Here is a 70,609-nt window from a genome sequence, read left to right as displayed (position 1 = left end):
ATTTTTTGAGGAGGGATTTGGGGAGTAGACATATTCAAAGAATTATTCAGTTTCTTAAAAAAACAAAGATATTTCATAGAATCTGAGTAGAATAAGATGGTTGTGAATGTGCAAAGAATAATGAAGAGAGATATTCAAGTTATATAAAAGTAAAGTTATATTAGTAGGTGTGTGTGAGAGTCAGAAATATTATAGGGATTAGTTATGAAGTATATAGATCATCACGAGCCACACTCCATACCAGTAAGTGGCGGTAATGCTACTGAAAGTTTGTTGCCAACCGCCAATAAAAACCAAGAAGAAGAAGGTGTGTGTGTGTGTGTGTGTGTGTGTGTGTGTATGTGTGTGTGTGTGTGTCTTTGTTTCTCCCACTGTTGCTACATGTCGGCTTGTGTGTTTGATCGACTCGTCTGAGATCGTAAGTGGCAGTTTTTGCTATCCGTGGCTGAGATCCTGGTTGGTTTCTGGGTGTTGCGCCTGTCGTGCGTCTTCTTGCCGCTCCGCTCCGCCCACGCGGCAAAATACGCGCGTGCTCGTGCTGAGCACTGAGAAAACACGCGCGTAGGGAACTACGGACACCGTGAAAGCTCAAACATGTTTCTGCAAAGTTGGCACTTTCTTCACGTTTTAGCGGGAAACTAATAATAACAACAACAACAATAATAATAAATAATAGTGATGATAAATACATATATGTCACATATATTATAATTATTATAAATGTATATATGTTTAAATATATATATAAGGGGAACAGTATCTGATGGGTAATATCAAGCATTAAAATACATTGCCCTGTTTTTATTTCATATGTATATATAACTAAACATATATATACTGTACATTTATAATAATTATAATATATATGTGACATATATTTATTTATCATCACTATTATTTATTATTATTGTTGTTATTATTAGTGAGAATGTGTAATATTTCAGATGGTGATATAAATAAAAAGTAACTTTGTAAAGGAGAGGACAAGCCGTTTTTATTTGTTGCCAAGTGTGCAATAAACTGCTGCTCTTTACGGTGAATAAATTGGGATGGGTTCAGGATCAGTGGCTTATAGTGAGGTGATACCATCAGTGGTGCAAATTTGAGGCTGGTTTATTTGACCAGAGCTGACCAGGTCTGCATTATTGAAGAATCCTCTGGGTGGAAATTGCAGTCGGCTAAATGGATTTTTCCTGGCACTGCTGTGCCTCACAGCCTCCGTGCTCGTCTGTGTGCGTCTCTCTTGCATCGCTGTCCGGCCTTATTAACCTGTTACTAGGCTATGTAACAGTAATGAGTGTTAATCTGTCTGCAGAACCCTGTGATTGTTCTAGGAACATGTGGACATTTTGATAATTAACATCAAAGCATGTTTGTGCTTTGTTACCTTGAACATCTGCTTCTCCTGCTTTATCCTCACTGTGTAACTTTGTCAGGATATCAACAATGTATTCATTAAAAACAGACTTGAAAATTACAATACAAAAAACTAATTTCATTTGTTACAGCATCATATTGAAAACATATTGCAAGTTAACAGTGTGGTATGATATGTAAAGTTGTCATGTTTTAATTTCAATGTACTTTATTCTAGATTTCAGACAATGCTCTAAGTGATGTGAGGGTGGAAAACTAACTTTAAATCTCAATTAAATCTATTTATTTATTAATTTACTTTACAAAAAAGTTATTTTATTTCAATCATACATCCATTCCAATTAATTCTAGTTATCTACCAGTGCATTGAGTTCAGCTCCTTATTTAAATTATTTTTAAAGTTTCCAGTCTAAGGACCGATTGCATGGAGTCAAACACATCACCATGTAGCTTCTAAAAAGATTTCACTGATACAAATTAGGAAAACTGTTTTACACACATCCTTCATAGGGATTCCGTAGCTGCTGTAATTTAGAAACATAAAATGATAATTTTATGTTTGAATTTACAATGAAAGTCCCAAGATTCCATTTCTGTCTGAAACTAGAAATAATAATTTTGACTCCCTCTCTTAGCCTTGATAATTGTAAAAATGTACATTTTACAGGGACATAGAAGACAATTTAAATACATTTTAATCTTTAGAGCAGTGGTCCCAAAACTACGGCCCGCGGGCCGGATCCGGCCCGCCTCCACATTTGGTCTTTTTGGTTTTGTAAATAATACTGGGATCATTATGAGAATCTGAGGTATAGATATTAGGATCCAATAGATGGCAGTAGTGCAACAATAATGGATGCAAGCTGCTGTTGAAATCTAAAGAAGAAGAAGAAGAAGGCGCCCATTTTCATTTAGCACATGCTAGTAGCAACACGAAGGATCAGCACTTTTACTGTTACCGTTCAGAAACTACCGTAATCAGTTCAGTTAAATCTAAACTTGGCAACTTTTTCTTTTTCAACGTAATAAATGTGATATTCAATTGACCTGTTATGACTCAGATTTTGGGTGTCCGCCCCTCTGCTGCTGCTGCATCGCTGTGGAAAACCTGGAGCGGAAGAGATATCTGAGGCTTATATATGTATGTTTACTGTTTTTTTGTTTCTTTTAAACTTTGGGGGTGGTTGCGGCTTTTAGTGTGGAAAATATGGTATTTATTTCATAAATAGTATTATTATTTATTTCCTGGATTTTTTCTGTGAAGAACCCAGAGAGGGTTATGTGATTGTGCTTTCTGGAAAACAATTTTTTTACATTTAGGCTCTCCTGCAATCGTCTCACTTTTTCTGTTCCAAACTGACTCCGGCCCCCAGCAGAGAAGGGAAAGGTCATGTGGTTTTCCACAGAAAAAAGTTTGGGGACCCCTGCTGCAGAGCAAAGTAAAATAAACAGTTGAATTTCATGTCTGAAAATAAAATGCAACAGGAAAAGTGTACATCTTATTCTGCTTAATCGTCAAAACTGAATTATGTGTAGCCAGTTTTTCAACTGCAGATAAAGACAAAAAAGTTTCAAACATCTCAGTTTAAGGTGAGGTTCTCATCAATGTGTTTTTATTATTAAAGTTTTTTTCATAATTTGAAATAATCATGTTTTTGTCTGTCTCTTATATGCAGAAAACATCTTATGGAAGCTTCCTCTTCATTATTCATCCTTGCCAATAGATGTTCATAAGATGGAACTTCTCCCAGAATATCGATGTCTTTTAGACAATGGGTTGCCCCAAACTTCAGTTTTTCCTGTTAAAACTGGAGGCAAACATGACATGGTGAAGGGGAGCAATTTACAAACTACTGGTTCATTTTTAATGGTATTATACACCTGAAAGAGTAAAGCATAAGTTAAAGAAGAGGAACTCTAACTGGATGAATTTAAGTGCCAGTGGCCAACCATCTAAAGCTGTGGTGTCAAACTCCAGTCCTCCAGGGCCACCGTCCTGCATTTCTTAGATGTGGCGCTGGTCCAACACACCGGAATCAGACACGTTCTCCAGAGTCCTGCTAATGACCTGATTATTTGATTCAGGTGCGTTGCAGCAGAGGCACATCTAAACGTTGGTGGGGCCTGGAGTTCGACAGCTGTGATCTAAAGCAACAAGCAGTGCAGACAACAGGTGAAGATGAAACGTACGGATCGGGTGGTAATTGGGATTTGTGACAAAAGCACGGCTGTGGAAAAGAAACATTTAGATGACGGCAGTCAGACCTGCTGGGATGTTTGGGAAGTCACACAGAACAGGTATGGATAAACTACAAGGCTGGATGTTGGATAAATGTTATATTATCTTTTTCTACTTATTAGTTTTCATTCTAAATAATGTAGTTATCTATAAAAGTATCTCTTCTGTTTATGAATAGTGTGTGGATTTAGTAGAAACTTGTGTCACATATTTGTTTCATGTGGTTGTAAAACCACCCCCGCTCCAGGACGCCAGCAGACAGAGTAGCTGGTGTCAACAATGCATGCTGACCATTACCTTATAAGGAGAAGAAGGCCAGTTGGGGGCATCTGGAGAAAGAAGAGGAATGCATACTGTAAACCAGTTTCAGCCTGTTTGCTCCCCCACCTTTAGAAATCATCTGTAACCAGGGCTTTCCCTAAATAAAAGCGGGGAGAGCGGAATGCAAGCCAGAGTTTGTTTGGGGCATGTGACTGGTTGCATCTCCGAACACCTCTCCTCGCAGCGAGTTGAATTCTAATCTCTGTCTCCGTGTTTCTTTTGCAGAGTTATATACTTATGTCAGGGGTTAAACCTGACACTGGAAAAAATAAGAACCAAGATATTTGGCCATAACTCAGAGTAAATAATAATAATATCACAGTTATGAATGTCTATAAATGCCAAGGATTATACATTTTGTCTTTGAGGATAATTAGCTATAAATGAATTTAAGAATTAATTAAATTAATTGACCAACTTCATGTGTTCCACACATCATTTCACAGAGCAAAGACAAAACTTTCTTTTCAGAAAACAATGCATTATTCATATTGAATGAAATGACTGTAGTCATCAGAAATCAACAACCTTTTTGGATAGTTGATTTATCATCTATATGCAATGATCAAGAATTTAATCACTGGAATACCAGGAAGAGTTTCCTAAATGGACCCAAAGAATCTAACATTTGCTGTTTAATTGATCTGATTTCAATGCAGAACACCATAAATAAATAACCATATTAATTTGAGTCAGTGATTCACTGCAGCTCAGTGTAGATGCATGGCAGCTGTGTGCTCATTTAGCTTGGCTGCCTCTAGCTTTAAGACATTTGAAGACATTTTGGAATTACTTTTAGGGCTATTTTATGTTACTTACTAGCTAGCATGAAAGGAAATAAAAAATACTCAAAGAATTTAGGTAAAATTTACCAATGTCATAATCCTTAGTTTGTGTCTACATATTGTGGTTAATTTAGTTGTTCCCTGGTTTTTTTTCTCGTGTGTATTTCAGTTCACCTGCATCTTCTGTTGGATCCTGTGTCTGTAATCAGTTCTAGTGTGTTGTAAACTGTTGGGTTCTGTGAGTACGCTGCTGAGCTGCTGAGCTGCTGAGCTGCTGGTGGCTTTGACCATTAGAACTCAACAGGTCCTTCTGACCCACTGCCGTCTGCCAGATCTCCTTGGAGACTGATGCCAGTTTGGTGGGTCCCCAGACCCACACTGTTCCCCACACTGACCACATGGTGGCCCACCAGCTTGATTTTCTTTTCTTATCTCTTGGACTTAATTTTTCTACTCACCTGGACGTCCACCATTATTTTTCTCACCTCCCAATCACACAACTTGACAGCATAACATATTAAGTTATTTTATATAATTTACTGACATACAAGGAAGTGAAAACACCCATTAAAAAGATTAGTTTAACCGTACCTAATTATTGGTCAATTAAACATTCGCTCGAAGTTGAAGGTTCAGGGGACTGAATGCAATTTGTTCTTCATTAACTTTCTAAACAACCTGCTCATCATTCCTGTGCTACTGCCTGAGATTCCAGTCATCAGTTAAAAAACCAGCTTTGTTTTTATTCCATTTAATTCGTCATGCAACACATGAAGGGAGGGCTGGAAAAGAGACTTTCAAAAGGGCAAAAGTTCCTCTTGTTAAAAAACACGTTTGCTCTCTGAAATCTATTTACAAAGCCTGTCGCAATCTCGCCTGTGAGCTTCGAAGCGTGCATTCTAATGGACGGTCATAAATGGAAAAATTAATAATTGACATCCTGTGTGAAGAAGCTTTAATGAATGTTGGTCTGAGCCAGTAGCCCGTAGGGGAGAGTAAACAATGTATTTATTAAACAAATTGGAACATGATGAGGAATGTTATGCTCCATCAGATTCCTTTTTAGTCTCCCTTTTAATTGTCAAACCAGATCATGCATGGTGTAACACCTGGAGGAAGATGTATGGGAGCTATCTGCATGTGTAATTAAAATCTGTTACATAGATGAATGCATCTGCCCTTTCATCAATCAAGAAAAATAAGCTGGAGGTAAGAAATGTATCTACAGCATTTAAACTACAAATAGATTGATGTCCCAGTGAAGATGAAGAAAAAGTCTAAAAATAAATTCATCTTTTACATCAGCAAACTAAAAACTTTGAAACAGCAAATGACCCAATTTCATATCCCACATAAATCAGTTCAATTCAAAAATACTTTATTGATCCTGAAGGTAAAGAAGAGACAGTATTATGTGCCTCCAAGCACATAGTGTGATATTCTAGTACAATCCAGTAACTGTTACCTTCAAATGCTCTATATGTCAAAAAACGCTATGGATCTCTGTCTCTTTCTGAAACTCCGCCTTCAGGAAGTATTAATTAGTTTGATTTAGTAACCAGGTTGCTGCGTGTTGCAGACTTTCTGCCCAGGTCCCTCTTGAAAATGAGATCTGGATCTCAACAGGGTTCACCTGGTTAAATAAAGGAAGTTACTACATCGCTCCTTTATTAACTCATTATCAACATTTTCACCAATGTTTCACTGAGAAGTAGCTCGTACAACGAGCTCATTTCTGTGTAATATTTCAGGTTGTTGTCTTCCTGGAAAACAAATCTTTTCCAAAGATTTAGTTTTCTTACACATGGAAACCAATTGTCCTCCATTAATAAGCCCGACGGACCCAACGGCGGGTCCAGCTGTCATGTGACCTCGACTCGCTCTGTAAACAAAGACTCCACGTGCCTTTAAAAAAAATTTTTTTTATTATTCGCTAAAAAAAGCTTTAATCTTTCAAAAACTATTCTGCATAAAGGTTTTGCCCAAAATGTTAAGATTTTAGAGCTATTTAAAAACAGCTGATGAGATTTAAAGGTCCTCGGGCGATGACGCAACTGCCCGGAAAACCCCCGATCAGCTGATCATCACGGCCATTTTATGGCTTCACGAGATAGTGGAAAGACTCTCAGAGTATGGCACAAGATGTCGGCTACGCAAAATCATGACGTATTTTCCGGAACCCGATCTAAATGTATGCGTAATTTATGCGCTCTCCGTGCGCTCTCCGTGCGTTAGCAGGCGTGGTACACGGGAGTCTGAGCACGTGGAGTTATCTCGGTTCCGTGAGTTCAGTTTTGATTTATTTATGATAAATCGATCATAGCAGCAGAAACTGGACGATTTAGAGGCTTTTGAAGGCTTTTGAACAACAACGGTTTTTCGATTTGCTACGAGTGGAGCTAGCTCTTCTGATAGCTGGTGGGATTCGGACGAGGAGGAAGAGGAAGAGCCGGACACAGCTGACAGACTTGATCTCGGTGATGTGTAAGTTTCCCCCGCAATTTCACACAAAATATTTGATGTTTTGGTTCTATTTATTTATTAATTTCAGTGATTATATGCTTGTAATAACGGCAGGAACTTTTGGCGAGGTTAAAAAAATGCAAAATATTTTGTATTTTGTCCCTAATATTTCAGGCAGGGTCAAAGCTACAATGGTGCTGACACCAGAAAACCATTCTATGACATCTTACCTTTACAGAGGTACCAAAAGTTTCTTATTAAATCTAATAGCTGTGAGGCTATAAGTGATTTACTTTTGTGTGTTTTTGTCAGGCGGAAATTTATTTATACCCCTTAGGGTGTAAGAGGTTAAGACATGGGACATATTCCTCCATTTCTTGATGACAGATTGAACTGAACTCTATGTTCAGTGCTTTAGAGAGTTTTTGTGTCTGTCCCCTGACTTAAACTTTTCAATAAGATCTTCTCAGATTTTCTTGGAGATTTGTTCATCATGGTTCATTTCTGAGAGCAATAAAACAGGTAAAACCTCTGGTTGTTGAGTGCTTTTTATAGAGCTGCATCTTATTCTTTATTCCATGCTCACTTTAAACACGCTGAATGACTAAGAATGCTTAAAATTGTTGTTGACACCTGTAACGTTCAGTCTCCATTGGGTGCTTTTCAGCATGCAAACCCCTGCTCCCCAGCCCGTCTCATGACCCAGAAATTGCTCCCCAGCCGCCAACATCGAGGGTCTTCCAATTCCAGGAAGCAGGGTGGAGGGTGGGGGGGACACAAGGCTTCTGTGCCTGGTGGAATCACTCCTGCATGGTTCCGGTGGGCGAAGTGCTCACCAGCAACACAAGTTTGCTTTGCCCTCCATATGGCTTCTTTCTACACCAGAAACTATTAGGAACTGAAGCATATTGGCCCCATGTGGCCTTTTGTGTTTCACCGTCTAATCCACATGCAGTGTTGGGTGAAACAGCAGATTTCTTTTCTAGATAATTATGTCGCTATTCGCCCACACATCCAGAACTCCTGCAATTAAATTCTGTCTCACTCTGTTTTTATGTTTTTGTCAAAGTTGATCTTCAGCATCATAAGCTCAGTGTTTTTAATCAGCATCATCCGTTATGCCAGCTTTCTGTGTGGTTGATAGCATCTGCTCTCTTCACTTGAAACGTAATTGTCCAATGCAACAACTTGGTATCATCAAAGTTCAAAATGTGACTCATAAAAGACTCAAGTAATTTCAAGAGTAATAGAATTAAAAATATTGTTTACCTCCCAGACATGAATCTTGGTATTGGATGCACTTTGCTGCTATCTACTGGTCCAAATTATACCTAATTCAACTAATTTGTATAAGAAATGCCTAAATGCTACATTCATATTAAAAGGACAGTATTGTGTTTTCTAGGTACACAGTGCCATTTTATAGCACAATCAAGTTACAATGTTAATTTCAGAAGTTAAAGCAATTCTATATATCAATGCTACAGTACATATGAATTATGACTTAATAGGAATTTGACTTTGTTATTTAGTGCTGTGAAATTGACCCTGTGTCACTTTTGAAGCTCCGCCTTCAGGAAGTCATCACAAAATTGTTCCTTTATAAAGCCTTTAATGTTTTCACCAGTGCTGCACTGAGAAGCAGCTTCTATAATGAGCTAAGGACTAGACAGACTGCTGCTGGCTAGTCTGAAGGAGCTGAATGGAGGAGGGCAGGTCTATGAGGTGGAAGCTTGAAAAAGGCAGCTGTGAGGAGAATCTTTGCCCTTGCTGGTGGTGCCGGGTCCACCCAGGTGCTGCTGATCCCGCCCAACCAGAGGGATTGTTGGTTGTTGCCATGGGAGATTAAAGGATTTTTCGAACATGCATGAAAGAATCAAAGCAACACTCCTGGTATTTTTTGATGAGGGAATAACATTGTAATATGATGTAATGCTCAAAGAGTTGATATTACATAACACTGCCCCTTTAACAAGCTCTGCTTGACAGCAGTTTTCACAACCTGGGACAAGTCCTTTCTGTCCTTCACTATGTAGATGCTGTAGCACACAGTCATACTAAAGCAGAGGATGCTCTCAGTCACGGCTCTATAGAACTTCCTGAGCAACTGAGCAGGGAGTTCAGCCCTATTTAGTTTTTTGAGGAAGAAGAGTCTTTGTCAGGCCTTCCTCATCAGAAAAGAGGTGGTCAGCGACCCGGTCAGGACCGAGGTGATGCGGATGCCCAGGATTTTGATGCTGTCCACACACTCCACCACTTACACCAACAGTTTTCATCAGTGGTCTCTTCAGATTCTGACTTTTACTGATACAAGCTACTTGAACATTTATTTTCCCTTAATAAAGTATTTTTGAATTGAGTTGAATGTACAGTCAATGCATTTGTAAAAGTTAACTGATTAAAGTTACCTTCATTTACTGTAAACTACAGTTAAGGTTGTATGCTTTTATTTTGGTAACTTTGAAAACGTAATGGTAACAGTTCTACATGAAAAGCAGCAAAACATAAATATAGAACTATATATACAGTAGTTATATATCATGTGAATAAACATGATATTTAACAAAACATTGATAAAAGTACTTAAGTGATTTGTCATTAACCATTGAGGCTACATTAAAATTATTGCACACCATCTTGTCCCAAAATGTTACAGCTTAAGAAAATTTAATGTTATTTTTCTTTTCACTGCTGATTGCATTCATACACACATATATACAAACATACATGCAAAACTGATGCATTTGATGCAATTGTGACATCTCTAGTAATAAATCTTACCTGCTTCTTTCTTTAGCTACATCTGGAGGACTGGCTGTAGGTCCTGGATGCAGCTGGAAAACATTTTTGTGCATTTTCAATACATAGCATAATTACATTATATACATAAATAATGTTGAAGCATAAAATATCATCAACATTCTAAAATAGTAGATACTCACACACAGTTGCATCTCTGTCCTCATCATGGACATCAGAACGTTCCTGAAGAGTCTGATGGACACAAATGTGACTCTCATTCTGTGGAGTCTGTGGAAATAAATGTAAAATTAAAAAAATATCGTAGCAGATATATCGCTTTCTCAAAAATACGTAAGTAAATAAGTTAAAATTATTCTCAACCAACCATTCTACAGTCGGGAATCAACGCAGTGATTATACATACCGGCTTCATGACTTCCTCCTCCGTCCGCCATTTTGTAGATCTTTACTGCTTTCCACACTCTGCCTTGCTGTACTGAGTTACAACAAAATAAATAAAATAACGGGAAGATCAGTTTTCCTTACAAATATGTGAGTGTTCACTATTCACTAAATGTGAAATCACAACTTACTGAATCTCTCTTGGTCCTGGTGGACTCAGAGCTCCTCGGCACCGTGGTCTGAGGTCTGGCTGGTTCTGCTTGGCCATTTTTCAGGTCTGAAAAAATTCAAAGAAGATGCGAGTATTTTTAAGAGTTCAGAACATCACATGTAATAGAGATTACAATACAAAATCTTGTGATGGGGAATGACCACTACCACTCCTATATAGCATGACTCTGGGTCTTTAAAGCAATCAGTGAATATTAACTTTAGTTTGAATATTATTCACAAAAATACTTTATGTACAATGAACTACTCTGGAACATGGTTTTTATTTTTATTTTTGATTAAGTTGTGCAATTCCTCCCATCACAAGATAAATCTTCAGATAGGAGGAATGTCAAAGTAAGATCACGTTTCACAAAAGTCTATTGTATGTAATCATGCATATTCTTCTTTTATATCATCAATTCAACCAAAACTAAGTTTTTCAGTGCTCCTAACACACATGTAATATATATTTTAATGGATAAGAGATTGTTTTAATATTCTTTCTCCAAACATACTTCTTTATGGTGAACAGAAGGTAAAAAGGGTTAGCTACAAAATGAATAAGAGTCAAAAGGCGGTGCTCAACAGTTGATTTGCATTTGCATGGCACTCAGCAACTTCATTTAAATACGAAAACCTCTGCTAGGCACAAGGGGAGGGGGGTGATAGGGGAACACGGACACACAGCGTTTTTGACCATTTTTGGCAGTGTTCGACTGATTAAAACCTCTTGCCGAAAGCCCTCAATCTCCATGCACACGGCAGAACAAGGAGTCAATAGCTGACAAAAATTCCATTTTTCGTCCTGTGAATGCTCACAGCATTCCAGGAAACAGGCAGCATGGCAGACAGACAAGCGCACAGCTTATGACTGACAACTGGAGCTGACGCCGTCACAGGACTAAACCAGTACAACTGGGACGACGGACAGACACAGACAGCAGTGAACAACAGACAAGGATCAGACAAAGAACACTGACAACAGGTGAGGCTAAATACACATGGGGTAACCAAGGGAACGAGACACATCTGGGAGACAATCAAGGGGAAGACTCAGAGACAGGATCACACAGAAAACTCAAAAACAAACAGAAACTCGGATCACGACATAAATAAAAGAATCAATATAAAAATAAATGTAGAAATATAGAAATAAAAGAATAAATATATATCCTTATATCCTACATAATAATAAATAAAACAATAAATATATAAATAAAAGAATAAATATATATTTTGATAAGAAATAAAAGCATGAATATAAACTTTGATTTTTTTTGCTTCTCCCTTTTCCATTTGCTGTATTTATTTCTGTATTTATTTCTGTATTATTTGCTCGCTGTATTTCTGCTGCATCGTTATGTTAATGAGGTGGGCTGGCTTCTACGTCAAGCTCTTCTACTATTGGTCAATAAACAGGAAGGCGAACGATCCGTGTGCAGGTCGATTGTGAATGGCTGCGCTGTGGTCCTGTTCGGAGCCTTATAGAGCCTTTTCACAAGACGTCAAACAACATCTGTTTAACATCCCAACATCCACTATCTATACATCATCTAAACTGGACAAATTCCTCGCTGATTGACACCAGTTTGACTACGAAGATACGTGTTTTGGTTTTTTCTAGCTGTTAGTTGATATGCTAGGATAGCAATATTAATTTGTTTCACTGCAGACTGGCACCAGTTCACTGCAGACTGGCACCAGTTCACTGCAGACTGGCACCAGTTCACTGCAGACTGGCACCAGTTCACTGCAGACTGGCACCAGTTCACTGCAGACTGGCACCAGTTCACTGCAGACTGGCACCAGTTCACTGCAGACTGGCACCAGTTCACTGCAGACTGGCCCCCGCCAAGGACCCAACATGGTCGTCTTCTTAAGTTGTAAACCCCGAGTACATGTTGAAATAAAATTGATATGTCTTTTGTAAATACATTTTCTCTATCAATGACTTAAATTGTTAACTGTGGTAATTATGTTTGTGTAATGTAGTAACCATGTACAGTGTTTAATATAATTATTAAATAGATGTTTTAAAGAAACAGCCACAAACCTTATGTCTTTGGTCCACAATGACAGCTTTAATTTTAGCATTTCCTCTCCTCCACATACTTTGTTGCCAGATGTGTAAAATTTACAAAAAGAAGCAATTTAAATGTAAAAGTTGCACATATGTAGATTACTCAAGAGAAGTCATTAACAATAGTTTTTTTTACAGAACTCTACACATTAATTCATTTATTAATAGATACATATAGATATTAATTACAGAATAGATACACAAAGATTTCATTTCTAACAGCTGCTAGCAGTAGTGAGTGTTCATCCAAGAAGTGTGACTTGCAGGAGCAGAGAGGCTCTGTACTGGTTTGTCCTTTTAAATCAAGAGGCCCATGATACTTTGACTAGGCAGCAGATGTCACACAGCTGATTGACTGAACCTGCCATGGACAGAGGAACAAGACCATCCCAGATATGGTGGGTTGTTAGGTCGGCTACTGTTGAGAAAGATGGACAACAAAACAAAAGGAGAAATTATGAATCACATCAGAATATGGAAATTATTTGGCAGATATGCAGAGTGAGAGAATGGTGAATTGACAATGAGTAATAACAGGTATCTAACACTTAAATGCTGTTATTAACCTTACCTTTTATTGTATCTTTAAGATGATGAGAATTTGTGAATTTTTCAGTCAGGTTTCCGGAGGACTGTTGAACTGAGGCCGAAAGCGCCAAGTAGGTAGCCGTTCACAATCGATCTGCACACGGATCGTTCTCTTTCCTGTTTATTGACCAATAGAGAGCTGGACGTAGGAGGCAGCCCACCTCATTAACATAACGATGCAGCAGAAATACAGCGAGCAAATAATACAGAAATAAATACAGCAAATGGAAAAACAGCGAGCAGAAAAGGGAGAAGCAAAAAAATCTAAGCAAAGTATATATTTATGCTTTTATTTCTTATCAAAATATATATTTATTCTTTTATTTATATATTGTTTTATTTATTATTATGTTGGATATGTATTTATTATTTTATTGATATATTTATTCTTTTATTCATTATTATGTCAGTTTTGGTCCTCCATACTAACAGACCTGCGTAGCTCCGCCCAGCAGCAGCAGGTCTCCTTCACTGGTGGAAACCCAGCGCGAGCGTCGTAGCGCTCATGTTGCGTTTAAAGGCGGCTCGGAAAAACAGATTACCACATGTTAACAACGGATTAAACAGTTTTAACTGCTGATAAAAGTGACAGAGGAGACAGATATGGGAAGTGCGGAAGCCTCTACTGTATCAAATTGACAGGAATAACAGAGAGTTGGCCATTCTAAGGTAAAAACCCAGCACATACAGCGTTCATGTTTTGTTTTTCTTTTTCCATTTAGACAGAAAGAGTGATAACCTTGTTATCACTCTTTCCTCCTGTTTCTTCTTCCATCCCTTCTTTCTCCTACAATCTTCTGAATTTTATAAAACCATCTTCCTGTTTTATCTTCATCCCACCTTTTTTGCCAAACTTTCATCAGTTTCTCTTTAACAATACTCTTTCCTTCAGATTTACTTATTTTAACTGTAACTAATAGGATTTTTAATGGCCCTGTTTGCCATTTATCTGCCCTCTCGTTTCTGGAACCCACACAAATATAACTATCAAACCATGTTTTGTATTCTGAATAGTGTATGACATATTTCTAATAAAATGTCCATCCTACTATCTGTTTGATTATATTTTAAACTTAATAATGCAGAGCTTGAATCTGAACATATTATCGTTTTTAATGGTTTCATGTCTTCTACACATTGTAAAGCTAATAATAATATTGCCAACATTTCTCCTTCGTTTTCCTATTTTTATATCGAATTCTGGTTCTACAAACGCTATTCCTATTTTCTCAGTTATTTTTGATACATCAGTATAAATTTGACCATATTGATAATAATTATTTAAATATAATTGCACTGAATCTACAATGTATGATTTATCTTGTTTCTTTTCCATTATTGACATATCTACTGTTGCTTCTGGTAGAATCCATGGAGGTATAATTGATATTGGTGTTTGACTAATTTCTAAACTATTCATTTAAATGTTTTTATTTTATTATTTTATTTTCAAATTTCCATCCAAATCTCCTAATTTCTTTTACTTTCCCCCAACATGGATTTAAAATTTCCGGAGTCGGATGATCACCGTTATTTCCTTGCAAATTTAACCAATAATTCATTTCTAATTTTGTTCTTCTTAAATCTAACGGCATTTCTCCCATTTCTATTTCTAAAGCTGCTGTTGGTTTGTTTTAAATGCTCCAGTTCATAATCTTAGTGCCTGATGATGGATGATGTCTAATTTAGCCAGATGTGTTTTAGCTGCTGAACCGTAAACTAAACAACCAAAGTCTATGTTGGATCTTATCATGTGTAAATCTGTTTTAATGATTGTCCATCTGCCAGCCAAACATCTCAAAATATTCAACATTTTCTTACATTTATCAACAATGTTTTGAATATGTATTTGCCATTTAAATTTTTCATCAAACCATAATCCTACAAATATTATACACTTTACTTGCTCTAACTCTTGATTATATAATTTCAATTTTATTTCCTTGTTTATTTTTTCTGAGTAAATATCATTACTTTCGTTTTATCAACGGAGAACTTAAATCCCCTCTGCAACGCCCATTTCTATATTTCAATAATAACCTCTTGTAATTTTTTAACAATAAAATCAACCTTTTTCCCTTTTTTCCAAACAGCTCCATCATCTGCAAAAAGTGAACAACCCATGTCTTTTCCAATATCTTTAAATACGTCATTTATCATCATTGAAAACAGTAATGGACTTATAACACTCCCTCCCATTTTCTACTATATTTTCCTGAGATAACTTCTCCTATTCTAACTTGTATTTTTCTATTTGTTAAAATGTCTTTAATCCATTTAAATATTCTCCCTTTAATACCCAACTTGTATAATTTAATTAATAATCCCTCATCATGTCATACAACAGAGGAAAGCCGTTGTGGTGGATGTAGCAACACCAAGTGATACAACATCAGGAAAAAGGAGAAACTGGAGAAATACCAGGGCCTCAGAGAGGAACTGGAAAAGACCTGGAAGGTGAAGACCACAGTGGTGCCTGTGGTCATCGGGGCCCTCGGGGCAGTCACCCCCAAACTGGAGCAGTGGCTACAACAGATCCCAGGAACAACATCAGACATCTCAGTCCAGAAATGTGCAGTTCTAGGAACAGCCAAGATACTGGAGGAGAACCTCAAACTTCCAGGACTCTGACAGTGAGTGAGTGAGTGAGTGAGTGAGTGAGTGAGTGAGTGAACTTTTAGAACTTATATTTAGTCGTGTTTAGTTATTTGTAAGTCACTCAAGCTCATTTAAAACCATAACTGACTTATTGCATCAGTGAAAATGTGACACACAGTCACTTTCCTAAGATGTACTCAGTGTTGAGTTTGTGTTTAAATCTATTTCTGTTGCTTATTCACCCGTTTCTGGAATAAATCAACTGCTGATGTCTTTTGAAGGTTTTCTCTCAAGATTCAAAAATTCCAAAGCAAAAGGAAAGAAACATTTTGTTTTGTCTTTATTCTGCTGTCCTGCCCATTTCTAGATGAAGTTTTAAAGTTTCTGTTTCTCCATTTAATCTGTATTATTGTTGTCATGGAAATAGTTTTGTCTAATGCAAAAATTTCACAAGACATCAGAAATATTCAGATGTTGTTGTGGAAACATACTCATCTGAAAATGTTTGCTGTTCTCAAGAGTCCAAGACAAATCATGAAGAGCCAAAGTATTTATTGTAGGAGGTCTAATGGTTTAGATATCAACCAGTTTTCAGATGTTATGTTGCACATGGGGGAACTAGTTAATGAAAAACATTAAATCAAGACAGGGATGAAAGGATAATTAGGGCATTGCAGAAGTTTGGTTCTGTAGTACAATTCCCATGATACTCTAATTCTAAGCAATATACAACTCGAATCACCAGTTCGTTACAACATATGGTCATTACCACCACATTCAAAACAGAACATATCTGTCCCATCAATAGAGGCTGCCTGAGAACCATCCTCCAAGATTATTATTTGATTTTCAGCTGCAATCAGGGAGTGTTAAAAATCAATGAAAGACACCAGTGTTTGGGATATTGCATCAAATCTTTTCTGAGTTGTCTTTGCTGCAAATATTGAAGTTATTTAATATTTTGATTAAATGTAAAGCCAAAGAAGCCTTTGCACAGTTAGCAGCTAGCAGTTCGATAAGAAATCATTTGTCTTGTTTGACACCCAAACTCAGTTTTGACACTATAAAAGCTGATGCTTCAAAACAAAAGAAACCTTTTGGATAAGAGGTTTCAGAGGTCCACTTGTTTTCATTTGAGCTTATCTGTGATATAACTTATGATCTGAAACCAATAAGATATAAAGTTTAACTTAGTGATTGAAAGTTGAGTATTGAAATTGAAATGTTTTTCTTTAAAAATCTGATTGCCTACAAATTGTAATTTCAACAATGTTGCTGCAAAGTGAAATATTACAAGCGTAATGAATATATGAACAAAAGCTGCATTTCCTCTGACCTTAAAACTGTGCAAAGTGAAATTCTGAAAATAAAATTCCTTAAAGGAAACATGACCATTTGGGGAAAAATAAATATTTTTGTTAAAAAGTTATTGCCCTGTAATGAGATGGTTTTAATACCAAGTGATAACAACATCAGGAAAAAGGAGAAACTGGAGAAATACCAGGGCCTCAGAGAGGAACTGGAAAAGACCTGGAAGGTGAAGACCACAGTGGTGCCTGTGGTCATCGGGGCCCTCGGGGCAGTCACCCCCAAACTGGAGCAGTGGCTAAAACAGGAACAACATCAGACATCTCAGTCCAGAAATGTGCAGTTCTAGGAACAGCCAAGATACTGGAGGAGAACCTCAAACTCCCAGGCCTCTGGTAGAGAGAGAGAGAGAGAGAGAGAGAGAGAGAGAGAGAGAGAGAGAGAGAGAGAGAGAGAGAGAGAGAGAGAGATAGAGAGAGAGAGAGATAGATAGATAGATAGATAGATAGATAGATAGATAGATAGATAGATAGATAGATAGATAGATAGATAGATAGATAGATAGATAGATAGATAGATAGATAGATAGATAGATAGATAGATAGATTGGGCATCACAACAGATGATGAGTAATATTCATCCCTAGCAGAGATGAAAGGCAGTAGAGTTTTCTTTGGTTACAAAGCCTCACTCTGACTTATCCAAACTCATCATGTCATTGTGACTAAACAACTTCTGGAGAAAAACATTTACATCAACTTGGAAGTCAGATTTTGCTTTAAACCAGTCACTGCTTTACCGGTCAGCAAAGAAACGCTGGTTTCCAGTTCCGGTCCATGGTGATGTGGTCGTCGTCACTATTGGTTACTTCATTAGAGACAGTGATGTTGGGATTCTAGCTTCCAGTTCATGGCAGGCTTAGGTCTTGCTGGTTCTACGGTTGTTTCCATATTATCCCATTTTTTTTATTGATTTTTTTTTATTTTAGGAAGTTGGTTTGGCTCTTGAGTTTACTAATGTGGTTCAACCAACTTTTTAGAACTTATATTTAGTCGTGTTTAGTTATTTGTAAGTCACTCAAGCTAATTTAAAACCATAACTGACTTATTGCATCAGTGAAAATGTGACACACAGTCACTTTCCTAAGATGTACTCAGTGTTGAGTTTGTGTTTAAATCTATTTCTGTTGCTTATTCACCCGTTTCTGGAATAACTCAACTGCTGTCGGCTGATGTCTTTTGAAGGTTTTCTGTCAAGATTCAAAAATTCCAAAGCAAAAGGAAAGAATTAAAATGGTTTTTCACTGGTATCAGAATTTGTGTATTTTGTACACAAAATATCAATGGAAACCATTTTTTGCATCACATGAATAACAATTGGATGTTACTACTGGCGAAAACGACGAACAAGACAACAGGAAGTTTGAAGAGAATTATGTTTCTTAACGACATTATCGCACGAACAAACTTATTCCCATGTGATGTTAATTGTCTTTCTGGAAACTCCACAGTTGCAAAATTGTGTTTTTTCAACATTAGTGAAGTATCGACAAAGCTTAGCGCATTTTTGCAATGAAAACACGGCTACAATGAAGAGTTTCTTGGACATTTATTTGTCTCTTTCCTTCCAGCTGTTTTGCTATGATGTTGCACAAAATGTTTGCTGCTCTACAGTTTTTCTGCTGCTGCCTCGTTTCCCCTCTTTCACAGATTTCGGAGCTCGTTTCTCAGTGGCTCGGTTTAATAATCTTGCTGTGCGACGACTGTGATTTCCCCCAACGTTTTCTCTGTTTCTCTGCGCTTCACTTTGTGACAACGTTGCGCCGTGACAGTTCCTTCTTGTTCTGATGTCTGTTTCCGCTCTCAGCTTTCACTCTCGACTTGTAACAGCTTAACCAGTGGCTCCCTGTGAGCCAGAGTGTAATTACAACAGCATTGCCTCAGCTTTGTCTGACAACAAAACTGCTTTGCAAACAAAGACACACTTGTTATGTTCAATTGAGGTTTGCGCCTCGCCTCTCTGTGCTCATGTAGTCAGTGTCGGGTTTTGTACAGGCATGTTTGAGAGATTTCTCTATCGTGGCTCTGTTGTCTGTCTGTGTTAAGTATATCAGACTGACATAACACATATTTTAGTCTTTACAGACAAAGAACAAAACATTTCCCACTATTCTGAAAACGTAGGACCTAAATTCTTCAAAGGGACGTGATACCCCAACATCTTTGTTTGTAGAGGTAAAACCAAAGTGAGCAAAGCAGCCAGAAGGGTTTCAAAGTATGTTGTAACATTTAAAGTATTTTTCCAAATCTTCTTTAAAAAGTCTGTCTTCCTAAAGCCATCTAAATTATCCACTGAATAGACAAATACAGGAATTGTTGGATGCACCAAACCACTTTTTGTTACTTTTGATACCGATATCAGTGTCTGTGGATACCAATCCGATACATGCCTGACTCCTGGCACATTGTTTGAAAATCTCCCCATAGTTTTCCCCAATATTATAGTATAATATCTAGCTGTGAAATGTTTGATTTGCTCAGGAATAAATTAAATACGTTAATAAACCAGTTTGACTGATTAAACTTAAGCCTTCAAATATAACAGTTTTATTTAACTGTAATGTCTTATCTGAGATCTGGAGACTGTTATATTTGAAAATGAATAATTTGCTTGTATTCATTTCTCAAAGAATCGTGCTATGCATGGTTGTACATTTTAGAATCATCTAATAGATTACATTTTTTTTACTATGGAACACGTTTGACTACAAACAGTGAAGAATAATACAGAAATCAGGAGTGATTTATGGCTAAAAAACAAACTTCTGCTCTTTATTTCCTTTGGAGGATGCAGACCCTGAATTCAGATACAGCTGAGCTATGGAACCTTGTAGAATTGCTATAAATAAATGTTCCGTTTGTTTAAACCAACTTTTCCTCTAGTCGTGTAATTTAAGCAGAATTGAACTGAGTAGAAAATTTCTGAATTGAAAATCGTGTCAGAATCGAATCATGACCCATAAAAATTGGAACTGGATCTACAGTAAAGTGAAGGTTCAGCTTTATCATAAATCCATCCACCTTTAAACAAATGTTTCAAGTGCTGCTGCACTTGAAATTGTACAAAAGCTATTTCAAATTGCACAATTTCTTGTGCTTTTCTGTTTTTTAAATTTGTACATTACAACTTTAATCATTTTCATATGACTAAACCAAGTTAGTTATGAATACAGAGTAAAAACAAAGTACAGAACAATCATTGAGAACCACAATAATAGGAAGCTGAAGAAAACAATGGACATTTTGATGAGTCTGGATGACAAAGTTGAAAAGACATGAACTGTACAAACAGACGTAACTACTTTATCTACAGAGAAGGCGCTCCAAGGAAGAAGGATTCATTAGATATTGATCAAAGTGCACTGAAGCAGGTATGATAAAATACTCCACAGAAGACTGCATTAGTTTGTAATCCAGATATTTTGGGCACTGTGCTGCCAGGCGCGAGTATAGAGTTTGATTGTACCTTTCAAGACTGAAGACAAATTATATTTCAAACAGAGCATAAACACTCCTCCTAAAGGAGGTGTGTGATCAAAGCATCACTGCAAAACTTCTAAGCATCTGGTTGGAATGTGAAATAGAAAAACGAAAAGTCTTCACATCATCGCCGTTTTAGCCACAAGACCTAAAGAAAGATTTATCATGTGCCACCAGAGCAGATTGCAGATTAATCATGATCTGAGCTTTATAAAAAGGTACATTTATCAACTATCGAAGGATAATTCTTTCTCTAGAAGTATTTTACTGTAGTCCCGAGCAACTGGACACTGGTAGAACGCCTAGAAACGTAACCGTAGCTTACAGAAAAGTTTTGAGAGACTTTACCAACAATACAAATACATGCTTAAGTTTGAAGATTCTCTCACATCTTTTGTTTTCTTGCCGCATCATGTGACGTAAAATATATTTTACGTGGCTTTAGATGTGACAAAACATATATTTCATGTCGTATATGATGCACCCATTTAATACTAAATGAGTCTTCTATAGTTAATCTTACTTATGTACATTTCATAGCAGTGGCAAATCTATGCAACATTGTATCTTGGATAAATTATGAAATTTTTACAAGATGCGTTTATGCATTTTTGAAAGGCGGAAATTTGTATAGCAAGTTGTCTTAGGGGGCGATATCGTATTTGCAACAATATCAGACTTAAAAAATCTGTTCTGGACGTTTGTATATCAAGCAGCTTATCTTTGCCTTTTGAAATTGAAGACAGTTAGGCATTATTTGTTAGTGTGTTGCAAGGTTTGGGGATTTGTTGCTGACCCAGAAATGAATAAAATAGCTCTCAAATTTGTTAGGTGGTTTTGTTACTTTATTAGACACAATTGAAAAAGTAAAATAATAAAATTAAAGACCAAATATTGCTGGCCAAAAATAAAGATGCATAAAATGTATTTTCACTGATTAATGAAGATAAATGTCTGTTCAGCTGTATTTAAGATGAATGGTTTATCAGACCTCCAACCTGTTGACCATATAACCATTAATGAGATGTTCACAAATGATCCGTTTCTTTCAAACAGTTCTTTATCCAGAACAAAATGACTCGAGTCTCAGTTAGTGAAAGTTAGTTTTTTTTTTTTAATAACTTTTCTTGCTGACAGTGCTCTGCAGTAGCTCTTATTATTCCATATATTTTAAAAATATAGATTTTAGTGGCTCGATCGGCTACCGATCACGATCGGCCAATTTCTGTGAAAAAGTGCATGATCGAAGATCACGGGTAATCTTTGCCGAAAGATTACCTTCGTGTCATAGAATTGGGGAGTAATACTTCACAGACGTTGCGCCGTTCGACCTCCACCTGACAGAGTTCTCTCATATACCTAAAGAGAAAAATTAACAACCAATCCATGTGATCGGTATTAGTGATTGGCACCAATGGACCTTACCAAGCTCCGCCCAGAAACGGCCCTAGAAAGTCTCACGTGACTGCATGTCTCACAAACATAGCCTCGTGGTGCTTAGTTTTAATGTGTAATTTCATTTCGACTGACTCTCTGCAGAGTATTTCTGAGTCGATTAGTTTAGCATTTCTGCCGGATTTTCACAAAATATCAGACACGACAAAGGAACCAACGAGTTCATGTCATCTTTTTTGGACGACATCAAGATGTTTTAGCCACGCGATGCCTCCAACATTGTGCGAGATGCAGCTAAATGCTACCAGTCGATGAGGAAAACAGCAGATCCTCAGACCCTCAGCATAAATATAGCTGTGGACAAGATCACTGATGCCTATTGTTCTTGCAAGGATGGGTAAGTCGGGCATTCATGGTTTTGGGGGTGATTTCTGTTGGCAAATATAACACAATTAGCATGGCTAACACAATTACAGTGTAGTAAAAGCTAGCGTGGCTAACACGATTACAGTTTAGTAAAAGCTAGCGTGGCTAACACGATTACAGTTTAGTAAAAGCTAGCGTGGCTAACACGATTACAGTTTAGTAAAAAGCCTTTTCAGGTAAAATAAAATCTTTAATGTATGTCAGATACGGTACACATTGCATATTGATCTGTTCAGCTAACGTAAGGCTGTAACTGACAGGCTTCAGGATGTAGAAGTTGTATCGGTACTGCCGTTATGCTGTACTTGGCTAAAAGGTTTTCATAATGGATGTGTTTATTATTGACTTTATTTTTTTCATCCACTAAACACAAAGAAAGCAAAGCAATAATACTTACGCCAGCAGACACTTTGTTCTTATTGATCCTACGACGGTTGAGCTGCAAATGCGGTCGTGCACAAGCTTTGATCCAAGCAAGGCTTTACGTTTCAGATTTTGGAAATCTGTGAATTTTAGTTCCACAAACATGATCAGGATACCTGACATCACCTGTACAGATACCCCACTGACGGAAAACCATTTTTTTTAGAGTCCTGACGCAAAAACTTTGTCGGTCTGGTGGTCCACAATGTACATTAGCATGAGTTTGTGAGCCGGTAACCCACGTGGTAGCTGCGCTGTGACGTAAAATGGGCAGTAGCCAATGAAAGGCGGACCCTGTGGTAAGGTCCATAGATGATCCGTATCGAAATAGGCAGAGAAAAGCCTGGTTGGAGCATACCTAGTAGATTTAATAAACAAAGTAGCAGAAAGGGCTGAACAAGTTTGTTTTTGTCATGGCGCTGTGCTACCTGGCTGCTACTCTGCCACAGAGAGGATGAGGACGGTACGGTGCGCTCCGTCTTTCTTGTTGTTAGTGAACATCATTCAGTGTTCATAGTTGGGTGATGTTTAATGTTAATACTTTGTCTTTATTGTTGTATTTAATTGTGCAGAAGGAGAATTTTTTCTGCCAACGCCACTCAAATCTACCTTTTCCCTCCACTGTTTACTACATTTCCTTTTTATTTTCTACATAATAGCACTACATTTTTAATACACATAACATTTGTACAAAAAATCTACATGGGTATTTGACATGTATATTTTTAAATTTTATATTTTATGAAAATTAATACATAATTTTCCTCTGTACAAACACACTGCATTTTTTTCACCTTATACAGATAATTAAACTTTTTTGTTAACTTCATCCTCAAAAACTATTGATATAAAGCTATGTTTGGGATAAAATCTTGTTCTGGAAAAAATATACTATGTACAAAATAGATAATTTGAATGTCTCTTTGAAGTGAATGGACTCATTTCTAACCCTTGAACAAAATTAGACAGAAAGAAAAACAAAAAGGTGGGATGACTTATCAACAGTTTTTTTCCTCCTAAAACTTTACCTACTTTACTGTTTGAACAAACAGGCAAAAATCATCTTACAGGCCTGAAATGTCTGTGTTGAAGAACAAGTTAACAATAATTACTGTAGAGCAAAAGAAAATATGCATAGTGACAAAGATATTAAAGGACAAAAGCAGATTCGTGACATGAACTTACGTCTCAGAGTCAACACGAACAAGTACAAGCATAACAGTTAGTTTTTTAAACTAAATCTTTCAAGACTGAGTGAAAAAGGTTTCATTTTGAAATGCCTTTTAATTTTAATGCCAAACAGAAAACTGAACTTGTGTAATAAAAGCAGGGAGTTGTCAGGAGTCCCGGTGTGACGAGAACAACATGGTAATGAACTGTCAATTAGCCCGACTGACGGGATGAGACGCAGAGCGGCTGTCTGGATGTCAGGAGTTCTGTACGTTTGATTTTTTATTTTGATGTTTTAATGCCTGTACCTGTGAATTTTTAAAAGTGTCATGTTTTAGGTAGGTGGGCATGCATATGTCAAGTTCGAACTGTGTACAGAGACAAAGGAAATGTCAGACTTTATTTAGGATGCAACGTGCAAATTAGTGCTTGCTCTACTCGCGGTAAATCTGACCAACTCAAGCCAATGCGTGCATTTGGATGGACAGCAGTTACAAACATTTCATAAGATGCTAATGAGTGAAATTAATATCAGGACTGAATATTTTCAATATTGACTGTCCTTCAAGGCTTCTCAAGAACAATCTGATATGCTGGATATTGTTGGCAATATTCTGACTCCCTGGTGGCCCAGTTGCATTTTTATTACAAATGTGTGTACATCTTTGTCTGTATTCTGTTATTGTCAAAAAAATTCATTTCACAATCACGTTGTTTCCATTAATTAAGAAATTAAATTAAAATCGCACATGAATAAGATTGTTCACCCAGTAAGTTATTAAAAACCATGGCAGCGACGGATGTAAAAACTTACATAAAGTATATTCATAATTCAGCCTTGCTGCTAGAACTCAACAGTCAGAGGAAACGTTGGGGTCTTATTCAGGCGTTGGAGCAACAAGCCTCTTGTTCTTGGGAGCGTCTACATGTGTGGAGATTTAAGGAGATTGTAGACGTCGATTTTACAGACGAACTTTGGATTCAACACATTTGAATGACACATAAGTTTTTATGAAGCTCTGGTGGAGCCAGCTGCACATTGTCATTAAAAAGCATAAACAAGCCATCATCCTCCTGCTACTTCCTGCTGTCTTGTTCTTCATTAGTAACATGTGGTTGTTGATCACTCGACTCCTGTGATTCAAAAACATTGTATTTATTGCAGTTTTGCAAAATAAATACATTTCAATACGGCTGATGAACTTCTTCAGACTAGTGCCAAATGTTTATTAAAAAATGTGGGTTTTTTTCAGCGTTTGTTAAGCAAATTTACTTTTGTAACTTAAATTTGCGTAATTTTATGGTCAATGGAAATGCAGCTAATGTTATATTATTAAGTTGATCAAAGAATCCTCTTTGACCTTGTGCTTCATCGTGCTCATTACTCACAGGGCTCTTGGAAGAGATCGCTGCTGATGAATATTGTGAACTTTGTCCTCTTCTTTACACTGATATGTAAAATAAATCAAAATAATCATAAGCAGCCCTTTTTGTCATCAACCTGCTCTTTTGAATTTCTTCACTGGTGGTACAGATGCTCACACTCTACTGTCATGTTTGTCTTTGCTCTGTGTTTGTGGTGTTGAGGTAGAAAATGTATCTTTCAGATGCATATAGGATGATTTAAATACTTTCCTAAGTGCCAGTCTAAGAGAATCAGCTGTGAATCAGTGGTTTAGATAAACACGACCAGCTGGGTCAGACTTATCTGCCTGTCCAGCCCCCCCACACACACACACACACACACACACACACACACACACAGCAACAGGCAAAGAGAGATGATGATTCTCCAGCTGCATATTGTTAGAACAACCCTGACAACGTATGATGATCATGAACTGTGTAAGTGGAGTATCTTTGTCATACCATAGATTATTTTATCTGTCAGTGATGCATCTACTTATTGCAGGAAATAACTGGAACTAACGTGGTGTTTAATCTTGTTTTAATCTTTCTAAAGGTACATAACTAAGATCCATCCATCCATCTTCTTTACACCCTTGTCCCTCAGTGGGGTCAGGAGGTGCTGGTGCCTCTCCAGCTAGCGTTCCAGGCGAGAGGCGGGGTCACCCTGGACAGGTCACCAGTCTGTCGCAGACATAACTAAGATATGAATGTTAAATCATTACCTTTTCCAGCCTGGAACTGGTGTTTTCTTGACCTTTACTGCCTGCCATGATGTTCCTAATATGCATTAAAGAGCATATGAAGGTTTTATAACAGTAGCTGCATTTCCACTAATCTTTGAATTGCTCAAATTGAAAACATGAAGATACATTTGCTCAATTAAAACACACACATTTTGAAAAATCACGGTTTTTGCGTGAGGTGGTTTTTCAGCCATATTGAGATAAATTTGTTTCTCAGAACTACAATGGAAACTTTTTTTTCTCACCACAAGTCAATGAAAACACTGTTTGAATACCAAACAGCTGCAATTGTAAAATTTATGTTTGTTTTTTTTTTACATTAGCAGGATATAGACAAAGTACAAGACAATTTTAGACCTTGTCGGACAATCTTGAAAGCTTTAAGGTCTAATGGGGTTAAATAAAGACAAGAACGCTAGCTGGATCAGCTGTGGATAATAACCAGACTAAGCTAATAACAGGCATTCTTTTTCTGTTTTTGGAGATGTTTTGCCTCTTTTCCAAAACACTTATTTGGTCTCGACAAGAGCTGCATGCTGTCACACAATAGCAGAATATTCCGATGAGGATATCTATTATAATTAACCCATATTTTCAAATCTTTTTTATTTCAAGTCATGTAATCCAAAAGCAGGAAGTGGGTGAGCTATTAATTTACTACAAGGCAATAATTTACAACTAATGTTTTGTCGAGATCTGGACATTGTAACCAACGTTGTTATGAAGACAAGACCAGGTAGGTCTGTAGATATTTTAAGCAAAATTACAGTTAGCTAAAATGCTATATTTAGGCTAACATTTCCAGTCTCATCATGGCTTATAAAATAGCCGACCATCATGACCTTATCAGTGTTTAACAGTAAGTTAACTCCAAGTTACAAAATATGATAATTGATCTAAAAATTGAGAATGAGTGACTGGTGCATAGCATAGAAATAAATCCAACTGGTTTTGGTGTTTTGCAAGTTGGATGACAAAAACTAAGTGTTATGGTTATAATGCAGACCATTGAAAGTTAAAACAAGCAAGATGACCAGAGAAACTACTCATGGAGGAGGTCGAGTTAAAGGCAATGATAGAAATATCATCTAAAGAGTACCAGTTTACAAATCTGTTTATGGCATCCATGAACAGAGTAGAGCCGTCACACAGAGCCACTTAACATAAAAATATGCAACTTTTCTCACAACGAAGAACAAGACACCATTCTTTGTACTCTTGTCAGATGCAATCTCCAAGCAGTACTGGAGTTTACTGCACTATTAGGTGTGAAAATAATTCACTTATTTTCCCTCCAGGTCAAACAAAGCTGCTTCAGAAGAAACAATGTAAACATTGAGGACGAATAAAATGTAGAACTGATCTAATAACCATCAACAATGTAATCTCTGCAGAGCTTTCGCAGGCGAACATCCATTTGTCACGCTGCTGTTGGGCTGTTTTCCATTTTGCCATGTATGCTGGGGTGTTGAAATGTTTTATGTTATTAGGATCAAGTCTTGAGGTATAAATTCCTTCAGATCTGCTTCTATTCTGAAGTTACTTTTTCTGTTTCATTTTCATTCATTGTGAAGGAAATATCATTTCAATGAGTCTCCCAACATGGTCCGATAATTATTTACTAAATGAACCTGAAAGCAGGCAGCGACATGAACGTCACTATTGGTGAGCATCCAGTTTTACAAACATTTCAAAATTTTACATGGTGTTAAGTAACATTATTGGGTTTTTGTTGTAAATATTTAGGCAGTTGTGTAGACTTTGTACATAGGGATTGGCTGTATAAAACTTTATCACAATATTTTGTGATAACAATAAGTGATTAAAACAATTTACTACTTCTTTTTTTGGTAATTGTAAAGCTGTGACCATGTGTCACAGCGATCATCCACCCAAAACCAAATAATGCTCTTTGGAGAAAAAACAAAACATTCCTATCTGTCACAAAAAGAAGTGTGATTTCTATGAACTGCACACACTAATCACATTTAATTAGTTTTTAAATATAGTGATATTTAGCTACTTAAGGGACATAGTTGCATATTTTTGATTGTCAGAAAGCCATAAAGAAGCACTCATTAGTTACATTCAAATCAGCCTTGACATCCTTGGAAAGTTATAGAGCCCATAACCCTAATAACCCTAAGTGAGGTCAGGGTGCAGGACACGAGTCTTAATGAGCGTCACGTTGCTGATGACTGGCTGGAGGTTCAGCTTCTTGCACCTCGAACAGGTCAGATGAAAATGACAGTTTTTTTTGGATTAGTTATCTGAGAACAAAGGAAAAAAAGTCCTCTTGCTGTTTGCATGAGCTCCTATTATAATCATAATGTCATAATGCTGACACATTTACAAAAGGAACTGATTTTATATGTAGTTTCCGTGTAGCATTATTAATTATTATTATTACTACCTTTTTTAAGCTTAAGTCATTTGTTTTTGGGTAAGATTCAATAATTGTAGCTTACATTCTTTGAAAATAACATTTAAGCTTAGAATATTTCTGTTATGGTAAGTCTTTTGTAGATTGAACCCAAAAGCAGAGAAGCTGAGGTGGCAAATGGATTTTGAAGATTTAATGACAAAATAAGAACAAACAAATTACAAAAACCTACAGCAGCACAGCTAGCCAGAACAAAATCCATCCACAGGGAAAAGCCAGGAAGAATACAGTGTTTACACCATTACCAGGAACCAGTGAGGAGGGACTGAGAATGAGGTGCTGAACAAAAGACCTGGGCTTTTTACAGGTGTGGAGAGAGAGCAGAAAGCAGACTGAGAAACAGGAAGTAACACCCCGGTGGAGGAGGGAGGGTACAGTGGGAACTGGGAAATGAATCTAATCAAACACCTAGACCAAGGGCGTAGGAACGAGTCTGTCATTGACGCATATCGGAAACCTGACAGATCAGTAAATAGCTTGAGCATCAACACATCAGTAATGCGTTACTCTAATCTGACTCTTGTTTCAGTAACAAGTATTCTAACGTGTTACTATTTACAATCCAATAATCAGATTAAAGTTATGCATAGTATAATGACAGTAATTCCAGGATGAACACTCACTTTAGCATTTGCCTCACAACTAGCAAGATAAATACTCTGGTAGCACACACAGGCTACCAGATTCTGATATATGTTATTGGTCAAAATGCATTGATATAAATTGACTGGTAATTGAACAAGTTCTACCTCTTTCTAAAACCAAAGTAGTAAACAGCTCATAAAGTAGGACTCGATCGTTTTAAACTCAATACAGCAGTTTGACCAACAAAACTAAAATCTAAAAAACAAGTTTTGTTCTTCTTGAACATCTCTACATCAGTGCAACAGTTTGATCTACAAAATAAATAAAAATGATACTTTTCACGTCTAACAGACCTTCAGTCTCACTTCCAGCTCTGCATTCAGTAACTTACCAAACATGAACCATAAAAACACTGAAGCAAAAAGACTAAATGTTTTTATTCTCCTGTCATTTTCAGCCACAAACATTTAACTAAAATATCTAGTTATGTGTTTCTGTCTCTGCCTCCTCTGAGTCTCTGCAGCCTGATGTTCCTGCAGGGATTCATGGATTTACAACAGACACTACAGTGATGTCAGAATGTGAACTAAAGATAAAAAGTATGTTTTTATCATACAGAATGAGAATTTAAACTTAATTTTCAGGTGTATACATTATTATACATCTCAACTCTATTTACTGTGTAGCAAAAATTTTCACTAATTCATTTTTAAACTTCTCCTCAAGCACTTTTCTTATTGTCTCCTAACCATTAACCTCATAGTGTGGAAATGAAAAAAATATTGAAACGCTGAAATAAATCAACCTGACATCAGTCTTCACCTGTTCTCCTTTCTGGTTTTATTGAAATTAATAAAAATTTTATATCTTCACACTCTGAAACTCCACCTGGCTCTCCTATGCCTGATCTGCTCCTCTCATAATAAAATAGTTTATTTAAAAATTAAAAACAGTTCATACATATTTCAATAAACTAAATGAAGATCTCACCAGAGCTTCTTCACCTTTCTAGAACTGCTGTTCTCCTAAATATCTAAATAATATAATAATATAAATACATGTTAAGTGGTCAGTATGATCAGGTGTTGCTCACTTTAAATAATAAAAAGGTTCATTTTGCTGCTGTTTCAGTCTCATTCTAAACTAGCTCACCTTTAAACAAAGTTAGCAGTAAAAGTTTGGACATGTGACTATTCCAGAATTAAAATAGCTTAACCAAAAAGATTTAGTTCTATATATGAAAGTAAACTGATAACAAGATGTTATAAACGAGCGATATTCATGGCAACATTCCTGACAGACAGTTTACCTCATTCAAGCGGAGTTTCTCTGCTGCTGCCTTTACTCTGAGCCGTTCAGAGGGGGGAGGGGCAGGAAGCGCTCTGCTGAATGCGCTGTTGTGCGCCTTCAAAATAAAAGCACGCGAGTGGAAGATTTTAAAATTCTTTGCAACTGCAGTGAAATTATTGGGGAGAACGAATGTGACTGTCTCTAATATTTCCTACGCCTATGACCTAGACATAAAATCATAATTAAAAACTAGAGTGATAAGAAAAGGACTGGACACAAGAAATAAACAACTAGAATCACTAAGAAGACACTGATGTGAAAATGGAAACAAGGCAACAGAGATAAGAAACCAAGGAATCCAAATAATGACAAAACATCTCGAGATCCTAACATCAGACCAAAAATAAAGGAATACAGTAATGTGGGCTTAGTGAAAAGTATGTTAGTACCACCTTAAAGGTTGTCATTGTGGAAAAGTTTTAATCTGACATGAAGCATATTTTAGTTCTTTGAGGTGCATCAGTATTTACTATGTTGCCTTTAAGCCATAATGTAATTAACTTGTAAAGAAAAATAAGGACTTTAATTTCCTAAAGACTTCACAAAATGTCTTTAGAAACACTGATCCCTGTGTGATCATCTTCATCCCACTCTATAGAAAAACTTTCACGAAGCTGTTTATTTTTGCACACTGCCACATAAACACAGAGAAGATCTTTCAGAGAAGATGGTGCAGACAGAAAACAGAAAAAAGGAGAATTCAAACATAAACGAGATGAGGGCAGAAGGACATTATGATTGCATTCATTTTATACTGTCTCTGCAAAGACGGCAGTAACCATCTCCATTTAGATTGCTTTCTGTGGCAACCGAGAGGAAGAGTAAACATGCACAATGACAAACACCTCCACAAAACATACATATATGCGTCAGAGTGTCACCCAACACAAATTCTTTATCTTCCTCAACATGCTCAAATGCACGATCACAAAAACAGCAACAGTTTACAAAAAACACACTGCTATTTGAAAGTTGGATTTTAGAACACAGGAAAACAAATACTTTGACCATTTGATACTTTAAATGTCAAAAGTTAAAGAAAAAAACAACCATTCTACCAAGTTTAATCTTTTCTCGGTTTTAACCAATTCAAGGCACGGTTACATGAGACAGAGTATTCACTCACCTGCTGCAGACAATCCACACACCACCATTGCTCTTCTCTCGTCTCTTAACATTTTACTTTATATTTCTATGGGATTATTTTTGCTGACGAAAAGGAAATAATTCAGTCATGTGAATACAAAAACAAATCACAATAAGTAAAACAAAGAAAATCCATTAAACGATTTGAAAACATTTGTGGCATTATTAGAAAACAGTGACAGCAACTTTAGCTAATATTTTTCCATGTTTTGCTAATCTCAAAACCATAAAGCAGCAGTATGTAACTGTTGATACTGTCACCATGTCATGACTGATAACCTGGGAAAAAAATTGAGCTCATCTGGCTTCTCCCAGTGTGAACTAGAAACAACCAATCAGAGCCAGGAGGCGAGTCTTGGCGCTAACCTGTGCACGCCACTCACCCCCCTCAAAACTTTCACCGTTGTTCTCTGCTATTCTACCACACCTTATCAACAGTACAGCCTTCCATGAATGCTAATGCTAGTTAGCATAGTCACCAATAACGTTAGATAAACAGCTTTTCTGAACTGAGGAGTTTTTTCTCTGCACATTTAGCAAAGAATACATGAGGATGATTGACAACTATAAGTCCCTCCTCCTGGCTCTGATTGGTTGTTTTTGGTCAGGAGTGGTTCATTTCTTCAGACGGCAATAGTAGCACTAGGAGGAGGTGGAGGAGATCAATCTTTTCACAGGTTTTGTTTCAACATACTGTCATGACATGGTAACAGTTTTAGCAAATATGCAAACACTCAGGCGATGAGACGAAGAGGTGCTGCTGCTTATATCCAAACTCCACGCCTCCTAAACGAGCCACAGGTGTGAGTACGGGTTGAACCCAGCAGCTTCTCAGGGGTTCTGCGTGCAGGTGCCATCTGGTGGACACCAGGTGGAACAACGGTTCCATCCATGATAACAAACCCATTCGAAACAAAAATAAAGAAAAGACTAACAAAAATAAATGGGGAAGACACAGAACCTGACACAACCGCCCACTCTGAAAGGTTTGGGAGATGTGACTAATAATTAAAAAAAAGTTACACTAAACAAATTATTTTGATTTTTAATAACACAATATGTAGTCCAATCAGAGTATGAATAGTATGTCAATGTGAATGTCATCTGTAATAACGTATTTGGTAGTCATGCATAAGATTTTTTGACATCCTTAGTTGCCCTAGATGCACCGATCCATTTATTTCATTTCCGATTCCGATAGCTGAGGTTTAGTATCAGCCAATATCAACACAGAAAATTTTGCTGAATTGACTTAAAATGCGCCATTTTTTAAATCAGACTTAAATGGATTGAACTACAAATTTGTTTGGTAACTCTGCAGCACTACAGCAAACTTGGTCAAAAGTAAAAAACAAGACACCTTCCATTTGCCAGGAACTTGTTTAGCATCTTGTGGTCTACTTTCATTTTGAAATTGTTTGGAATGAACACTGCCATGTTTACGCTGTTTTGAATTTCCTTCACCTGGACACCATCTTCCTGATAATGGAACAACCAATATCTGCTCTCAATGTGTTACCATCTTCTTCCTGAAGGCTTCCAACAGCTTCAGTCAGGACCACACCAGGCTACATATCTGAGGTTTTTACAGCAAACCTCAGTCAACGGGCCATTTGAAATTTTAGCCACTTTAACTCAATGTAAATATGGCAGTATACTAATTTACTCCTTACCAAGTTTTATCCAAATTTAATATTTTTTGCTTAACTGTCTGCAACTTTAATGTGAACATTAATGCTGAGTTTGATGTTTTTAGTTCCTGCAGTAGAGACGCCTCAGTGCAGAGAGCTTTCAGAATCTCAGCTCTCCACAACTCTGAGCATTTCTTCACTTTTCTCTAAAGTGTTTGAGTATAAAATTTGTCAAGAATTGGTAAGGAAACCGTTGCTGATAACTCTGTAGAACGTTTTTAACTAAATCTTTACCTGATTGTCAAACTTTACATGTGTTTATTACTTTGATACTTTCTGGATCAAAGACTTATCAGTTTTCAGCTAATGTGTCTTAATATTTGCGCAAGAGTATCAACTTATGCTTAACGTAAGTTTATTTGTTTGGATATCGCGGTACGACTGTTCAGTACAGAGGTGCTCAAGTCCAGTCCCTGAGAGCTGCTATCCTGCAACTTTCAGATGCTTCCCTGCACCAATTATCACACCTGAATCAAATGAAAGGCTGGTTAGCAGGTCTGTTCAGAGCTGATCCTGGTCTGTAGGAGTAAAAATACATCGAAAAGTTGCAGGACGGTAGCTCTCGAGGACTGGACGTGAGCACCCTTGGTTTATTATTTTTGTTAGCAGCTAAAGCTAGCCAAGCAGGTGTAGCACGGGGTGTCGGTGGTTAAACGAACATTAAAACTGTCAGAAAGGCCATTTGAGTTAACATTATTTAGCTGCGGAGTCGTTTTCTTGAAGTTTTCGGCTATAGACGGCATAATGGGGAGAGTGGCTGTGCTGGACCGGTGGTTTGATCTATGCGATCAAAGTTAAGCCAAAATGTTTTTGTCTCTATGAATAATAATGATAATAAATAATGACATATTGGCTGACTCTTTTTTTCTTCATTAGTATGTCATGTTAGTGACTGAAGCCTGTTATGATGACTTCAGCACATTTCTTCTGACAGGTTGGCAGAAGAAATGCTGTCCAGAATGTTTCTATAAACTGACTAATTTCTATAATGCCTAATGTCTGAGTTGTGTTCATGGTAATATTTCTGACATTTTTATGCTTTATGTTGTAGGTGGTGAAAAATGCTCTACAGGGTAAACCAGGTGGACAAAGTATTTTGGTGGGTCTGGTTAGTTTTGCTCACTTCTCTTTAAAATGTTTATTTATTATCCTAATGTTTCTGCTATTTATCCTGCTGTTCCTCCAGGCTGGGAAAACCAGCCATTCTTCTGTTGGTTCATGTGCTTCGTTCTACATCCAAAACCCACAAGAAGAATCCAAAACGGCTCATGTCAAACTGTGGACCATGTTGTCAGATATGTGCAGGTATGTGGTTATTCTAATGATCCTACTTCTTTGTAGATGCACTTTCTCATTGGCTTTGTTTGCTATGTGAATGTAGCTGTGCTGCTAAATATATTTAATAATTTTTATTATTCGTCTTTTTATCATTACATCAAAGATGCAAGCCAGTGTTGAAGCCTTCCTCATTGCCGTGCAACCAGGACAGCCCTTCCTCCTGCATGTTGGTGAAAACGAGCAGCACCAAAGACACTTCACCATCAGTGATCACAAGATCATCCAAGTAGCTTTTGATGAACTTTCAAAGCACACTTCACCTTCAGTGCAAATTACCATGAATTCCTCTACAACTTCTGTAAATTAATCCAGCCTACAGTTTTCAACATTGATGTGACTTGCACAACAATTGAGGAGTTTAAGATCCTTGCTTTTACTTTACCTGGCAGAGTGGACACTCTTTATTATGATGATCATTTAAATACATACTGTATCAATGAGAGGATTTGATTTATGTTCTTCCAATTAAGGACTTGGTTTATTACAGTCCCTGGGCAAGCAGTTTTCTGCATGGTCAGCATTGAAGGCCATATTGTCTTTGAGAGGGTCCAGCCAACATTCCAGACAGGACAGCATTGTCCATTTTCTACATCTTCAACCTCCAATATCAACATGAGGCAGCCAAGACTTTGGAGTTCACTCAACGGTAAAACCATTCCTATGATTTTTTTACAATGAGAAAAATACAATGACATGGTTTAAAAGTTTTAAAGCAAGTTATGATTGACATTTGACAAAGGTGGTGATGTTTTCTCTTTACGTAATTAAAAACGTCTTTATTTATTTATTGTACCAGCTGTATTCAGAATACCACACTATTTATATTCTCAGGAATTTTACCATTTTGATTTTGGTTTTTAGTCGCTTCATTGGGATTAACCCAGAAAGGGGCACAAAAGCCGGTCATGGGAAGATGGTATCCAAAAAGACAGGAAAGACCATTCAAAAGAAAAAGTGACAGTCAATGTTCAAGTTTCCACCCTCCTCAAAAACCTGATGGACTTTGAGTGGCATCTCATTCAGGTTAGTTAGTTGTTATTTTCTTTGAAATCTTTCCATTTCCATATTATTTAGGATCTAAATTGTATTGTCTTTTCTTTTTCCATGTTGGACGGTGCCTTCATCTGCATCTAATAAAGTAAGTGCCACTTGGACTCTTGAAAACTATTAATAGTTCACATTTTAAAATTAATACTAGAATTCCACATTATTTCAGCCATGTTGAATTTTAGATTTTGGAAGTCTTTTTTCATTGATCTGCTTAGTGATAATCAAAGCACTGATATTTCTTTTAGAATTGTGTTTTTATGTTCATAAGATTGTAGAAATTAATGAGTTAAACCCAGTTTATGTCGCTGTAAACTGAAAGTCTTAAATTTTTATTCCATTGTTGGTGAAACTATATATTGACATTGAAGGCCTATTTTTTACCAGTTCTCACAGGAATGGTTATGTGTTACTCGTTTTGAATGTTTGAATATACTGGATATATATGTGGTTTGAGGCATAGTGGTGCCTTTAAATAAAAAATCTGTTCTGAAGGTTACTGCCAAGAAAACTAATGCTACTGCTTAAAGTACAGTCTTAGTTTTACCATAGAACATTAATACCTAACCCAGTGTAGGCTTCTTAGAAGTGCTACAATTGGTGCAGTTCTAAAATGCATAATCTGCATAATCAGAACTTCACATAACACAGGGTTAGGGTTAGGGATGTGATACATCTTCTTCAGGATTAATTATGGTCAGGATTAATTACGGTACAGCTACTGTGCATTTACAGTAAACTACATCCTCTTCTGTGTTATGTGAAGTTCTGATTATGCATAATCTGGGTAAGGTATTAATGTTCTATGGTAAAACTAAGACTGTACTTTAAAAAGTAGCATTATCGTTTTCTTGGCAGTAGCTTACTCATAAAGTGAATGCAGTAGTAAAACTAAATTCACAGTAAAAATACTGGAACACCAGTATTTGAAGGTATATTTACTTTAACCACTGATTTACGGTGGCCAACAGGTACAAACACCCAGCAAAGACGAGAAAAACACATGCAACAAAAAAGAGATGCAAACAAAAAATGCTGAAAACAGAAGTGATCCAGACCACTAGGGGGAGTTGAACAAAGAACAGCTGTGTCCGAAGTCAGGTTGTGCATCTTTGGGTCCTTGACGACCGGAATAGAAGCTGTAAATTACTTTTTTTTTTTTTTTTTTTTTTAGCTGTAGCTTTCAGCTAGCTGCTTAGCCTCTACCGTGGCGTTATGTTGCTTAGTAACCATGACAACGTGTATCACACAGCGGCGAAGGAAAAAAAACAGGCTCAAAGTATGTTTTTTTTTTCTCCTGATTTCTCTATTACTCTTCACCTTTTGTAATAAAGGCTGTTGCATATTTTAAAAATCTGTTAGTCTGATTCTAAAATGTTTAAACACATATAGCACATTTACACAAGGAATGTAAACAAATAATCCCTTTTCAAATACTCTCCAAATCTCAGGTAAGACAATACAGTGTAATAAAACTATTATGTTTTTAGGCTTAACTTTAATCAGTCAAACCGATTTGCTCAGGAATAAATTTTTATTTTAGTGAACCAAAATATTCCAACTAGATGTTACCTGACTTAATGTCTGTGTTTAACTGTCATTTGGGAAAGCCTAAATGAGTCAGGTGTTCTCCCTTGGTACAGCCGGTGGTTTTTATCTCCCTTGGTATGCTAAACCTGGACCAGCTGGCAGCAGGCGAGGGGAGCTGTGGGTTAATACTGTGGGAGCAGATGTCACTGAAAACGTTGACAGATATTGCAATTAGGTGATGCACTGATGAACCGAGCAGAAATGTGAGATTTATACATCTACAGAAATCATGTTGTGTCACGGCTGCTAAACAACATAACGCCGAGGTGGAGGCTAGGCAGCTAGCTGAAGGCTAAAGCTTCTCTGCAATGCTCTCTGCCTATGCAGGACCCCTCTTCCGTAGACCGGGTCGTTTCTCAAGCCCATGAAAAAATGAGCTTTGAAAGGATGCAGACCCTGAATTCGGACACAAAGCTCTAGTGGTCTGTAACACTTATTTTTATATATTTTTTTGCATCTCTTTTGTCTTTGTTTGCTGTGCGTTTGTACCTGTCGACCACCGTAGTATTTTAACGATTCTGTATTTTAGTTCTGCTGGGGTCCATATGGTTATGTGTATTTGTTATGAGTTGCATTGTGATCACTGTTATGTGTAGAGTGTTATGGGGTTCCCCTATCTGACTCTGCTGACTTCCACTCACATGTCATGGACCTGTCATGTGGGCGAGGGATCCGGGGAACGGGATCTGACAGAACACCGGAAGAGCGGAGAGTTCAGTGTGTTAGCAGTGAAGCTATTCAGTTGAGTGTAAGAATTTGTTAGAGGCACAGCTGCAGCCTAAGGAATAACAGCTCGCTCAGCTCGCTGTGAAACTCACCAAACTCATGTCTCAGAAATTATTTCTTAAGTCCAGACACCCCATGGCTGGCACATAAATTCCAACAACAAAACACTCCTCAGATTCAGATGGGGGAGTCCATTGCTCCCAGTCCCACAATAGCACATTAGAATTCCCCACTAGCAACCCTCCCAGGACATGATCAAGGCTCAGCAAGAAGGTCAGGCATTTGGCGTTCTTCAAACTGTTCAGTGCATGAGCACAGAAACCCGTAAGAACCTCCCAACCCCGGAGGCTTCTCTTTATCTTCTGAGGGACGGACGTGCAAGTCACGACAGTAGCTCCAAAAATAGCCATTTTGATATGTAATGCTAATTTTGATTCCATGTGACTTAATTGATTTTAATCACCTGTCATTATAAGTTACTCATGTGAAAAGTGGCTATTAGTTTGTCATTAAGAAACCTGGGAGAGCAGATGCATGGCTATTAATATTTAAAAAGAAAAACAGTAGTAAGGTGGGGTGAAGAATGTGCAGCTTCTCCCATTCCTTTACTGACGCACTGACTCCCTTCCTTATGAGCAAAGAGATTCTTTTCTGGGAGTCAGTTGGATTTTTACCTAATGTTGAACCACCTCGATGATTTAGAGGAACCTTCAAAGAGACACATTTAAAGTCTCTTCCCGGAGCTTGTGAGAGTGGGTGCCAAGTTTGTATCTGACAGAGTTTTGGCCTTTCACTTAAACTTGTGTGGATCTTGCTGTGCCGATAAGGATCACTCATTATGTGGCGAGTTAGTTCTCTGCCGAGCCTTGTCACGAACTCATAGCCACATCACACCAAGCACCTCATCTGTATTCATGGCTGGTTAGCAGCTTGTGCACCTCCCCTCTGAAATACAGCAGGTGAAGAGAGATGAATACACACACGTATGCACACACACTACTTACATATCCTCTGCCTGGCTGAAATAGGAAATTCAAGATGAGGGTGTTGTATGAATCTAACCCATTTGATTTACATTGAGTCTGACCAACTATACTTTTTGTTTCTAAGCATGTGAACTGTTACCTTCCTGGTAAAATTCAGGTTCAGTCCACGTCTGAAAGGGATCCACGATTAGTTGCAACGGTTATTTGAGAAACATTTATTTCAAATGTAAAAACAAGACTGAAAATGCTAGTGGTTCTGTAGTTTTCATAAATTGAAGAAATACTGTCACATGGATGCTGCCATGTTGTTTACATTGCAATGCCTCCATGGTAGATTACATATGCTAGCTGCTACAGCACTAGCTTGATCTGCCCTTCAGTTTGAACCAGAGCGTGTTGAAATAGAAGATAATGGAGAAATAAAATGACGAGGGAAAATGAAGATGAGAAGGATGATGGAGGGAGTCAGTTGAAATATCACTGTGACAGTTTGCTGTGTACAGCTGCAGTTTCTAACTCAAGCTGTTTACAGTGGGCATCGGGACCAGAAGAGTTTCTTAAATATAGGAGAATATTGAGTTACAAGGAAACAGATGATCCAATTATCATCTGTTTTGATTTTGCATGAGCTCCTGTTAATAGTGTTAGCTGTAGTTAATGTAGTAAAGGGTAAATTACAAGTTGCCTCAATCCAGGCATTTTTAGGCTTCCCAAGTCATCCTCCACAACCTTGACTGCTTTTCATTTTGTTTGTAGACTTGGTCATTAATAACAGGTTGTCCATATATTTTATTGCTAAGCCTTTAAGTAATTTACAAATTAAAAATAGTATTTAAAAAGTCTATTCTCTGAGCTACAGGGAGCAAGTGGAAGGATTTTAGAACTGGGTGATGTGCTCCATCTTCCTGGTTTTAGTCAGAACGCCAGCAGCAGCGTTCTGGATCAGCTGCAGCTGGAGGATTTTTAAACAGACCTGTGAAGTAATTTATGAGACAAAAGATAAACACATGGATGTCTTTCCCTAGATCTTGTTGAGACATTAGTTCTTAAATCCTGGAAATATTCTTCAGGTTGATAGAAGGCCGACTTTGTGACTGTCTTTATTTGGCTCTGAAGGTTCAGGTCATAGATTTGCGAAGAAAGAATTTCTTTGTGAAAGTCTCATTTCAAACACATTAATGGTTCTTCAGTGTGATTAGCAAGTGAAATAGCCGGTAAAATTGCATCTAATGACACTCGGTGGGTAGAAGGGTCTGCTCCACAGTTTCAGAGCAAATTGAACCAGCAATATAATTTGACTGATTATAGGATCATTGTTCAATCAGAGACCCCCCTGAAGTGTCTTTGTGTGAATCACTTAACTCCTAACAGCGAAGCTGACCTTCCCGTTGTGCAGAAATGTCAACAAAAAAAAACCTCCAAAAGCATCAGGATCTGGAAAATGGAGATATGTCCACTAAAGTCTCCTGGCTTAAAAAAACAGGCTGATGTACACAGAATTTTCTAATGTTATTCAATACTGTTCCATATTGAAAAATGTAACATGACCAATTATTTAAAGGGGCAGTATTATGCAGAATCAACTATTTTGAGCTTTACATGATGTTATGTTATTCCCTCATCAAAAACCTACATGGAGAGTTGCCTTGATTCTTTCATGCATGTTTGAGAAATCCTTTCATCTCCCATGGCAACCATTTGGGTGTGTCTCAATGTTTGGTAGCACCAAGCGCCTCCGTGCACAGAGCGGCCCTCCCCACTCCACTCCTTCAGACTAGACAGCAGCCATTAACAAACAGCTGGTGAACTGCTGAGCTAATTAAATGAGCTACTTCTCAGTGCAATGCTGGTGAAAACGTTGTAATGACTTCCTGAAGGCAGAGTTTCGTAAAAAGCAGAAGTTTCTTAAAGAGATAGCGGCCCAATTTCAAGGTGCCTATAACCCTATAACTCAAATAAAAGCTCTCAGTGGAATCTGTTAGGATGACCTTGGTCCAAGAATATCCATTTGTAATCTCTACCAAGAAACATCTTCAAAGAAAACTGACAAATATCAGGTTTTTATCACTCACTTTTTTTTATAAGTAATTAATTTGCAACAATAATCTCAATCACATATTGTGCTAATGAGCTGTTTAACTAAAAAAAAAAATCATTTTCCAGTTTCCATGACAACATCTACAGTTCTTTTAGCAAAACTGGAATAATTAATATGTCATTATGCTTTTCAGATTCTCTTTGATTTAAAAATTGAAAAATACCATTGTTGCTGCTGGACTTTAGGAAAATATTATGGTGTGATCACTTTGTAAATTACTATTAAAAAGTACAAACTGCTTTCACAGATTTTCATTTTATTAAATGTCTTTATTGAGTTTACAAGTAATAAGTGATTTATTCAAAGTGTTATTTTTTTCAGATATGAACAACCAACTAAATAAAAAAGAGGTTTATTTGTCAGCCTGAAAGCAGTAACTTATTTACATTTGTAAATGCTCCAGATCACCAAACATTGCTTCATGGTGAGGAGGGCTGGGGGAGCGAGGAGGAAGAGTGCACAATTATCTTCCACCGCACACAATGTGACTTATTTAAATTGCAAAGTGTGTGTCTGGATTCATAAATACTGAGTTAATTGGAAAATGTACAGCGACAGAGAATGTACCCAGTCATACTAATCAGAAAGTAAATCATTTGAATCCATACCATTTCATATATATCTAAATGTGATTTGCAATGCACACTGCTGGGGTGCTCACTATTTATTTATTTATTTATTTATTTATTTATTTATTTATTTATTTATTATTTTCCAAGGTTTGACACAAATCATCTTCTGGTGTTTTTTGTAGGGAGGTGAGTTCTGTAATTCAAATGAAAATGGTTTTCACATTAGCGGGTGTAGATATCAGGTCAACTTCCTGGTGTGTTCATGAGATTCAGAGTGAAACTGTGAACCAGACCAAGTTTTACTACAGTAATCTACATCGTAACCAATAAGCAATAAATCAATTATTCACATAACTTAAAATTAGATTTATAATTTCCATGTGGACAACAATCATTCAAGAGATTCTCTCCTTTTAGTTGAAAAGCTGTCATTTTGAGAAACTGTAAACATTTGACATCCAGTATGAAGTAGTTTTTTTTTTTTATTTGCACCTTTGCCTGTTTTCCATGTCCTACTTTAATGACAAACTTTTAAAACACAATTTTCTTTACTTCATAATCCATTTTAATGCTTGCTGTTTTGGTTGTAATGTTTATTTATTTTGCATATTTAAAATGTTTTCCACTTCCAGTGTGAAATGTTCTTTAGAAATTAGTTTTTCTTGTCTTTTTTATCTTTGAGAGTGTACATGGAGTACTGTAGTAGAAACTGGTTTCAAATGGACAATATTTTTGTTCATCGCAATAATTTCTGATCCAACAAGCTTTTGTATTGTGACAGGTCTGTTGGCCAAAAATGGTGGTTGGGTTTTAACTTTTAGGCCACTAGACTCTAACATCATTATATGACCAAGAAAAGGAACATTTCTCCATCTATGTTGACAAGTTTAAAGGTTTTTGCTAAACTGTGCCTGTCAGGGAAAACCCCACAGGCTGCGATAAAAGGGCCAAGACAATCCAACATGTTGAATATGCCCGATTTTAGATCGGAGCGGTCCCGACGTTCAGGATGGTCGGTAGCCAATCAGAAAGCGCGGTGACGTAGCTAAGCACGGAGGGGACGGGGAGAGGGGGAGGGGGGGAATCCCAAACAGCTGACATCGCGCAACTGAGAGCCCGGTTCGGTGCATAGCACAGCAAATAGAGCGGCTGCTCTATTTTCAGTCTTTATCCAACGTTTTTTTTTGTTTTTGTTTTTGTTATGTCTTTTATCGCTTAACTTGAGTAGACAAACTATCACTATTGTTTTTGCATAATTTTCTTCTGGAATCGGGATGTTCGTGAGAGAAATTGGTTCGTGCTGTGTGGCTGGACACACAAACCCACAAACTAAAACCGGCTGTTTTATATTATATCATTGTTTAAAATGCTTTACTGTAATCCAGAGAGATTTTAAAAGACCATTTGTAATCAAATCGGATAAATCACTTCTTTGTGTGAACTGGGTATTTTTGCAGTATTTATCAGTGAAAAAGAAAAAAAATACACCTGCACAACATTTCGGATGACTTTATCTAATCATTTTGATGTGAAACCAGACCAGATTTAATTGCTTAACTTTTCATCTCCCAGTAAGTGAGCAAACGCTTCACAGGTGAGACTCGACACAGACAGACAGACAGACAGACAGACAGAGACATGCACACAAGCCTCAGCGAAGTGCGTGCAGAGTTGTTTTACAAACTCTTGATTTTATGATTCTGCAGAATAATTTGACAGCAGCTGCTTGAGTCGTGACTTCCACTTCCAGTGTGAATCCACTAAAACGCTCAGCCACCCACTCACATGGTTATGAAGATGTACTGACTCTCACAGACACACGGACTTCCTGTGGATCCAAATTCAGCAGTGCACCTTGGCTGGCAAAAACATTCACACCTCTTGATTTGTCCTACATTTAGTTACACTGCTGCTACACACTAAGGCATTTTATTTATTAACCTTTACAGCCTAAAACAAATGATACCAAATTATTAGGTGGAAGGAAAATGGTGAGTATTTTTCAAAAATTATGACAAGTATGAATCTGAGTGTGACATTCATGCCTCCTTACTCTGACACCCCTAAACATAACCACCTCCAGAAGTCAGAATCCGTAAAACCTTTGTCTAATTCAGTATCAGTTTAAATCAAACGTCTGTGAATGTCTCAGAGGTTTGGTGAACAAACACCATCATGAAGATGAAAACAAAGCAGAAAAGTTTGAGATAATGTTGAGAATCTGATCCAAGATGGCATTTCAGTACCACACTCAGAACACCAGACATGACAAAAATCCAAATCCAAACTTAGACAACTCCAGATACAACAAAAGATGGTTCTGACCCAGGGATACAAAATATGAATAGATGCCACATAGTTCAGATTGTTGCAAGTAAAAAGGTCAACTGATGATGTTCTTCCTTTATATTCTACTTTATGTTACCTTCCCAATAAAATACATCAGTGTTTGCTGCAATTCAATATAAATTGAAAATGTTCAGATTATAAAGTTTCATATTCCTAAAACTGTAGATAATAATCTCAGCAATGATCCAAGCCAACAAGGAAGTGGGCTCACTAACAGTAAACCCCTTTAACAAAATTACATGGAACTAAATGCATTCCTGCTGGATAAAGCAAAACATTTTGTCTTCGATTCTTTAAACTAGCCGTGTGACAACAGACAATGAAGACAGACAGTTTCTGCACATGCAGTTCCTGTGACTATAACTTTGCTACTCTTAAGCCTTTTGAGATTTGTGTGTATTTTATCTTTACACACTAGGACATTAGAAGATTGGGAAAGTTGGAAGGAAAAAAAAAATTTATCCAGAGAGCAAATAATTGCAGCCTCATTGACACTTCGACTGGAGTTCTGCTTACTTCAAGCTCCTTTTTACTCTGGGTTTTAATTTGGTTTGCATGATTCACAGCACCAGAGGGAAGGAAAACTTCTAATAATTTGTTTTAGTGACGTGCGTAGCCCATGGGTTCCACCACTATCTGGAAGTAGCTGGTTTATCTTCTGTCTTTGACGCTGTGCAAAAAAATAAAAAATAAAGGATGTCAAACGCAAAAAAACTTGTTAGAAACTTTTCTGTTTTGCTGTTTGTCACAATTAAATGGTTCAGATCACCCAACACATTTTAATGTCAAAGATAACTTGAGAAATTAGAGAGGTGGTTTTAAAATTAATGTAATTGATTAAATGTATTAAAGGAAAAAAGCTGTCCAAACCAACTTGACCCAATGAGTAAAAGTAACTCCTAAATGTAATAGATAGTTTTGCTTCTTTTGGCACCAACAACCACCAATGAGTATTTTGCATCACTATATATGTGAATATGTTGTGGAAAAACAACATATTTTGAAGTCACGTCTTAAACTGTTTAATTTAAATGATCTTCATTATGTTTTCATTTTTTTCTTAAGACATTCTTGGTTAAATGCTCATCTAATCCCGTCCCCTTGTGTTTGATTGGATCATACTCAATGCATGTCAAAGAGTTTGAGTTTCAAAAGGTCACAAAAGGATATTTAAAGAAATATCATTATCAGTAAAATTGAGCGATAGAAAATTACATATACTGATTGTGTATTAATACTTAAGTTCCAGCAAAAACAAAACAGTTGAATTAAAAGTAGGTAACTTTTGCTTCTGCCATAGCCGACTGCAGTTATGTTTTTCTGTAGTCAATGTATTATATTATGCATATTATAAGCTAAGGGTAGACTAAGTGATTTAGACATGAAAATACCTTTCCTTAATAGTATGAAAAAATACTGACAATCTTATTAGAGTCAAACTGTTTCATATCAGGTGTCCCTTTTTTCACAGGAAAGTTTTCACAAAGTTTACCAATGTTTTATTAAGCCCAGGCCTTTTGGAATATTTAAATAAAAGTGACACTTTTTTAGCCCTACTATGCTTGAATGGAGTCACAAATCCAGCATTATGAATTTTAATCAATATTTTTGTTGTATGTTGACATTTTTGAAGTCAGATTAGATAGATCGGTTGCCTTGTAGAACCACAATGTTAAAGTCACATGAAACTTTTTTACTCCAGTTTTTAAGTGTTTTTTTGTTGTTGTTCTTGTGTAAAAATACACAACCGTATATATTTTAAGTCATTCTTTTCTTTTCTTTTCTTTTCTGTGTGCAAGTACTTTTCAATCAGCTTTGAGACATCCATGTAAATCAATCTGCACCCAACAACCTGGCTTTCAGTTAAAACTATGGCATTTTATAATTAACTTGATATGGCGACCTGTCCAGGGTGACCCCGCCTCTCGCTCGGAACGTTAGCTGGAGATAGGCACCAGTACCCCTCCCGACCCCACTAAGGCAGTGGTCCCCAACCTTTTTATTACAGCGGACCGGTCAAGACTTGGAAAATTTTGCTGCGGCCCTGGGGTGGAGGATGGCGGGTGGGCGCTGTTGGTGTTCCCGCTAAATCCTGAATATACCCAATTTGGGCTGTCTTGGAGTTTCTATTGCAACCTGTGGGGTTTTTCCTGTCTGGGAACGAGAATTTGGCCTGCTTAATGTGACAGGTAGCCAATCAGAAAGGTGACGTAAGAACAGAGGGGAATCCCAAACAGCTGACATATCGAGCAACTGGGTCCGGTGGATATCGGAGATGATATGTGGAAATGTTTATTATTAAATCTAAAGGTCATTATTATGTTTATTCAGTTAAAAATGTTAACTATGAAAAAACATAGTCACATCCAAATCATAGTGCAGCAAATAGAGCTGCTACTCCCGTCTCTTTTATCCGCCGCCTTTTCTTTTTGTTACGTCTTTTATCTCTTAAAATGACTCCACAAACTATCACTATTGCTTCTACATCGTCATCCGTGTTTGGTTATTCTAAATTCCCGTTTGCTATGTTGGGGGTTTTACTGGATTATCCTCTGGAATCGGGATGTTCGTGACTGGAATCGGTTCGTGTTGCTCCTGCCTTGGACACACGAACCGATCGAACCTGTTGGACTTTTATCTTTTCTGTGGTCACAGAGGTTTGGAGAATCGGCCGACATTCTTAAATCTTTCCGTCTAAACCAGACTTAAGACTCACAAGCTCTACTCATCTCCTCTCGACCGCAGCCCAAATGCTCTGACTCTGGTCACTATGGTAACGTTTACATATCCCTTCAAAATAAGATACAGATGTGCCACAAAAACGAACATTTTACTTTCGTGAAAATTTTAACTCACAATACCGACTAACGGAGCCCTGAGCTTGTTTCTCTGCAGAGACGGTCCCATCTGGGAGTGATGGGAGACAATAACACCTGAAGTGTTGCTTATATCCACAGCCTGCTTGGTCTCTACGTGGTGAAGCAGCTTGAAGCTTCATTGCCTCATTAGCAGCCGGTCGCCGCATGTTACGCAGAGCGGCTTGTAATGTGGGACTCACCTACCGGTCCGGGATGAATCCATTCTCCTGTCTCTTCTCTGGGCCTTTTCCCCTTTGCAAAGAAACTTTCCAAAGACACCTGATCTGTTTCTTACTCATTTTGCTGCTTGTGGCCTCAGTGTTGGCGCGCAAGTAACGAGAGAATCCGGTTAAAATATTTTCAAAATAAAAGATCCTCCAGACTCAAATAATACATAAAACGGAAATATTTCACTATTTCTTGCGCGGTCCGGTACCAATTGGTCCACGGACCGGGAGTTGGGGACCTCTGCACTAAGGGACAAGGGTGTAAAGAAAATGGATGGGTGGATGTTTTGTGCTCTTAATTATTTCTGTTCTGTTTGTTAATTGTTGCTACAAGGAAATTCTTTAGAGGCTTGCCTTTGATGATATGCTCATATTTCATATTCTGATATGATTAAATATATCATTTAACATATTACTTTATATTACCAATATATTTCTCTATAGTTCAGCTGAGAAAACAGCAACAACCTTAAACGTCAACCTGTGTCCCACAAACGTAAATTAACTTAAATCTAGCCAACTAGAGCAATGGTTTGTGTGTGTTTTTTTTAATAATACTTCACTAGCAAGGACCACGCCACAAACCTATGCGTTTAAAGATTTATTTATGAATGCGTTAGGGATGAAGGGGAGAGGGATGCAAGGATGGAGGGATGGTAGGATGTGAATGGATGGATATAGGGATGGATGGAGGGACTGATGGAGGAACGAGGATGAAGAGGGAGAGTAATTGTACAAGTAGTTGCTGGATGAGATGAAGTACCACATAAACTGTGAGAAAGACATGCAGGTAAATGCAGATGTACAATTCAGATTAAAAGAAACCGAGTATGACCCCTGATAAAATGGTTGAAAACGGCCTGATGTCTGGGCTGCAGAGAGAATGCAATGTTAATGGAAGCCTGATCTTCTAAATTGGAGAATCATGTGAAGAATGATGGAGAGATGGTTATTGAATTCGGACCTGGGACCTGGATACTTGATGTGAAATTCCTTCAAGGTTTGCAGCAAGATGCGGACGTCCTCTACGATTCTATTGTCTAGAGAGTCATCTCTTCTGCCGTCATCTGCTGGGGCGGCAGCATCAGAATCAGGGGACCTAAAAAGTTCAACGGCCTGATAAAGATTGGTTCAGTTCTGTAGAAGACTAAAATAAATTGGATGGCTCCGGCTGAGCCAGAATGCTGTGCTAGTTGTTTGGCTAAAACCTAGAATATAGAGCACATCGCTACGGTTCTAAGGTCTCTGCTCTGGCTCCCTGAAGCTCAGAGAATAAACTAAGAATACTGCTGATAGTTTATGAATCCTTGAATGGCTTGGCGCCAGAATACGCAGAGATTTGCTATTGAGATGATTATGTGAATAAGGTTCCTCATGATTCGAGAACGATTCTGAACAATGATGACCATGTTATTCATGAGACTGGCCTGGGAAAGCCGAGCATCTTGGTTAGAGGTTTCTTCAGATTTGTGTTGAACGGATCGCTGCAGAATATCTTTCCTGCCAAGAGTCAACAACATCATTTAGAATTTGATGGTGAAAATGATGGTGAAACGGGAGAGGGATGTTATGTTGTGTTATTGCATGAATGGGACAGAAGGGGGAGCTTTGATTATGCATGTTAAAAAGATGATGAATGAAGAGAGAAGAAGGGAACGGAGGACGGATGTTAGTAGGTTTGAAAATAAAGTGAAACCTAATGTAAATCGCTACTGCTCAGACTGGTAACGGTGTTCTTTAAGACAAGTGAAGATGTACTACTGTCCTGCTAAGGTACTATAAAGTAGACAAACATGTTTAAATGTTTGAACTTTGAGAAGCTTGGGAGAATGGTGATGAAATGACGATGCAGAAAGAGTCTTTGAACTGAGAGGATGCAGGCAGAGAGTGTGATACAACCTGGCTCCACTAGGGGAGCTATCGGTGCGAGTAGAGGTCCGAAATCGGAGTGAGTGAAGGCGGAGGTGACGTCATCAAGGATGCTGTTGGAGAAGGCGGAAGCCTGGGATGTTTGAACTTCGGTGGTGGAGGTGCGGTTGACTGTTGAGTTTCGGAGGAGGAACGATGAAATAAGGATATGTTTGTGTTGCTTGGCTGAGAGACTGGAAGTTTGCGGTGATCCGAGAGGAGTCTGGAGCTCCAGTGGAGGTCTACGAGCCGGTATCAGAAATGATGACAACGGAGATCATGGATGAGGAAACGGATGTTGAAGAACTTGCTGGGCGGCTGAAAGGGATTCGTTTCTCCTGTAGAGAGCGTTGGAGGCGAGGAATTGAGACCTAGATGGGTTGATACGCCTGCGATGCAGCGCTGAGGTGTGGAAGTGTTGGTGTTGTTTGGCTGAATGACTCTGGAAGGCGGTGGTGCCCTGGAAGAACGAGCCTGATGTCTGGCGTCTCTTGGCCTTCTACGTTCGCTGGACTGGAATGTTGGAGGTGAAGGACGAACCTCGGACTGATGTAGGAACGGCGCTGATGAGGTGCGAGACGGAAGATGAAAGGGCACACGGCGTTTGATACTTGGAGCTTGGCTAATTACTGGAAGAGGAAAAGAAATGTTCATGGCAGATGGAGTATTGAAGAACATCGTCTGAATCTGAAGGGAAGAGTAGGATGGCCACGTCGCCTTCAGTGGTGAGTTGAATTGTTGGCTTGTAATCGTAGCAGAAGTCATGGGTCTGACGTTTGACAAAACACCACAGACTGAGTAGCGTGGATGAGCGGAGTAGAAATAGGCCACTTGAAGAGTTAGAGGTGCGGTTTGGGCGTGGCCCTGCTCCTGAAATTAACACGTTAACTTCCACTTTATTTCAGACAAGACAAACATTTCACCGACAAGTGTAAAATAAAACACAATGCCTTTCTATGAAGTACAAAATCAATTGCATAGAAACACACCACTTATTCAGTGATTATGAGTCTGAAAAGGAGTATGATGAAGTATAACTTACATAAACATACCCCTTTTCCATTCCTAATTCATCACATTGTTTTCCAGTTCTGACAGAAAAATGAAATGACTATACTAATATTTCCTAAACCAAATGAAATACATGCATACACGTATACATATATATACTCATCTGCATATATACATAAATGATACACACCTATTTACACACCTATATATATATATTTACACACATGCACAAACCTGCACCCAATTGCTGAAATCATCCACAGAGTTGTAATTCCCAGCCAGGTTCATCCCCTTTGTTCAACCTTATACTTTTGAATAATAACCAATGTGAGTCTTTTCTTAAAATACCTCATGCTTGGACTTTGCTTCAGCTATTTAGCAAATTTATTCCAGATCTTCACACCAATGACAGAAATGCACATTATTTTCATTGTTGTTCGAGCCTTCAAAGTTCTGAAGTTGAGGGTTTTTTTATAGTCATATCCCCCCACTCTATCAGAAAATAATGTTTTAATATTTTCTGGTAATATTTTGTTTCTGACTTTATACATAAACTGTGCAGTTTGAAACTCTACCAAATCAGTGAGTTTCAGTAAATAAGAATCTGTAAATAAATTGTCAGTGTGACGATAAAAATCAGCCTTGTGAACTAAACAAATGGCTCTTTTCTGTAGTTTGCATAATGGTTGAAGTGAAGTTCTGTAAGTGTTGCCCCAAACTTCCACGCAATAACTTGGATATGGCAAGATAAGGGAACAGTACAGAATATGTAGGGCAGAGGAGTTTAGATGTTTTCTAGCCTTAAAAAGAACTGCAATACTTCTTACTATCTTAGATTGGACATATTTTATATGAAATTTCCAACAGATCTTATTTTGAACCAATACTCCCAAAAACCGGATGTCAGTCACTCTCTCCACAGTCACATTATCAATTCTTATTTGTAAATCACTTTGCCCTTTACAATTACCGAATAACAAACTTTGTTTTATCTCAATTTAATGACAATTTAATATTAAACCACTCTTTCAGTTTACATAACTAAATTCATTTCAAACAAAAGTTGCCATAAATTTTCACCCGTACCAAAAATGTTTGTGTCTTCAGCAAATAATACAAATTTAAGTATCTTAGAGACCTTACATATAGGCCTGTCACAATAACAAATTTTGCTCACAGCATCTGATTGTTGCTATGGTAACAAAACAATCTAACTATGAATATTGTTATTTTAAGTTTTACAAAGTAAACTTGCCAGCTCCTTAAAATTTTATATTTAAATTTTAAACAATTTAAAATAATTTAATTTATGTATGCCTAAACAATTGAATAAAATTTAACAGCATTGATAATCTCAATAAACAAGTGTTACATTTATGTATCTGTGGTCTGTTTTAAATTATTAGCATTTATGTGGCCCCTGAAGCCCCCGCGGGGGGTGGGGGTGGGGGTGGGGGTGGGGGTGGGGGGTCTGATGAAGCCACTGACTTAATTTGGATTTCACTGGAGATCTTTTCCCGTAACATAGACTTTTACATTTCCTGTCAACTTAAAATCTTTTAATACAAAAACACAGTGGATGAGCTACAATATGGCCTCCTTCAGAGTAACATCATATAAACAGAGGTAGTTTGGTATTTTGTCAACTCCAGAGTTTTTGAGACTCTTTCGGTGAAATTGACAAATCTCACTTAAATGTGCAGTTAATTCATTTTAATATATTTGACATAAATTGCATTACTTCACATGTATCAAGTATTTCTTTTTACTCAGTTTGTCACCACCTTCAGGTCTGTGTCAACTCCATCAGATGGACTTTTGTTTTATGTTTTCAATAATATTTCTTTTGTTCCTTGAGAAGCATTTGCATGTAAAAATGAGTAAAAATATCACTAAAAGGGTATTTTAAAAATAATTTTATATTTATTTTTGTCAGATGGTGATGACAAAGTTCTGGGTCAAGTCGATTAAAAATTTAATTAAAAAAAAAACTGTTTACTGAGCCTGTACCTTTGCATCTTTACATTTCCAAAACATTATTTGTCATATTTGCATACAAAAGGTTGAGAAATAATAAAAAAAATTGGGGAAAATTAAAACCCATTTTGTCCCTATTCTCAAGACTCACTGAAATATTCTGTAAATGTGGCCCCTAAATTGGCTGAAGAAATCCTGCAGCCCACTGAACACGAAATACTAAATGACATATTAGTTAGTAGTAGGGCTGTTGTAAACGATTATTTTAGTAATTGAGTAATCTATAGATTTTTCTTACGATTAATCGAGTAATCGGATAAAAACAATTATGAAATAAAATAATGGTAAATCTTCCATAACACCAGTGTTACTATCGGATATCAACATCAGTCTATTTTTTCCACATTTGAGCTTCCCTACCAGTTACTTTTTTGTAGACCGGGGGAGCAATACGGGATATTTACGGTTCCTCCGTTCAGAAACTCATCTACCAGCCATGTTCCGCCTCCCGTTTGTTCAGACCGGGATGATATAAGTTTATTGTGCGGTTCGTCCGTAAAGCTGCTCTTACCCTGTAAGCATCAACCCTCAGCCGCCCGCCGTGTTCAGTCTCTCCGCTCACCTGTAGAAATCCTCCTCAGCTTCTTCCCGCCGTTCAACCAGCAGCTCCGGAGCAGAAAGGCTGCCAAACTCCCGGCATCGCGCCGGTCATTTTAAGGATGTTTATTGGTCCCACAAAAAAACGATGAAAACCCGGAATTATCACCAATCAGTAAAATCCCCGCGGGCCGAACTTGAAGATTGGACGTTATGCCGCTAACACGTAGCTTCCGTCAACAACTCAGAGGCGGAAGTCAGAGCTCCGCGCAACGCAAATAATGTTTCGGCTGAAACACGGTGCTCTAAATGATAAAACATAAATTAACGAAGCTTCGAGGCAGGTCAATTTTCCTCGAAGAATTTTAATAATCGAGGTACTCGAATCACTCGAGGAATCGTTTCAGCCCTAGTTAGTAGGAATCCAGATTCCATGTTTCTCACAGCGGTGGAGGAAAATGAGATCATAGATACAGTAAATACATGTGAAAATAAAAGGTCAACTGATTATGATGGTATTGACATGATGATAATAATGTAGGTGATTATGGAAATTATTCGGCCGCTAACGGCGGCCTGTCAGTTCAAACAGGAATATTCTCACAAAAAATTAAAATTGCAAAAGTCATCCCACTATATAAATCTGGGAATAGACATGATTTCACAAATTACAGGCCTGTTTCATTACTTCCGCAATTTTCCAAAATTTTGGACAAAAATATTTGGTGTTAAATTAGAAAAATGTATTAGTAAACATCAACTACTCAGAAAGTCGGTATGGATTTAGGTCACAAAGATCCACAGAGATGGCAGTTCTTCAATTAATAGAAGAGGTGACCAGTGCATTAGATAAAAAGAAACATGCTGTTCGGGTATTTATTGACTTAAAAAAAGCATTTGATATGATTGATCATGAAATACTCATCAAGAAACTTGAGTGCTATGGTCTAAGAGGAGTAATTTTGCACTGAATGAAAAGTTACCTCAGCAATAGGCAACAATTTGTGCAGTTGGGTGATTTCCAGTCCTCATGCTTGGACATTGATTGTGGTGTTCCCCAAGGCTCAGTATTGGGACCAAAATAGTTTATTTTATACATAAATGATATATGCAAGTAGGCCTGTCGCGATAAACAATAAATCAATTAATCGTACGATAAATTAAACCTATCGACCTCATTTTAATTATCGGCTTTATCATCTCTTCTGGCCTTTTTTTCTTTCTATTGATGACACTGAATGGAAAAAGGGTCAAAAAAGCTCTCCACTGACCCTCCCTTCCTCATTTCCTTAGTGTAATGTCCAGCACACACTTCACGAGTAGTCAGCCTATTTTCAAAACCTGAGAGACACATTAGCCGACAGAAATCCCAGGTATAACGGTTCGATCATGCTGAACCCAACCTTTGAAATCAAACCCAATGCAGTGTTAAAACCAGGCATTAATCAATGCTTTACTAGAATCTACCTGTGATGCATGTGGCTAAAGTCAGTGTAAAATCCTGACTGAATGAAAATCATTATAACCTATTTATGTCACGTTAACGAAGAACAGCTGAAAAGTTACCGGGTTTATTAACTGCAGTAACAATTTAACTCTAACTCCTCTCCTTGTCATTTCTATATTCTTTGCACAAAATGTTGAATAAACATTAATGTTGTTTCCACATATCATCTCCAATGTCCTCTGGACTTAGGGTTGCACCGTGTCAGCTATTTGGGATTCCCCTCCGTAATTTCCCCTCAGAAAGTGCAGAGGAGAATCCGTGCTTTCTCATTGGCTACCTGTCACATTCAGCGTTAAACTCCCAGTCGGGGAAAACCCCTGATTTAGATCGGAGCGGCCACGACGATCTACCATAACACACCACACACTGCAGGATGATCGGTTACAAAATCACAAGTGACAATCTTGGATCACCCAACGTTGTAAGATTGTCAAAGGGAAAATGGGGGCAAAAAATCGTGTAGTATTAATTATGGATTAGGTAGTCGGATGTGCCCCTCTTCTCTATTTAAATCTAGAGATTACTGAAGGCCAATAGTACACAGACTTCATAATCTGCACTCTTTTGGTTGAATGCCGTATTTATTTCCACTTTGGCTTTATGTTGTTTAGTTTTTATTCAAGTAGGTTTTTTGTTAATGGAGACTGAGAATACATTAACATTGGAACTGATTTAGTTTATCAGTTCCAGTGTTATGTGTTCTTTTGAAAATAAAGTGTATCTATGGCAGGAAATCGCATGCATTATTACATCATTTCCATTAAATCAGTGTCAAAAGGTCTTGAAACAATATTATCGTTTATCACAATAATTTTTTGGACAATTAATCGCTCAGCAAAATTAGTAAAACTTATTGCTTTTTAGGCTGGCCAATTAAACTACTCCCTTCTCCCATATTTCACTAAATCTAACACAGAACCTGTTAGAGCTGCTGATGTTTTTTAGCAACAAAAGGGGCCCCTAAGTCAGATTCTGCTCAAGGCCTCATACACTCTTGGACCGGATCTGCATGATGAGATAATCTGCTGCACTACGCAGAGATGAGCAATAAACGGGAGATTTAAGTCAATGCTGCTAATGTGGCTTTAGTAGCTCCTTCATTTCATGTCTGTTGAGTTTTTAATAAGTGTCACAGAAACTATTTTGGTTGGTCAAGTTTATGGGGAGTTTCTCAGATCTCTGTGCGGCCGCGCGCCTTAACTCCAAGTAAACAACGCATTTGACATGGTTTGATGCATAGTATAATCTGAAAAAATAATACTAAAAATGATAATAAAATAATATAAAATCAGCGTGATGCGTGAGTCCGAGGAGAGGCGAAAGCTCCTCACCAGGCTGAACCTGCATGATGAGGTTAGCGCTGCTCGTTATCCACAAACCCAACCGGGAACACAGACATAAACTTTACAGGGAAGACAGACACAGAGCCACACGCTGGGCAGTGTGTTTAGATGTAAACGCAGCATATAATTGTTCGTTCACAAAGATAAATCATTCTCACCGCTCCACTACGCGACCTCTGAAATCGCTACACGTTATTCCTGCGGTTCACATTGAGCTGCGCAACCAGAGCTAACGCGGCGGGTTTTAAACTCTTACCTAGAGTTCTCTAAAGGATCACAATTCCTCACAGTAAGTTGATGTAAATATCCATACAGGTCAGCCTGTGTCCAGTTTGAGTGAAAGGAGGCGCGCGGGATCCCGTTGAGGTAAAGCAGCGGCAGCCGCGAGGCAAAGCGCAGTGGCGCCAGCGGTGTGATTGGTTAAATGCATAAACTATAAACCTATCATTTAGGAATAAATCTGCTCTGCTGGTGAAATGCTCAGAGCAACAGAGACGCTTGCAGCCCAGCTTTAAAAAATAAAATAAAAAAGTTTTATTTTTTTTATTTTCCTAAAAACGTAAACAATTTCTATCCAACTGTTTACTATAATAATCTTGTTTTGCTATTCTTAAAATACTTTCAACTTGTTCTTATATTTCTTATACTTATTTTCTGCCTCAATTGATCTATGCCTTATGAAGTCTCTATATAACTTATTCTTTTTTTTACAGGCATTTTGCAATCCCTTTGTGATCCATGGAGTTTCTGAAGATTTATTTTTAAGAATAAACTTTATATTAGGACAATTTTTGTCATATGATTTAAAAATATTCAGAAAATTATCATATGCTTTCTCTGTCATTTTCTTTCAATACTAACTCCCAGTTTTGTTTAGATAATTCATCTTTAAATGCATTTATAGATTCTTCTGTCCTTAATCTTTTAATAATTGGATTATTTTTAGTCTTAACTTTCATGTGGCAGATGTCACAAACAACAAAAACAGGTAAATGATCACTGATGTCATGAACTAACAATCCACTTATTGTGTCATCTATTAAATTTGTAAATATGTTATCTATTAATGTAGCTCTATTGGCTGTGATTCTGCTAGGTTTTCTCGACATTATTCTGGGTAAACTAAGCAGGAAGATGAATCTAACATTCTGCATATTGTGCAGCATGTTATTTCGTTATTTCAGGTTTTTGGGATGGGAAAACCTGAGAAGGTCAGACAACAAATGAAATAGTCAAACTAAAAACAGCCAATAAATGTTGTCCTTTCAGTTCTTCTTTCTGTGTCAGAGCTTTTAGGCGAACCATGGGGCCCTTTTAGTACCGCCGTTATCCCAGCCCCTCCTCTGTCTCTTCAACCCCTGCTGTTTTTGGAGTCTCTTCTTTTCTCTCATGTTACCTCTTGCTTTTTGTCTCTCTTCCCTTCATTTTATCCTTGCATATTTCTTTTATGTTTTCTAATGTTTTCTCCTGTCAGATGAGGCCCATGGAGGACCAATTAGTAGGATTTTATGCTTTGCTTTGAAACATTTCTGCAACATGTGCACTTTCTCTTGGCCAAAGTGTTTCAGTGTCTATCAATATTAAAATCAGGAATGTGAGTATGTGTGCAATATATTTAGAGTCTCTTCTTTTAGGGACCTTTAGCAATGCTGAACTAACTGGAGTGTCTGGATTAACTAACTGCAGTCCTTATTCTCAATACAAAAGTGTAACAGGAGGCTCCTTATCATTGCTTTGGTGTTCCTCTACTTTTTTATGTTACAACAATTTTCAGGGAGTTTCAGTATAGCAGTAGCCTTGTTTTTACTTCCTGTGCAATTTTGCTGGATTAAAATCTTGCTAGACAGAGAGTCTGGGTTTTCTCCCATTTACTTGGATTACAGCAAAAATTTAACCGGGCCAATCAGGGAACAGAAAGAGAAGTTGCGAACAATGACGTTTTTTTTCTGGACTGTTTTGTTTTGTAAACGCCCCCCTAAATGTAGTCTGTGCGTTCTATTAGGAACAGCAGTGAACAAAGCCGTTCAGTCCGTTGTGTTTTTTTGGCAACATGAGTTACGCTGAGGTGGGGGCGGGGACAGTTGGTGAAGGCTACACCTGTCCGAATCCACAGATATTTTTCTTCCGGTCTTAGTTTATTCCTGGCCTTCGAAGGACCCGTCCTACGTAGACCAGTCCTTCGAAGGATGCAGACCCTGAATTCGGACACAGCTAATGATCCCAGTATTATTTAAAAAACTGCTAAATAGCACTGAGGTGAAATGCTATTTAACTGATCAACAACATTCTCAAATTTCAATTCCCTATTAAAACCTAATTCCGCTTTAATGGGCGCTTTTTTCTTTTATTTCCAATTTTGACTTCCAATGATTCACTTTGTAATGGTCTCGCTATGGTGTCTTGTACCAAAACTAACCATCTGCCAAACTCCTTTCACACGAGTCAGGATTAATTAGTTCTTCCTTTATTTCCATGTAGAATGGAGTGAAACTGTCAAAACACAAACAACTCAGGATGAGTTCAGAGCAGCTTACAGAAGTGTTTTACATTGAGTTACATAGTACAACTGATACAACAGCTACCTCTGAATGCTATGAGCTGCAATGCTACATAGCGACCTAAGAAATCTTAGCAGCCTGCTAGTTAGCAATGACGTAGCACATAATCAAATCGCTCGCAGGTATTTCCAAAACTAATTCAATAAACAAGTTACTTTTTTTAATCATATGTTAACATAAAGGCTCGTTTTGAAGTATAAGCTGCTACTTACAGGCATTGCTTCGAAGAACTCAAGCAATGCCTGTGCTTGAGTTCTTCAACACGTTCATAACGTGTTCATAACAGACGCGTTATGAACACAGACACGTGTTCATAACGTGTCTGTTATGAACACGTGTCTGTTCATAACAGACACGTGTTCATCTGCTCTACCGCTAGCAAACAACCGCACTGACTAAATAACATAAAAGTCGAGCAGTTGCGCCATGCAAAACAAAACACCCACAGTTTACAGCAGTGTTTTTCAACCACTGTTCCGCGGCACACTAGTGTACCGTGAGTGATCGTCAGGTGTGCCGTGGAAATTATTCAATTTCACTACGGTACCGTGTTTTCCGGACTATAAGCTGCTACTTTTTTCCTTAACTTTGAACCATGCGGATTGTAGCCCTCTGTGGCTTTGCTGTGGATTTTTCTTCAACCACCAGGGGGCTCTCTAGCAGGAAGTGAATCATTAGAAGTCAAAATTGTAAATCAAAGAACGGCTAATTTTCATTTAGAACAGCCACATGCTAGCAGCAGGCACGACAGAGAAATGTTTTCAAACTCATATCATGCAGCTTTTAAGTTGAGGGTTGTCGATGTGGCACTACAGGAGGGAAATAGAGCCGCTGCATTTAAGCTCGGTGTGAACAAAACCATGGTTTGACTTTGGAGACGGAGTGCTGCGTCCAGCAGATTTATTAGGACGAGGCATTCTGCTGGGTCCTGATGGAAAACCGAGAGCAGCTTCCAGTTTTTATTTTTATTTTTTAATTGAAGGTGCTAGTATGGTGCGCTCTATAGTCCAAAAAATACGGTAATTGGTTTTAAAAGATTTTTTGAAAATGAATTGTCTGCAAATAATGCCATCTTCGAGTATCTGCTGTAGTAGTAGCAGCGGCGTAATCATGTAATGTTCTCACCACTAGATGGCAGCAGGTACAGAGCATTTTACATTAAAACAAGAGAATTAGTGATGCACGAATGTTACAGTTAGCGGTGAGAGCATCGTATCTAGCAAGACAGTGATGGAAAAGACAGTGAAGCTCAGCAGTAGTTGGAAAGAACATGAGTCCATTTCCCACAGCATATCTGTGTGAAGTGAGCTTCTCTAGTTTGGCTACTATAAAAACTAAAAACAGAGAGACTGAGATGTGGAGGAAGAGCTTTGTCTTTCTTCAATTTCTGCCAGGAAGTCAGATCTGTTTTCATCCAAACATGCACAGTTTTCACACTAGGTGGGTAAAATATACAGATATTGACATTTTGTACATGCAACTCTTCATATTGTAACAGTGAATATGAAGTAAAATGTTTCCCAAATATTATTGCTTCTTTCAGAATAAGAATGATTTTCTGTATTCCGGCTATAAGATGCTTGTGGATTAGTTTGTAAAACAGTTTGAAGTTTTCTACAACTTCTTTAAATTTAACACCACAGTGTTGTGGCTGTTCAGGTGTATTTTTGGAGTGGACATGTTAAGTGCAATTTGAAATAAGAAATGTAAAATGTGATAAAAATGCATTTTTGATTCCTATTCAAGACACTTTGATAAGAATGATTATATATATGTAACAAAGGCGGCTACAGAGTATCTTTGTTTACATTTTTGGTTGGTGGTGTGCCTCGGGATTTTTTTAATTAAAACAATGTACCTTGGCTCTAAAAAGGTTGAAAAACACTGGTTTACAGGACACACTTCCTGCTAAAGAGCCCCCTGGTGGCTGAAGAAAAATCCACATATAAACCGGAAAATACAATATATGAAAAAAAAATCTGAATGCTTTCTGGTATTGTTCAGGGGGCCGGACCAAATGTGGAGCTCAGGCCAGATCTGGCCCGCGGGCCGTATTTTGGGGACCCCTGATGTATTGTTTTCCAGAAAGCACAATCAAATAACCCTCTCTGGATTCTTCACAGAAAAAATCCAGGAAATAAATAATAACACTATTTATGAAATAAATACCGTATTCTCCACACTATAAGCCGCAACCCCAAAGTTGTTTATAAAAACCAGTAAACATACACATATAAGCCTCAGATATCTCTGCCGCTCCAGGTTTTCCACAACGATGCAGCAGCAGCAGAGGGGGGCGAACAGCCAACATCTGAGTCATAACAGGTCAATTGAGTATCACATTTATTACGGTTGAAAAAGAAAAAGTTGCCAAGTTTAGATTTAACTGAACTGATTACGGTCGTTTCTGAACTGTAACTGTAACAACTGATGAATTGAAACCTATTAAACCCTATTAAAACCTAATTCCATTTTAATGTGCGCTTTCTTCTTTTATTTCCAATTTTGACTTCCAATGATTCACTTCCTGCTAAAGAGCCCCCTGGTGGCTGAAGAAAAATCCACATATAAGCCACACTGGGCTATAAGCCGCAAGGTTCAAAGCTTATAGCCTTTGAACCATGCGGCTAGCAGTTTATAGTTCGGAAAATGAAAAAAAATCTAAATGCTCTCTGGTATTGTTCAGGGGGCCGGACCAAATGTGGAGGTGGTCTGGATCCGGCCCGTGGGCCGTAGTTTAGGGACCACTGCTCTAAAGGATCCAAAAAAGTATTTGGAGCCTTACAGATTTCTTCAATGGTCTTCTGTCACACAAACCTGATTTATAGTGAAATAAATTCAAACATTAAACTGCAGCTGGGGACACTACACAACTTTCATGCTCATCACAGATTTTGGAAACACAAAACGTTCAGAATATGTGTGTATCTATTGTATCTATTAACCATAAAAATGCACAAATAAGTTTGCTTAATGTAAACAAGCCAACTGGCATTTTTCTATAAAAAGTCTACACTAGGATGAGGTGGGTTTTTGGTCACATCAAAATAATTGTATTTCGTAAAATTTCAATGGAATCACTTTGTTCCCATCACACATATAATCAACAGCTGGGAGTTACCACTGATGAAAATGACAAAGAAGACGACAGGAAGTGGTATGATGGGTTTTTTTTGGTTTTTTTTTATCAGATAATGTTCAGCTGGCTCCACCTCGTACAAATTAAATGAATGCTTATGTTGAGGAAAGTATTTGGAAGCTTTGAACTTAGTTCACAATAAAAATAATCTATTTTTTACATTGAGAGGTGGAGCCAGCTGAACATCATTGCACAGTTCATAAAAAATTGTGTCAATCAAATGTTTTGGAACCATAGCTATAATGTAAGATCATCGACTGTAATTTTCCCAAAACGCTGCATGTGTAGCTGCTGCCAAGCAGGTGGAGCTTGTTGCTCCAACACCTGAATAAGACGCTGATCTGGTGGCTGATGGGTGATGAGTGCTACCACCATGGCTGAATTATCATTATGTCTCACATGATCGTTTACATCCCTCGCTGTCATGATTTCTTTAAAAACATATCGCGTGAACAAGCTTATTTATGTGTGATTTTGATTTCAGTTTATTTGACAGAATCATTGAAATGGATGAATGTAGTGCGAGGTGCTATAAAGATACAGGCCATTTATCATCGATGGGTCCTTTGCTGAGATTTGAAGTAAACTCCAAAAATGTAAAAGATGTGACTACTACGCATGATACGTTTTGAGACTTTTACAAAGGCCAGTCAGTCCTTGAGATGCTTGCTTACAAGACGCAAATCAAAGCAGTAATGCTCTCCCAGACTACACCCAGCTCATCGCTCCAGCTACCCACCTCAATGGGCAAATTAGGGGAGCAGAGACAGGAGGGATAAAGGATATGTTCCATCTGAGGTTAGGAATAAGGGACAAAATGGGTTTTAATTTTCCCATTTTTTTTTTTTTTTTAGTATTTCTCAACCTTATGTATGACAAATAATGTTTTGGAAATGTAAAGATGCTAAGGTGCAGGCTCCCAGTTGCAACAGGCTCCCAGTTGCAACATTCTTTTTTAAATTACATTTTTAATCGACCTGACCCAGAACTTTGTCATCACCATCTGACAAAGATAAATATAAAATAATTTTTAAAATACCCTATTAGTGATATTTTTACTCATTTTACAGACAAATGTTTCTCAAGAAACAAAATATTCAAGAAACAAAATAAATATTTTGTTTCTTGAGAATATAATTTTAAAAAATTATATTTTGTGTATATTTTATTCAAATTTTGTGCTTTATCCATAGGACCTGTTTTGTCCCTATTCTCAAGAATCACTGGGAAGCTTGAATTTTGTTCACAATAAAAATAATCTCGTTTTGCACATCCAGACAGTTCTGAGTTGTTTGATGTGTCAGAGAACATAAAACAGAAGTTTAGCTGAGTTGCATATGAGAGACAAAAGCTTTTTTTATCTGGATGTCAAGCTGTCAGATGAAATATCTTGAATTACTCAACTGCTGTATGTATGTGGAAAAAATGAATACATAAATTTTCAACTCATTCACGTGATGGTAATAGTGTGATTTGTGCTACATACACACTCCTCGGCTCTTCCTAGAAATGGGCCACCAGGGTCTAGGGTACTTTGAATTTGTCTCCAAGTTGCCTGAAACCAAAGCGTATTGGACACACGGGACACTCCGTGGTGAAAGCGGGACCATGTACTGGAGATGGTGTGACTTTGACTCCAGCTTTTGGCATTTGTCACCCAACTTGTCTCTGTCATTGTTCTTCCAAATTTTATTTTCCCTTTCTCCCGTTTGCCTTTCCCTCATGTCCCGCTTTTTTTCCCCCCGCAGATTTTCTCTTTCATTTCAGAGCCTCGCTGGCAAAAGTCTTGTCTGCCGCTGCCAGAGCCTCTTGTCTCACATTTGCCTCCCTAACGCTTTCTGTGTGCGCGTTAAACCGCAATCCAGTTAATCCCTCTAGTAATGGTGTGCACTGGGAACCGTATCAGGCATGACCACTGGGGTCGGTGCTTTTGCTTGGCTAAAGACATGAAAAAGAAAATCTGGGATTCAACACATGGCCATCAGCTTTTCAGAGGTGTCTGTAAAAAATGTTTGATTTCTAATTAGTCACAAATGTGGGTGAGAGAACCGACTGGCCTGTCAAATTACCGAGGGAACACATAATAAAAGGGCACTTTAAATGTTAAGTCAGTGGTCCCCAAACTACGGCCCGCGGGCCGGATCCGGCCCGCATCCACATTTGGTCCGGCCCCCTGAACAATACCAGAGAGCATTTAGATTTTTTTTCATATACTGTATTTTCCGGACTATAAGCCGCTACTTTTTTCCTAAGCTTTGAACCGTGTGGCTTATATGTGAATTTTTCTTCAAATACCAGGGGGCTCTTTAGCAGGAAGTGAATCATTGGAAGTCAAAATTGGAAATAAAAGAAGAAAGCGCCCATTAAAACGGAATTAGGTTTTAATAGTGAATTGAAATTTAAGAATGTTGATGATCAGTTAAATAGCATTGAGGGGAAAAAGAAGATTTTTTAGCTGAGAGGTTCCGGCTAGAAATAGTTGGCCTCACCTCGACGCATGGCTCTGGTTCTGGAACCAGTCTCCTTGAGAGGGGCTGGACGTACTTCCACTTTGGAGTTGCCCACGGTGAGAGGCACCGGGCAGGAGTGGGCATACTTGTTGCCCCCCATCTTGGGGCCTGTACGTTGGGGTTTACCCCGGTGAACGAGAGGGTAGCCTCCCTCCGCCTACGGGTGGGGGGACGGGTTCTGACTGTTGTTTGTGCTTACGGGCTGAACAGCAGTTCAGACTACCCACCCTTCTTGGAGTCCTTAGAGGGGGTAAGGACTCTAAGGACCACAGAAGGGGTACTGGAGAGTTCTACTGAAGGACTTCAATGCTCCCTTGTTCTACTGGGGGACCTCAACGTTTGTGTGAGGTAGCTGTGTTGTGTGAGGGATGCTGTCAAGCTGAAGAAGGAGTCCTTTGGGCCTTTTTGGCCTGTGGGACTCCAGAAGCAGCTGATGGGTACCGGCAGGCGAAGCGGCATGCAGCTCAGGTGGTCGCTGAGGCAAAACCTCGGGCGTGGGAGGAGTTTGGAGAGACCATGGAGAAAGACTTCCGTACGGCTTCGAGGCGATTCTGGTCCACCATCCGGCGTCTCAGGAGGGGGAAGCAGTGCAGCACCAACACTGTTTATAGTGGGGATGGTGTGCTGCTGACCTCAACTTGGGACGTTGTGGGCCGGTGGGCGGAATACTTTGAAGACCTCCTCAATCCCACCAACATGCTTTGTGTTGAGGAAGCTGAACCTGGGGACTCTGGGTTGGGCTCTCCAATCTCTAGGGACGAGGTCGCCGAGGTGGTCAAAAAGCTCCTCGATGGCAGGGGCTCCTTGGTATTGAGGGGTCCTGGAGAGGGGGGTCCATCAGATAGTCGAAGGAAGAGCAGTGTGGTTTTCGTCCTGGTCGTGGAACACTGGACCAGCTTTACACCCTCAGCAGGGTCCTGGAGGGTGCATGGGAGTTCGCCCAACCAGTCTACATGTGTTTTGTGGACTTGGAGAAGGCGTTCGACCATGTCCCTCTGGGGGCCCTGTGGGGGGAGTATGTGGTACCGGGCCCTTTGATACCGGCTGTTAGGTCCCTGTATGACCGGTGTCAGAGTCTAGTCCGCATTGCCGGCAGTAAGTCGGGCTCGTTTCCAGTGAGAGTTGGACTCCACCAAGGCTGCCCTTTGTCACTGATTCTGTTCATTACTTTCATGGACAAAATTTCTGACCAGCCGAGGTGTTGAGGGGATCCGTTTTGGTGGCCTTAGGATCGCATCTCTGCTTTTTGCGGATGATGTGATCCTGTTGGCTTCATCGGAACGTGATCTGCAGCTCTCACTGGAGCGGTTCGTGGCCGAGTGTGAAGCGGCTGGGATGAGGCTCAGTGACTCCAAATCCGAGGTCCTGGTCTTGAGCCGGAAAAGGGTAGAGTGCCTTCTCCGGGTCAGGGGGGTCGTCCTGCCTCAAGTGGAGGAGTTTAAGTATCTGGGGATCTTGTTCACGAATGAGGGAAGAAGGGAACGGGAGATCGACAAGCGGATTGGGGCAGCGTCTGCCGTGAAGCGGGCGCTGTACCGGTCCGTCATGGTGAAGAGAGAGCTGAGTCAAAAAGCGAAGCTCTCGATTTACCGGTCGATCTACGTTCCCACCCTCATCTATGGTCATGAGCTTTGGGTCATGACCGAAAAAACGAGATCATGGATACAAGCGGCAGAAATGGGTTTCCTCCGCAGGGTGGCTGGGCTCTCCCTTAGAGAGAGAAGCTCGGTCATCCAGGAGGGACTCAAAGTAGAGCCGCTGCTCCTCCACGTCGAGAGGAGCCAGTTGAGGCTCAGGCATCTATTAAGGATGCCTCCTGGACGCCTCCCTGGTGAGGTGTTCCGGGCACGTCCCACCAGGAGGAGGCCTGGGAACGCCTTGGGGTTCCCCCGGAGGAGCTGGAAGAAGTGGCTGGGGAGGGAAGTCTGGGCCTCCCTTCTGAAGCTGCTGCCCCCGCGACCCGACCCCGGATAAGCGGAAGAAAATGGATGGATGGATGGATGGATGGATGGATGGATATTAGCATCCAAGGCAGTAGTGCAACAATAATGGATGCAAGCTGCCGTTGAAATCTAAAGAAGAAGAAAAAGGGGCCCATTTTCATTTAGCGTATGCATTTAGCAGTAGCAACATGAAGGATCAGCACTTTTACAGTTACCGTTCGGAAACGACCGTAATCAGTTCAGTTAAATCTAAACTTGGCAACTTTTTCTTTTTCAACCGTAATAAATGTGATATTCAATTGACCTGTAATGACTCAAATGTTGCTGCATTATTGTGGAAAACCTAGATGGCAGAGATATCTGCAGCTTATAGTCCAGAAAATATGGTATTTATTTCATAAATAGTGTTATTGCCTGGATTTTTTCTGTGAAGAACCCAGAGAGGGTTATTTGATTGTGCTTTCTGGAAGACAATATATTTTTACATTTAGGCTCTCCTACAATTGTCTCACTTTTTCTGTTCCAAACTGACTCCGGCCCCCAGCAGAGAAGGGAAAAGTTATGGACCCTTGGTCTGAGTAAAGCCATGTTTTGTCACCGTTTACATCTCTGAAGTTCTGATATATGTTCAAATTTTATATAGTCTTCGTAGATTTTTTAGCTGAATTTAGCTGAATATATTCTTTATGCAAAGAATATATTCTATTTATCACTGGAAAAGACATGAAATGACTCACAATTAGAATAGCTAACATGTTTCAACAGTTCAAAACATGGACATTGCTGTATTCAAAAGAGCCTCTGAACCACTATGAAGTGACTTTTCTATGTTGAGTCGTCGTTTTGGGTGCTTCTGTTTTGTTTCTCTAACCTAGAGGTCAGCAGAAAACTGAACCTGGATTTGAGTGTCTACTTTTTTGTTGAACCAGGTTCTGTTTAAAATGTAACATGTTTCTTAAGATGTGTGGGGACCAAAATTGTAACATTTGTTACAGTAAGTAAGTAAGTAAGTAAGCTTTATTTCTATAGCACTTTTCACAGACCAGGATCACAAAGTGCTGCACAAAGTATAAAAAATAAAACAAATTAAAAACAACATACAAACAATAAAACACAGTACACTAAAAAGCAAGATTAAAAAAGTGGGTCTTAAGTTGTTTCCTGAAAGTGTCTATGCAATGTAGAGATCGAATGGTGCAAGGTAGCTCATTCCATAGGCGGAGCGCCACAGCTTTAAAAGATCTGTCTCCACGAGTCTTAAAAAAGGTCCGAGGAACCGTCAACAAGTTCAAATTCGACGACCTGAGGCTCCTAGTTGAAACATAAGGCTGTATGAGGTTCTTAATGTAGTCTGGCGTCTGTCCATGAAGAGCTCTAAAAGTCAGTACCAGGATTTTATAGTGCATCCTGTAAGATACAGGCAGCCAGTGCAGGCCTTTGAGGATGGGAGTAATATGTTCCCTCCTGTGGGTGCAGGTGAGCAGGCGTGCAGCAGAGTTTTGTACTACCTGCAGACGCATTAACTCCCTCTTATTAAGACATGTAAACAGACTGTTACAGTAGTCCAGTCTAGATGAGACAAATGCATGAATAATCATCTCAAGCTCACCATAAGTTACCATTTCACGAAGTTTTGAAATGTTCCGAATTTGGAAAAAACAATTCCTAACAAGTTGAGTCACGTGCCGCTCCATCGACATTGCTCCATCCATGAAGACACCCAAGTTGCGCAGGTTGCTCTTAACTGTGCAGCTCAGGTTTCCAAGGTGCTGCTTAATTCCAGGCACAACACTGTCAGGAGCAACAATCAAGGTCTCAGTCTTATTGGAGTTCAATAATAGGCTGTTTTCAGTGAACCATTTTGTCACTTCGGCCAAGCAACTAGTGAGAGTGCAAAGTTTATGCGGCTCACTAGGCTTGAAAGAGCAGTACAATTGAAGATCATCGGCATAGAGATGATAGGACACCTCACTAAACTTCTGAATGACCCTGCTTAAAGGAAGTAGGTACAGCAGGAACAAAACAGGTCCCAAGACCGATCCCTGCGGCACACCCCACAAAAGCCCTGCAGAATTAGACACTACATTTCCCACTGACACACTAAAAGTTCTACCAACCAGGTAAGAGGTGAACCATTTCAAAACGCAACCCGACATTCCAACCAAATGTTGGAGCCTATTTATCAGGATGCCATGGTCCACTGTGTCAAACGCCGATGACAGATCCAATAAAACCAGCACAGAACATTTACCGGTGTCCGCTGCTATCATAATATCACTAAACACCTTCAACAGGGCTGTTTCAGTAGAGTGAAACTCACGATACCCTGATTGAAAAGTGTCATAAATGTTATTTGCCTGCAAATACAGTTTCAGTTGGTGAAGTTCGGTTACACATCGCAACGTGACAAACGAACCAAACTAATTGAAAAACCTGTTCCCCTCCTCACCTGTGGTGGTGCTGTTTCTATTGACCTTGTAATTGCGAATTTTGACATTTTGAAAATAAGTTTGCCGTGCAGATACACGTCAATTACGAAAAACAATTTTTGGTAAAATGTTTTGGCAATAGGATGAGGTGTTTTTTTTTTGGCTGTATAGAAATTGCCGTATTTTGCAAAACATCAATGGAAACACTTTTCGCTTTGCACCAGTCACATGATCAACAACCAGATGTTGCCACTGCAGAAAACCACCAAGAAGAAGACAGGACATATTTGGAGGATCATGGGGCATCATGTTTTAAGTTACTTATTGCGTGAACAAACTTATTCACATGTGATTTTAATTGTGCTTCTTTCTTAATGGAAACACAGCAATTACGAAATGGTGTTTTCTTCGACATCAGTAGAATATTGACAAAGATTTGTGTACATTTGTAATGGAAACGCAGCAACTGGGCACAGCTTCCTTCTTTAATAATGTAAACAAAAATAGTCAGATTTTAGCAGTTGTAGGATTTCTCTTTTGTCTTTTGTGAAGATCACAAGCCATTTCTCCTGCTAGCGCTATAATTTCCAGCAGGAGAAATGGCTGTGGCTACAGAATGCTGTAGTCTGCTCACTCTTTTGGAGCGGTGTCCATTCTGCTTGACCTGCACATTCGAACGGCGCTGCAGTTCAACCAAACTGAGACGTGTTTCTTCTTTTACTAATCATTTCCAGCAGGCTGGTTTAGTGCAGTGCTTTCAATCCCTGATCAATTTTACATCAATAAGTAATTCACCTTAAGTAAATTGATAGTCATTTGTGATATAGTTTCTGTTGATATATTTTGGCTAATGTTGGCTTAGTAATAGTTTTTTATTTCAAAATTGCGTATATTTTTTATGTGTTAGCGAATTTGGAAAGAAAAAATCTTTATCGTTTGAAAAACAGTTAGTGTGCATCCCTATTATTATCATCACTCTCTAGCCTAATTAAGCTTGTTTCAACATTCAGCATCTTGAGTTCAAAATCTCATTCCAACCCATATTTGAACCCAGATTCCAAAAGAACAAACTTGAAAACATGACCAAATCAGGTAATCAAGAAGCTGTAAGGTGAAGATTATGTCATTTCTAAATTGCTAAACAATAACAAAAGTTTGGAATACCATACAAAACATATTCAGTTCAGCTTTTCAAAGGAAATGTTACAGCAGCAGTAAGTACCATTAGCATCTGCATCCTCTGCTGTTCATCAGAAATTAATTTCTGTTCTAGTCTTTCATTATTATTTCCTGGCTCCTTGAAAGGTCACTAATGCAACGCTGCATATTTGCTTTCTCAAAGAGTGTTACTGATAGTTAAAATTGATTAACTGTTGCACTCTATGCAAATACACATAAAGTACCCAATTTCTTGTTCTAATAAAATTATATAACATTGCATTAATATTATCAAAAATGGACAGTCAGGATGGCAGAAAAAATACCCAGAATCTTTATTACATGTAGGTGGAATAAAACAAAACGTTTGAATATTTGACTTGAGGAAAGTTCAGTATCTTAAGGATACGTTTAAAGGATTGTAGAATGTTGCGAGCCTTCTTCAACAGAGTTTCTTGTAAAAACTACAAGTAGAAAGATTTACTAACGTCATTTTGGTATTTATTTTCATTTGTTGACCTATCAGATGCCAGAACTTGTGAATAGATTTCTACCCCTCCAGTATCTGGCTGGGAAGAAAGTTTGTTCAAACAAAGTGCTGACATTAGAGAGGTGAGCTAACCTCCTGCAACCTGTTGTTCTACCCTCAGGTTGGAAGCACACAGAGAAACAACGAGGAGCACCCACATCCACAGAAAACCTACTGAAAAATGAACCTGTAAAACATGTTTTTATGGAAAGCAAACTTATCTGTTTTAGTTTTGTGCTCATTGTTAAAGCTGGAAGAAAGAGGAGGGAACAGAAGTGAAAAGCAGTAGTAGATGTCCAGTTTTTAAATTTTCACCCTTTTCAAGGGGTGGTATTATTTAAAATTGACACTTTTGATCTTTATGTGACCAGCAGGTGGAGATATTTCTAAAAAAAAAAAGCAACAAGACACACCAGAACACAGATTTAACAGTGTACAATACTTTATTAAACAATTATCTAAAAATTCTTTTAAAACACTTCTTTTAAAATCCGAGGCATCGGGCTCACTACTTGGTCGCCGGAACCAAAGAAAAGGAAACACACGAAAAAGGGACAACCAAGGTGGGGTTGTTCCAACAAAACAAGCAAACCATGCAAATGCAACAAAGTAAAACAAGAAAACAAGAACATGCACTCAAAAGAAATAACAGCACTCAAAAGAAACAAAAGAATACTTCAACAAACTGTAAAAGAAAATGCTTCAAAGGATGGAACAAGTTGTCGTCGTCTCTCCAAGTGCCCTTCTATGGGGGGGGGGGGAGAGAAGTAAT

General features: G+C 38.3%; 1 long non-coding RNA gene across 1 annotated transcript; it reads right to left on the bottom strand.

The window, feature by feature from the left end:
* Positions 1 to 10,126: 10,126 nt before the first annotated feature.
* LOC108166952 (uncharacterized) lies at positions 10,127 to 30,665 on the bottom strand. The gene is made up of 4 exons (XR_001777345.2): positions 30,560 to 30,665; positions 10,521 to 10,606; positions 10,352 to 10,423; positions 10,127 to 10,215 (listed from the first exon to the last, which is right to left on the bottom strand). It is a non-coding gene; the product is annotated as an uncharacterized LOC108166952 (long non-coding RNA).
* Positions 30,666 to 70,609: the final 39,944 nt, after the last annotated feature.

The sequence above is a fragment of the Poecilia reticulata genome, chromosome 15 (assembly GCF_904066995.2).
Source record: "Poecilia reticulata chromosome 15, P_reticulata-male-v2, whole genome shotgun sequence".
Taxonomy (NCBI): domain Eukaryota; kingdom Metazoa; phylum Chordata; class Actinopteri; order Cyprinodontiformes; family Poeciliidae; genus Poecilia; species Poecilia reticulata.
The sequence above is the reverse complement of the archived record's forward strand: the minus strand, read 5'-3'. Positions and strand labels throughout refer to the sequence as shown.